This window comes from Octodon degus, unplaced genomic scaffold, assembly GCF_000260255.1.
Source record: "Octodon degus isolate 3935 unplaced genomic scaffold, OctDeg1.0 scaffold00036, whole genome shotgun sequence".
Lineage (NCBI taxonomy): Eukaryota > Metazoa > Chordata > Mammalia > Rodentia > Octodontidae > Octodon > Octodon degus.
Genome location: NW_004524612.1, coordinates 15,877,621 through 15,947,354, shown reverse-complemented (window position 1 = coordinate 15,947,354; position 69,734 = coordinate 15,877,621). Strand labels below are relative to the sequence as shown.

At 54.1% G+C, this 69,734-nt stretch overlaps 2 protein-coding genes across 2 annotated transcripts; one reads left to right on the top strand and one right to left on the bottom strand.

Moving 5' to 3' along the window:
• Positions 1-36,488: 36,488 nt before the first annotated feature.
• On the bottom strand, positions 36,489-46,835 carry LOC101591359 (serine protease 55). Its single transcript, XM_023714635.1, has 5 exons — positions 46,760-46,835; positions 45,660-45,855; positions 43,902-44,152; positions 42,956-43,098; positions 36,489-36,800 (listed from the first exon to the last, which is right to left on the bottom strand). The coding sequence occupies exons 1-5, from the start codon at positions 46,812-46,814 to the stop codon at positions 36,489-36,491; spliced, it is 957 nt and encodes a 318-aa protein (XP_023570403.1). The 5' UTR covers positions 46,815-46,835.
• A 6,118-nt stretch (positions 46,836-52,953) lies between these two features.
• On the top strand, positions 52,954-59,408 carry LOC101590959 (serine protease-like protein 51). The gene is made up of 5 exons (XM_023714634.1): positions 52,954-53,071; positions 56,327-56,519; positions 57,159-57,418; positions 58,857-58,993; positions 59,130-59,408. The coding sequence occupies exons 1-5, from the start codon at positions 53,011-53,013 to the stop codon at positions 59,406-59,408; spliced, it is 930 nt and encodes a 309-aa protein (XP_023570402.1). The 5' UTR covers positions 52,954-53,010.
• The last annotated feature ends 10,326 nt before the right edge of the window (positions 59,409-69,734 follow it).

The window sequence follows — 69,734 nt, the reverse complement described above, 5'->3', positions numbered from 1 at the left end:
TCTGCAGCTGAGACAGAACCTCGTGGACGTGGGGCCCTCGGCCACTGCCCTGCTGCCCCCTTCTGGACTGTTCTTTATCTCGCTCACTGCCCCTGAGCCTGAGACCCCAACTGCTGCTCTTTTCCAGGCACCAGGAGTTTTCCTATCTTGGTCAGCAGGGCCAGAGTGGCCCACACTCCTGATGACCTTTGCTCCATCTCGGGACCATGTTCCTCTCCTGCCTCCTCGACAGCTCTGGTGTCCATCGCACCCTCTGCCCCCAGTTTCCTAAAGAGCCCATCCATGCTCCAGCTGCTCTGCTCCTGCCCAGGTCCTTCCTGAGCTCCTAGACACCTTGCACTTAGGGACGCTCAGGGCAGGCCTTTCTCAACCTGCTCCTGGACCTTCCTGAGAGGAGCACCCTGCACGCTCCCTTCCCTGTGACTCACCATCAGTGTCAAGGCCACATCTGGGGAGGCAGCCACTCCTGCCAGCTGGCTCAACTTCTTATCCCTCTTTCTTTCTCTCTGTCTTTCTTCCTCCTCATACCTTGGCATTTCATAGCTGGAATGAGCTCTGAAGGAGGCCCTGGATGAACAGGTACCCGGGCCCCAGTGCATCTGCCCATCCCTACTAACACAGCACCTACAGGCTCACGCCAGCCTGGACCCCAGAAGCAAGCTCTAGTGAGGCTCTTGTCCCTTCCTTTCTCCAGCACCCCCAGGTTTACACTTACCCAGCCGCAGTCTCCAGCCCCCTTCTGTGCCCAGCACTGGAGGCCTCTCCCTGTTGAACTGGGAGCCTCTAGTCTGTGCAGAAAACAGCCCCTTCCTGACCTCAGTGCTCAAGCCTCCTAAATGGAAGGGGTGCTCTTTCTGCGGTGAAGCACAGCCCAGGAGGCTGCAGCTGGGAGCAGGCAGCTCCCTAGAGGCTCAGGCCAGGAGCCAGCCTCTGCTTCCTACCTGCCATGTCCCAGAAGATTAGGATGGCTTCCCAGCACCTAAGCTGGCTTGGGAGCACCCTGTCTATTGGCAAGGTGATAAACCAGGTGACTTGCCAAAGCCCCGTTATCACGCAATCCCTGGAAGGGGCCCACCCAGGGACAGACACTGGCTGGATGCAGGGATAGGGAGGTGGAACGGGTGAGAGGTGAAACATGACGCACTTTCTTGAGCAAGCCTGAGCCCCACATCCGATTTGTTTTGCTCCAGCATAGTGGCTCGTCCTTGCCCTGTGAGAGACAGGTCTGACTACACAGGTGGCTCTCAGCAATGTTAGGACCTGGGGGAAAGAGAATGCTTTAGAAACCATGATCATAATGGTGCACTCGTGTAAGCCCAGCACTGTGCTAGGCTGAGGCAGGAGGCCTGAGAGCTGAAGTGTAGCCCTGGCAATGTAGTGACGTACTAAGACCCCGTTTCAATATAAAAAGTAAAAAGGGCTAAGGACATAGCCCAGAGCAAAGGCCCTCTGTTCAGTCTGGTCTGATATACTGTCCAGTGTCAGGTCTGTGACAGCAGAGAGGAGACCACTGTCCCAGTGTCCCCCTTCTTATAGTACCTGCTCCTGCATCCCACCTGGGGACATACTGGTCAGGGGCACTACTCTTCTGATGGGCACACGGGACAACAGAACAGTGGCCCTGCTCCATGTCTCCAGGGATGCTGGTGACAGCAGAACCCCCAGATGTTGTCTGAGGAAACTGAGAGGCAATGGACATGGCTTCAATGGCAACTCTGACTACAGAAGCAGAAGGGCCAACTGTCCAAGGCTCTAGACAGGTGGCAGCTGAGGTGTGCTGCTCCGCCAGGAAGCAAGAGCTGGAACTCAGGCAGGTCAGTGGTCATGAGCTGAGGCGGGCTAGGAGGTGTCGCAGGGTAAAAGAGGCCCAATAAAGAAAAAAACACAGCTAGGCCATGAGGCGTGCATATATGTGCAGGTACATACATGTATGTAAGTATGTGCACGTGGTTGCGTGTGGTATGTGTGCACTTTATGCACATGGAGATGTATTAGTCAGCTTTTCCACTTCTGGGACAAAATGCCTGGCACATGTAGTTTAAGAAGAAAGGTTGATTTTGGCTCATGGTTTCAGAGGGTTTGTCATGGCCTGCTGGCCCCAAGGCAGGGCCTGGTGGAGGAGGGCTGCTCATGCCGTGGCAGCCAGGAAGCAGCCAGGGAGGAAGGGTCCAGAGACAAGCTCCTAAGAGCCCATTCAGCTAAACACTCACCCATCGGCCAACCTACTGAGGCCAGCGCCTCATGGAGCAGTCACCCCTGTAGACCCTTCCTGGGAACATTGCTGCATTAGAGATTGAGCTTGACACACAAGTTTGTCACATTTCAACCAGAACAGAAGGGCAATGGGTCTGTGGGTAACAAGCGTGTGGCTCTGAGTCTCAGAATTGCTGCCTAGGTGGGCATGTCACTCCGATACCCCAGGTGGTGACCTGAGTGACCTCTCCTTTCTGGAAGCTGAGAGATGGTGTTAGAGAGAAGTACCAGGACATCCTTCAGTCACTTGCAAAAGAAGACAGAGTATGAGTGACAGGGGACAGGACTGCTAGAGTCTTTCTGTGACCTCTTCTTGTGTCTTGGGGAGGAGGGACAGGAACCAACCAGCCACCAGCGTGAGGCCTGACCTGGCTCGGGAACAGCACGTCTCAAGCCCAAACCCAAACCCGAAGAGAGCTAGGGAGACTACCGGGCAGGGAGGGCTGCTGTTGGGCTGGGCTGCTCCCAGAGGGGAAGTGGAGGGCAGGGCAGAGGCAGCGGGGACCCCCGGTTTCCCAGGCCTCTAAGGGCGCAGGCTCCCTCTTCCAGATGCCTCTGTCTGAGGCCACACACTGCCCGCCACAAGAGCCTTCCGCGCCCCCTGGCTTCCTGGCTGTCCCCACTACCCCCAACCAGCAGAATGATTGAGCGCTACCATGAGGATTCATGAGGCCCACCCTGCAATTTGCAGCCATGACAGGAGCGGGAATGAAGGATGACATCCCCAGGCTTCTAGCGCGGGGAAACATCGCTTTCGGCCTGTGATCCCGGAGCTTGTGCAGTGCAGTGGCCTCCTTTGAGAAGGGAACAAGAGCACAGAGACCCAGGAGGTCATGCCCCTGCCCAAGGTCACACACGGGTCCCTGCAGAGCCTGACCTTGGAAGCCCTTCCCTGCCTGGCAGCTCCTGGGACAGGACTGCAAGCCTCGGAGCTCTTCCCAGCTGGGTGTGGGGTGGAGCCACGGGGGGGGGGGCGGGGTAACCTCGCAGCCTAATTAGACACTGTAGAGAAGCGGGGACATGGGGGGCCGTGCTCGGAGATTAGTGCCCCTCCATAGATCACAGTGTGCCAAGGACATAATAAATAATGTGCCCAAAGGTTTTAAAGGTAAAAATCAGCAAACCATTAATAACGTCCGGGGAACCATCCATCACGCTGAAACCTTCCCGTTCCGCGCTCCTGCGCCTTCGTGGCTTCTTGGCTTCCCCTCCTCTTTCTGGGGGCCCCTCCCCCAGATCGCTGAAGCCCCCACCACACAACCTGTGAGCAAGAAGGCAGGGGTGCGCCCTTTTCTGGGGGAGTGAGGTACCATCAGAGGGGCTTTATTCAGGGGTCTGGTGCAGCCCAGGGCGAGCAGAGGGAGGTTCTGTTTCCCTTCCTCGGGACCCCACGCGTTCCTCCAGGCGCGTGGGCTGGGGCTTGTACCCTGCCTACACCCCCTCCCCCCAGCACTCAACAGGAATCACACCATGGCCTCTTCTCCGAGGCAACAAGGAGGTTTAATTAATTAACACAGCAGGGTCACTGCAGATGGGAGAAGTGCTGATGGCGGGTGTTTTCCAGTACGGCTGCAGTAAGTGCTGGCCTCTTCCTGGAACTGGATGCATTTGGAATCATGGAGCCCGGAGCTGAGGGCAGCAGCTGAGCTGTGGCACAGGGCAGCGCAGGGCAGAGTGGCAACCAGGTGAAGGACTGGGGCCTGCAGCCTCCCTTCCCACAGGTCGCTCTCACCTGGCCCCAGTTCCTTGCATGCAAAACAGCCAAGTGGGAAGACAACGCCAAGGCTGCCCATCGGGTTCTTCACAGGGCACATGGCCAGAGTGTTCTCTAGTGCCCCACGCAAGCAGGCCCGTGGGTGGAGGCCCCCTCTGTGGCAGAAGGCAGACTCTGCTCTCACTGCGGCTCCTCAGAAGACCGCTAAGGACCACTGGAAGCTTAGGGCAGGGCCTGGGGTCGGCTGGATCAACACAGTGGGGTTCACTGCAGCCCGCTCCTTCACTCCTGTGGGCCCATTTCCCCACCCACCATGTCCCTACAGTCCTCAAAGCTTTGAAATGTGTGTCGCCTCCCTGCACTGCTCACCATCCCAGCACGAGTGGAGTGGAGCTGTGGTTCTGTGAGTACTCTGGGGTGGTCTCATTGCAGAGCTGGGGGCTCCCCAGCCAGTATGCCTCAGCCTAGGCAGAGACATGCCCTCTCTCTGCTCAGCGCTGTGCCCACCTTGTCACAGGCTCCTCGGCTGCACCTCCCACAGCCGCCCCCACTGGCTACCTCTGGCCCTCAGAACTGCCAGGCCTGCCCTAAGCACCTGATGGACAGGGACAGTGGACTCCTTGCCTCAAAGGCAGAGATGCCTGGCATAGCTGCTGCCCCCTTCTGAGACATGGGTGCTAGGGTTGGGTGGGTCTGAGAGGTCTCTATTCCCTGCATGTCCCCCCAAAAGCCCAGCATCCCTTTCAACTGTGGGACCCCCAGAACTAATTGCCTAGCTGCTGTCTCCTGCAGGGGAGCCTCCGTTCAGTGCAGGGTCCCCAGCAGCACAGAAGCAGGCCTGGGAGGGTCTGCTGGAGGGCCCTCCTCGTTCCTCCCTCTAGTACCCACTCTGTCACACCCCACCTACCCACATGTGGCCTGTGCAAGTTGCCAGCTCCCCCAAGCTGCAGTCTGCCCACCTGGCAACACTGGCCTCAGACCTGCCTGCCTCAGCGGTAGGGGGGACTCAGGAGTGCAGACGCGTCATCGGAGATATTTACTAGAGTAGTTATGCGCTAGCTTGAAAACCATTCAGCTTTTGAGTTAGAGAACATGCCCCGAGCTGAGCCGTGAGGAGACTGCATCAAATTGAGGTGAGGGTCAAGTGGGAAGGGCTGGGTGGCAGCGAGGGTCTGGCTTGACCAGGGCAGTGCCAGGGTGTGGGGGCAGGGGCTGCGTATGACCTGGATTCCTAGCTTCCTTCCCTCTTGGCTGTACTCCCTGCAGAGGCATCAATTCCAATGATAGAAAGCACTTTGCCAACCAGCCATCCTGAGAGACTGTGGCCTCCCTCAATTTCCTGTCACCACATCAGACCCTCAGCCCTTTGGGCCTTGATAGATGGCCCTGAGCTGGCTTTCATGCATCTCCGACTTCCACAGAAGCTGTGACACAAGTAATTGGTGTCACCTCTGTGATTGCATGCCAAGTGCTGACAAAACAGTCCATAATAGGGGCTCTGGGGCTGTGCCCTTGACTGAGTGGGGGAGGGAACTGTCAGGAAGGGGCCAGGGCACCCAAGGAGGTGGCAGTGGCCAGGGAACCAAATGCAAAGGAACTCCGGCCCCACTGTGAAGCAGGCGTTGGGCGCCCGCCTTGGTGCCCCGGGTGTTAGAGCCCGGCGCCGAAACCGCTGCGCTAGGCCGCCGCCCTACTCTGGGTGTTAGGACTGTGGCTTGTGCCCAAGGTTGTGCTGCTGGGTGACATGAGTCTTTCCATGTGATCCAGGCAATGGCTCTTGGTATCCAGGAAACATAGAGGTCCTTGGGAGCCACTGTCGCCTGGTTGCTATCCCCATCAGAGTTGATGAGTCTGAGGCCAAATGAGTCTACCCTGCAGCACAGATCGGGGTGTCCCAACATGCCGAGGGGATGGAGGGAGGCAGGGTGGCCTCTCAGATATCTCATTCCCTCAGCACATGGTGGCATGCAGAGGCCTGTGGGAACCAGGTCTGGGCACATGGGCAGTGCCAGCCTCCCCTCCCTCTGTATACTACAGTGCACCCCTCTGTGAAGCCCTAGCAGCACAGAGCTGGGCCCAGTGACCGGAACACATCGGTCATCCAGGGCCTTTTCTGGCCTACTGTTTCCACTCTGGCCTGGCATTGAGAAGCTTCTAGAAACATTCCTTGGGCTGCTGGCTATGGTCCTGCTATTGGGTAGCGTCTTTCAGAAATGGCTCACCAATTAAACATATTCTAGCTCTTTCTTATCGAATAAAGAATTGAATGAAGTAAACACAAAAATGGTGTCAAAGTTTATTTGAAAAGTGAAGATTGAAGGGTTAGGGAACAAAAGAGAAGACAAAAGGCAAAGATTAGAGCACTCCTTGGTTCTGGGGGAGACAGGACAGGCCGCGTGAAGGGGACTCAGATAACGACTTCTTGAAGGAGTCTGCGTCCTTTAGGCCATCCATATCACTGGGGGCTAGCAAGTAGTCTACATAAGGGGGCTCTGGGAATTATCCAGTGCTGTCCTGTGATCTTGAAGTTAACAGTGCCCACTTATCCCCCAGCCAGCTTTGCCACGCCCTGCCTTCCTGCCTCAGGCATGGTGAGACCACTCAGGAAGGGCATCCGCGGCCTTTTGCCAACTTCTGTCCAGGGGGACACCAGGCAAGAACTTCTCTGTGCATTTAGTATCGGAAATAATTCTTTGAGGTTTTCTCATCTCTTGGCAGGAGGTGTTTTTGTGTGACAGGGGTGTTTTTCTTTCAGGAAGACTGCGTCATGTCATGGCTGCCTTGTTGGCCCTGGCCTTTGCAGCGTGCACTTCCGTGACCTGCCCCTCACTTCCAGCTCCATCTTGCCCTCCTGGTCCTCCTTAGGTCCTCTTGTAACACTATGTGCATCTCCCAGGTGGCTGCAAGCCCTGTTGAGTGGAAGGTGGGGCTGGTTCAAGCACAAGCAGTGCCCTTTCTGGTGACCTGGTACATGCACAGAGCAGACGACATTCTTTCTCTGTCTTCTGTCCATACCGTGCCACCCTCCTGTGGTCACCAGTTCTGGTTGGAGGATGGACTGCATATCAACACTTATCCAAGGGCCATAGACTAGTGGCCACAACACCCTTCTCATCAGCAGCCTGTCCTGGCTGAGGCAGAGACTGCTTCTCTTGGGCCCCACTCTGGGCAGGGCTCTCAGCCATGGCTACAAGTTGACCTCATGTTTGTCCAATCCCTCGACTATCCATCTGGTCTCTTTGCTACCTGCAAGGGTTAAGGCCATGGGTAGGAGAGAAATGAACAACAGTGCTGGCGCCCGGGCACTCCTGGGAGCATTTGCCTTCTGGCCTGTCCCTGCCCCCCAGGGAAGCCACAAGGTCCCTTCTTGTGTAAGTGGCTTGCCATCTGAGAGTGTCCCACCCACAGAGGAAGGGGCCCTGGGGGCAACAAGCAGGCGCCAGGGGAAGGGCATGGCTCCTGGGGAACCCTGGGCGCCCTCAACTGCTGGCCACAGAGCAGTCTCTGGCCTGGCCCCTGGGACCTGCAAATCCTTCCTCGATCTGCATGGCCTGGGAGAGTCCCTGCCGCCGCTCATTGTCCCAGGGCTGCCACTTTTCCTCTGCTGCATTGTTCCCTTATCAGCATCCTACACGCTGCAGCGGCTGCACAGGAAGGCATGGCGGTCGCTGAGGCCGTCGCCGAGGCCGCAGACCGGCCAGGTGTCCTGCCACACAATTGGTCCTGGAAGGCTTTCCCAGAGTCTGGCGGGCTGCTAGAGTAGCCGATGCACTGCCCGGTGGTCTGTCTTCAGGGAAGGCTGGTCTCTAAGCATGGGGTGGGTCAGGGGACACGGCGGCCTGGTCTCACATACAGCATCTCCGGGTCTCCCTGTGAGGGGAGGCCGTGCACAAGCTGGAATCTCTGTCTCAGGATCCTTCTCTGCTTGTCCCATCAAAGGATCAAAGAAGACAAGATATAGTGCTTCAGAGGTTGTACCTGTGGAGCCAGGGGACATATGTGAGAGCTGTGGCCAGGTGGCAGTGGCTAGTGTCCTCAACAGCCCCCTCCCTTTCCAAAGAGGAGTTAGGCTAGCAGCAGCCCAAGAAGGCAGCTCCACACATTGGGGGTCGGGAGGAGGAGAGAAGGAACCCACTTCTGTTTTGCACTGAACTAGAATATTTTCAAACTCCCCGAGAACTGGGTGGTGTAAATGCAAGACACTTAGAATAAAGTTTGAATTTTCCCATAAAGTATGCTACTTAAAAATATACAGTGTCCCAGGTGCCACTTGGCACAACATACTGAAAAATCATTCCGTTTGTCTAGAATTCAAAGGTAACAGCATTCTGCATGTCAGTGGGTGCAAAGATGTGACAGGGTCCCTGGAGGTCCAGGTAGGGCTGTCCCATTCCTTGGAGGAACTTGGCCCTTCAGGGCAGGTCTGCGGGTCAGGGCCGGGCCTCTGCAGCCTCATCAAGGGTGAGCCTTCCTAGGGGCCGTGGGTGCCTAAGGGAAACGCAGGCTGCCAGCCCACCACAGCTGCACAGATGGGCACGTATCGCCCCCTTCTGGCAGCTGCAGATATAGCCAGGCCAAGTCCCTGCCAGAGGAGAGCTGTCAACCCCACTTCAAAGCTTGACCTCAGGGAGACATCTGAATCCTTCACCCTGGTGAGCCCTTATTGCTGAAGAATCCCATTTCCTGTATTCTATTCAAGCATGAAATTGGAGAAAGCAAAATACAAAGTTCACGGACTTTGTGTTCTAGAAGGTGTGAATTTGGAAACTTGTAGAAACAATAAAGGGGCATAATAATGTGAAGGGCATGTCTCTCAGGTCCTCGGGAGGGCAGATCCCCAGGCCAGGGTGCCTAGCCGGGTGTGGAAGACCTCCTGTCACTGTGACAGGAAGTCATTATCTCGTGCAGTGTTTGGTGAACAAGATTTCACAGGGGCCAGCATGTGTGGAGAATTACACGCTCACTGTGACCGCAGTGCTGCCGCTGGTCACCTCAGTGGTGATCGGTCAGCACTGCTCAGCGGGTCCCCGGCACAAATACCTTCCCTCCAAGGAAGTCACAGAGGACATGGAGAGGGACCCGTGGATTCCCATCCGTGTATGAAATGCAGAAAATGATTAACACGTTGCCACTCTCAGGGTATTTCTAAGCCTGGGTTGTGAGTGCAAACAAACACGATAACCACGAGGATGTGGATGCACCCGCAGGCCCGCCCAGCCCAGTGGAGGCCGCTTGGGGAAACGGAGTTCAATAATGTGGCTGCGCCACTGAACTCAAAAACCAACCTTCAATGGGTCTAAAGATAGCTCAGTGGCACAAGCCCCTGCCTGGCACGTGCAAGGTTCTGAGTTCCGTCCCTGGTACACACACACACACACACACACACACGCACACGCACACCAACATTGGGGGTGAGTAAGCAATTGAACCAAGAACAGTAGCGCATTGTAGGTGGTTTCTATTATTCAGGGCAGTCAGGTCACAGCAAAGTGGAGCTGGAGGTGCAGAGACGTCTCACGTGCCCTCTCCTACTATCATCTACACCCCCACCGGCTCTGCACCTCCGAAGCACACATGGGCTTGCCCCTTGTACAGTTGGTGCCCAGCCCTGGGTCCAGGCTAGTGCCACTCCTCTTTGCATACTGTGTGGGCCTGGACCAGTAGGTGACAACCTGTGCGCACCTGCACAGTATCGCAGAGCAGTCTCAAGGGTCCTCTATGTCCCTCCCTATCCCAATCCCCAGAAACCTCTGATATTTTTATTGTCTCCATAGCTTTGCACAAATAGTACACTGTGCAAAAATAAAAACTTCAGGAATATCACAAGAAGCCAGAAAAAACACTTCCAGACAGGCTCCTAGCTTTTTATATTGTGCATGTTGTTGTGCAAGGTCTGGGAACCATAGCTGCCCCAGGAAAGTCAGTGAAGTTTAACCTCCATGGAAGCAACTGAAGTGCACACATCCCGTTGAACCCAACTAAATCACCTTCAACTCAGCATCCCCACAGCCAGATCTCTAAAATGCTCTTGGCCCTGCCTGTGCCACCAAGCAACAGGGCCAGGGTGACTCAGAAAAAGTCAGATTGGAAGCAAATTATGTTCTCTGCCAAGTTGTTGTTAAAATATCTCACTTTTGCAAATTTCGTGGGTACACGTGTCCTGTGAGAGCGTGACCTGCTCGGGTGCTTTGCTTTGCAAGGAGGGGCTGCAGGCTTAGCCATAACCACTTCACATACAGCAAGGCCAAATTGCAACACAGATAATGTTGATGTTACCCACAAATGTTTGGCTAAGAGAAGGGTGCTATGGCTGGAGGGATAGTTCAGTGATTTAAGCGAGTGCCTGGCAAATGCAAGGTCCTGTGTTCGATCCCTGGTACCCAAAAAAAGAAAAAAAAAAAATGAAAAGAGAAGACGCTGAAGACATGAGGGCCTGGGGGCATTTTTCTAACAAGGCTATCTTAGTAAGGATGATTGATTTCTGCCTGACTTTCTGGTCCATGGAAGAACCAAACACTGGTCTATCTTTACTCTGAACTCTCAGGTAACGTCAAGTTTAAGCTGCCAATGTTCAAAGAAGGTCCAATTTGTCCAGTCCCCACCCTGCCCTGACCTCTACCCCAAGATGTTACCATGGCAACAAATGCCCGGTAAATAAGAATAATAGAGGGAAGGCATCTTGGGGAAGCAGTTGGATCTGCTGAGACTTGAAGCCAGAGGTTCAAAGTTGGTGGAATAGAACAGGAGGAAGTGGAAGACAATGGGTGCGGGTCGGTGTGAGGGCGGCTGCAGCGGGGTCCTTTGTGGGTAAAGCAGGGAGCGCTTTGGGAGCTGCAGCCTTTTCCTCTGCTCTCGGAGGCTAGAGAATCAGGCACTCTCCAGCCTGAAAATTCTCCCTGCCTAGGTCCACGCTTGGATTGTAAGTAAACAGTGCCCTCTACTGTTAGACAGCTTGCCCTGCAACCCACAGGCAACAGCTTTCTTATGGAGGCTTGGTCTGCAGAGAACCCTTAAAGGGAAGAAGAAAAAGTGGAACTTTCCGTGCGTGCTGAAAGTCATCACGTAGCTTGAATCAAAAGAGAGGCTTCCAGCTCCACATCATGCACTAAGCCTTCCCCCTTCCACTCCTTGGCTTCCATGTCCGGGGATTCAACCCACTGCCATTCTCAGGCCTACGATGGTTGTCTCTGTACTAACAAATGTGTAGAGACATTTTCCCTATCTATCCAGTACGACAACTCTTCACATAGCATTACGTGAATTGGGTAGGCTTTCTAGAGCTGACTGAAGCCTACAGGGTGGTGTGCACAGCTGTATACTAGGGATCCATCTTTTAATACAAGGGACTCGGGCATCTGTGGATTTCGGTAACCTGGAGGATCCTGGCCAGTGCTCTGTGGACACTGGGGATTGCTGTATTTAGATTTGGGAATTGGGTTGGGGCAGGTGCTTTATATATATTCCTTAGAACATATATAAAGCTACATATATTCTATATTATATATTGATTATGTATTTCTTATATTCCTTAGAATTCCTTGATGCTGATAGATAGTCAAGTTTGCTGGATAATTCAAAAAACAGAAAACAAAATCATTTTCTTCCCCATTAGGCCTGGCGGAGGGGCTATGTACTTCCCGCACCGGGCGGGGTTCAGCGAGCAGAGTGGAAAGCTCTGGAGGACGGGCCTTAGCGTCAGCAGCCCGAGCTCAGCGCACCCAGCCCCGCAGGGCCTCCCACTTTAGGAAAGTTAAGAGAGGTCAAAGCTCTCGCCTCCTGCGCTTGGAGTAATTTGAAGCACCTGCCCGGAAAACCTGGCTTTTTTCCTGCAGATGCTTGGAGGCCACCACGTGCGTCACGATATAGAACTCAGGCTCGCTCCCGTGAGAACCAGAGACCCGAGCCCGCACACCCCCTCTGTCCTCAGCTTCCCAGTGGCCTCTTGCCGTGGCCTCATGTGACCCTAGCCCTGTGCCTGCCTTTCACAACCTCTCTGTTCTCACCTAGAACGTGGTGTCCACGCTGCCTTCTGCCTCACTCTGAGATCAGCCACACTGCTTCTTTCTCCCCCAAGCTTGGCCAGACTGTTTGGGTAGACCAGTCACCTCCCTATGAAGATGAGAAGGGCTCCTAAGAGCATATCTGATGCTGGGTGCCCTAGCAACTTGGGCCTCGGACTACTCACCCTGCCATCAGAGACAGTGAGCATCTAGTCCTTCCCAGCGTGAAAGCGGATGACAAGAGGAAAGCCCTCCGTGCTCTTCGGAAGGAACATGCCTAATACACAGCCGCCTGACCACTGTGGATGGGACAGCAAGGTGTTGGCTGCTGTGGTGGACTGTACCCGGCAACAGCGCCTACATCCATTACGCTTACGGTGTCTTCAGGGTTTCAGAGCCGCAGGCCCTCACTGAGGGGATTGGGCTCATTTTCCACGCAGACTTCCTCCCAGGGGGGCTGCCGGCACAGGCCCAGGCTTCAGCCTGACGCACTTTGGGTGTGTGGCCCCTGTGGCTCTGGGCTGGGAGCCCTGTCCCTGGGTGTTCTGGGAAGCTCTGACACCCGATTCGCTGCACCAAGCCTGTTCAGGAGTAGATGGCTCTCCCTGAAGCTCGGACTGAGAGTGCCACATGTGTTGATTTTCTTCTCCAAGTTCCTTGAGCAGCTGAGGGTGGGAGGGAAGAAGCAAACACAATTGGAAAGGAGTCTATGGGCTTAAGCCAGCTCCCAGAGAGCTACTTAAAAACGCCTCAGGCTCGGACCCCCGGAAAGGTAACAGACAAGAGTGCCAGACGGAGCCCAGGGCTCCCTCTGATGTCAGCAGGGATGGTGGCGCCCAGGTTCCATGCTGACGGAAGCATTTGTTCTACTGTGACCAGGGCCCGGGATAAGAACACAAGTTCGGCTTCCTCTGACTGCAAGGCCAACCGCGGAGGACCCCAAGGAGCTTTCCAGGACTGGGCCCTGCCGGTCCCCACGCCTCCAGCTATGTCCAGGGAATGCTGGCACCTGAGCGTGTGCTGAGGTTCACCATGGAAAGTGAAAAGCCAGGCTTGGGCTTGTCAAATGCACATGTATGTATGTACACACACACACCTACACACACACACACACACACACCACCCCACTGTGACTGTAAATACAGGATTTGGCCTATAAATGAAACAATAAGAGCTGGATTCAATGAGGGTTTAAGGTTTTGTTAGGATTCTATTGTGTAGGCTGGGGTTCCTCCATACAGTAGTATAGCCAGCAGCTTCCTGTTATGGAAACAGTCAGACCGTGACATTCAGAAAGTCAATCTATACAGCAACTGGATAAACAAGCAAGATAACCATCAGCCATAATTGACACAATGGCCAAGAGGGCACTGGCTGGGGCAGGGCTGGCACAGACCCAAAGGATTCCGAATCCAGCGCAAGCTGTTGCCTGCTGAGGACCGCTGCTCCCTGCGCCCTGGGCCTGTGCTCACAGCCTGGCCTGGTGGCCTGGAGGGTGCGTGCACGCACCAGTCCCAGTGCCGCTTAGTCAGAAGCTGTCTCGGGCCAGGTCCTGTAACCTATCTGGTGAGCTTGAATCTCAGGCAGCCTCCCGACCTGCAGGATGGGTGGCGGGCAGCCTGACATGTTCAGCTGTCTCCTTGGTGATGGCAGTGAAGGGATGTAGCACAGGGCCGGCAGACTCATCCCCATCATCATGGGCTGGGCACCATGTGACCATTTCCTGTCCTCCTGACTGCTGTAGCCCATACTACAGGATCCCGATCTCTGTGGTCCTCACACCACACAAGGCCATGGGCCTAACGTGCCCTGGCACCAGCTGATCACAGAGAATGACCCAGGCTTCTGACTAGGTACTGTGGCCTGTCACCCACGTGTCCCAGCCTGGAAAGCTGTGGAAGTTCTCAGTGACCCCGTTATCTTTCTCTTAGTAGCCAAACTCTGTCTGAAAGGAAGGTCCCAACATTTGGCAATTTGGCTAAATTAGAAGCCAGGGTCCCTGTGAGGGTGACATTGTATGAGGAGACCCTTCCCGGTGGGCCTGAGCCTTGGGGACATTGTCATTGCACTTCCCTCCTTTCCTGCACCTAATTCTCTTGGGAAAAGAGAGAAGGTCAGACAAGAGTTGTGCAGTCAGAGGGTGGCCTGGAGGACTGTTAGAGTTGAGAAGGACATTCAGAGTCCAGAGAGACAGAGAAGGCTTGCATGGGGCTGTGGGGCTCTTAGAGCCATTCCATGGGACAGAGGAGAGGAAAGGGGACAGAAAGTGGCTACCTCCTTATGCTTATTTTTGTATTTTAGGACAGGGTCTATAGGGTCTTACTTCATAGATCAGACTCACAGTGATCCTCCTGTTTACAGCCTCCCGAGTGCTGGGATTAGAGTCATGCACCACCATGCCCAGTCTCCATGACCATCTCAGTGTGCCATGGGGGCGGGGCTGGCACCACAGGCCCGGGGATCAAACTCCCTGCCCCTGCGTCTGCCTAAGCAGGCGCTTTAATCCGTTGAGCTATTTGGCCAGCCTTAAGATTTTATATTTTTATGTTTTACTTTTCTTTTCTTTTCTTCTTTCTTTCTTTGTGGTACCAGGGATTGAACTTAAGGCCTTGCACCTGCCAGGCAGGCATGTATGCCTCTGAGCTAACTCCCTGGTCCTGGAACCATATTTTGAGGGGTAGCAATTAGGTTCTCAGAGTTAGCAAGGATGTAGAAATCGTTCTAGTCTATAGACTAAAGCTCAGAGGGAGAGTGAGCTTGCCTGCAGTGACAGGACAAGGGAGCAGCAGGGCTGAGGAGGGGCCCTGGGTGCTCCAAGCCAGCCTTCTTCCCTACACCTCACCATGGGCAGCCGGCAGAGGCTATGCAGGGCAGGTGTCCCGGGACTGCCAGGCCTTTCCCCTTAAGGGCTCAGCTCACCTGGTCCGGGCTCTGCCTGCCTCCCAGGACAGCCCACACACTGCTGGGAGCATGAATCCGCATCCCTGGGAAGGGGGAGCTGGCTCACTGGATGTCCCCTCTAGCCCCTGCCACCATGGAGGCCACACCTGGGCCAGGGGCCTGCCTGGCCTCTCCACCTTCTCACCCCTCAGGGACACAGCAGCCATCAACAACACCCGGAGCAAGGATTCTTGAGGCTGAGAAATTAATCCTAGAACCCCAAACCACAATATGACTATGTCTGCAGCGTGCTGCGGTTTATAAAGCTCTTTCGATCCTCTGTGGCCTCGGCCACTCCCTGCATCCCCAGCGTCCCACGAGCCCATTTGGCAATCATATGTGCCTGAGGCCAGGGCTTCACAGCTGACCCCATCACTTACCCTGGACTTCTACATTCCGGGTAGCTGCAGCCCCTGACCCAGAATCCAGTGTTCACCCTACAACATCACCCCAAACTTCATATCTGCAAACCCTGCTGCAACACTGCCTGGAACTCAGTGACAGGAGGGCCAAGCAATGCCTTTGGTTGCTTGTTTTCACTATGGCTGAAACTTCTGAGTTATATTAAATACCAGTGCGCGAGCCAGCTATGGTGTGCATGCCTGCAATACCAGCGCTCTGCGAGGCTGCGGCAGGAGGATCACAGGTTCAATCCTAGCCTGAGTAAGTAACTTAGCAAGACTTGTCTCTAAAAATGGGCTGCAGACATGTAGTAGTTCAGTATGGAGGCTCCAGTTCAAACCCCAGTATTCCAAAACCAAGAAACAGAAGCTGTTCAACAGCCATTGCTCAGACCAAAGCCTGTGTTCCTTGGAAGCTCTTAGCATAAACAGATCTCTTCCTCCAATTCTCAAAGGAGGTGAGCATGGCCCTGGAGGAGTTAGCTCCCTTCCATGGCATACACAGAGTGATAAAGACGTGGCCTCGCCAAGGAGCCGGAAGCAGACCACACCCCTGTCTACGCTATGGCGATAGGGGTGAAAGAGCTGACTTTCTGGACCCCAGCTTCCAACCTGCTCTTAGTCACGTCAGCTCTGTGGCTCGGAAGGCAGAGAAGCCAGTTCCTGCCTTGGGACAGAGTGTCCCCTGCTTTCTTGCCCGATAGGGCCACTGACCAGGAACCCAGCACCTGTTGACTGTGGCTGAACATGGCCTGGACTCCGGCTCCTCGCTGGCCTGTGCATTGTGTGGTCAGCGACCGCTCTCGTGGCTCCAGCACCCCCACAGTCCACACCTACACCGCTGTCTCATAGTGGCCTGGGAGGCTGGGGTCCTCGCCTTGCAGCCAAGGCTCATGAAGGCGTCACTTCACACCCTGTGGCCGGAGTCGATGGCTGGGCTTGCTGGGTGTGCTGCTTTTCTCCAGTAACACCTCACCTGAGTACTTGGGCCTTCTGGCTGTGGGCCAAGGAAGATTCCAGCCCCTTCCCTGGCATCTCCTTCCTGGCTGGCCTCTGGCACACCCCATGAGGAGCCAGGTGCTCTGCTCCACCCAGATGCAAGAGGTGTCACCTGCTCATGCTCATCACCCCTCTGCCCGCTCTGGGGGGCAGAGCCTTCAGTGACTTGGCTGGCCCATCCCTGGTTTCTCCGGCGTGGAAAGGTGTGGAGAATACGGGGCAACACCACCCGCAGAGAGCAGAGGAGGGCGGGCAGACAGGGCACAGGCCAGGGCCTTGCACCCTGCCTTCCCAGGGGCTGGTGGAGGGCTCTCAGGCATTCCAGAGTCCACAATGGGGCCTGCGATGTCATGGGTTCATCTCTAGCTCAGGCCAAAGGGTGCAGGGCACGTGGCTTCCTGTGGCTCCAAACCTGCAGCTGTCCCCCCTGCCCTGTCTGGCAGCCAAGGTCCCCTGAGCCCACCCTCAGCCTGCCCTCCACGCCACTCCAGCTGCCAGCCTGATGGCCCCTCCCCTCCCCTCCCCTCCCCCTCGTGTCCCTAGACCTTTCTGGTTCTGTCGGGTCCCATTCTATGGTGGCTCCCTGTGGGAACCTTCATCTACGGTCCTATGGTCCTATTTCGCACACTGGAAACCTGGACTCAGGACTGAATCATTGACCTGGCTCCACAGGGAGTAACTTGGGCCTCTGCAGCCAGGCCTGGGGATTACGGAAGCAAGTGGATCTCCCCCTCTGCCCTCCCCCTCTGCCCTCCCCCTCTGTCCCTCCCTCCTCATACCGGGCTCCAGCTCCAGCTGTTCCTGTGCTCCACCTGCCTGGGGCAGGAGAAGCCTGGGGTGTGCTTCCACCCCTTGAAGCAGGGCTGGGCACATTTAGCGTGCAGGCGGTCCTGTGATGAAGACCATGTCATTAATTAGGGACAACAGCTACCACTTACCCTGACTACTGATGACAGGGTAGACACCTCGGGAGACCTGGCTGGGCACAGTGTCCTCTGCCAGCATTGAGTGCCTGGTCCTGTGCAGAGCTGGCCTGCCCCATGCTCCTCATTTTGCACTCAGACAGCCCACGGGGGCTTGGCCTTCCCCGCTTCTGCTAATTCGAGGCATGCGTGGTGATTTCCATGGTACTGAGGGCAAGTGGGGACCCAAAGGGTCTCAGCCACTGGCCTGGTATGTGTGAAGCTGAGACAGGAGCCTGGCCCAAGGACTGTCCATCCCCAGGGCCACTCTGAGCCACCAAGATGGTCGGAACCCTCCCCAGGGAGCACACAATAAGTGGTGGACTCCGAATGACCTGAAAGAGGCCTCCACGGTTTTATGGAGGAAGTGGGGCTGAGGAGTGGCTCAGAGCTGGTTTACAAGAGAAGAGGGGCTCCAAAAGGGGACTCCGTGAGGGGCCTGTTGCTGCTTTCGAGGGACTATGAGTGAAGTCCCATGGGCTACAGGAGACAAATGATCCACTGAGAGCCCCAAGACCTGGGCAGTGTCCTGCCTCTGTTGTTAGGGGTGGGACATGGATAAACAGCTTCTCTGAGCCTCCCTTTCCTTCTATTCTATCCTGGGGACAATGACACCAAGAAGAACATAGTTCTCTGTTCACAGACTCATTTACAGAGGTCCAGCTGGTACCCTCTGGGCTCTGGAAGGACAATGAGGACAAGACATTCTGAGGCTGCTATCACTGAGCTTCCTACCGAGAAACGGCAGCAAGTAGAACAGCAAATAGGCAACGCGCTTTGAGGGGGTCACCACTTGTGTTTCAGGGTGCATAAATGGGCTGTCAGGGGAAAGGGTGGGGGCACCGTATGAGTGGTCCCTCTGAGAGTCTGTCCCTTACCCCTGCCTGCTGGGAGCTGGGACGGAACCCTTGATCCACGGTGCCACCTCCTCCTCCCTGGCAGGGACATCCCCTCCTCTGCTTCCTTTTGCCTTTTCCTGCCCAGAGGGAGGAAGCCGTGCTCTGCCTGTGAGCATCCACCCATCTGGCCGGGGGTTCCAGTCCTGTGGGGCGGGCGCCAGCTCCAGGCACAATCATTCTGTCGCTGGCTCGCCCACCTCGCAGTCCTGCAGAGCCAAGTCAGAAACCCAAGTGCCAAACAGTCGCGTCTGCACTCCTCTCTGGTGTCCTCTGGGGACCTTCCCTGCAGTTCTCTCAGCCTGCCATTCCACACCCTTCTGTGGAGCGCAAGGGTCCAAGAGAGGTCCCTGCCAGTCCCAGAGTGTTGGCCAAGGGGCTGGAGAGGTGCAGGGGGCTGGGCCACATCTTCTGAGATGTGGGTCTGAGCCCAGGATGGGGGTGACAGGGAAGGACAGTGTGGTTTGGCAGTGCCTGGCTGGACAAGTCGGACCCTGGAGAAGGAAAGCTGGGCCAGCTGGAGAGAGGGCCAGGAGAGGCCAGGAGAGGAGACCTCCTCGCCTGGGGCTTGCCACCTTCTCCTCTCACGACAGAGCATCAGAGCAGCCTCTGCGCCACGGCTTGTGCGTGGAAGATTTTGAGTCAGTCGCAGGGAAGGAACACGAGAAGCTAAACGAGTCCCCCTGCTTTGCAGACCAGGTGACCGGAGGCCAGGAGACCGGAGGAGATCTGGGACAAAGGCCTGGCTGGCTAAGATCCCACAGCCAGCGCACTGCTGCCCTCGGATTCCACCCAGAGTGTTAGTGGCCAGCCTGGCACATTCTTCCTACCACACTTCTTGTCTACCCTGGCCTAGTCCTTGGCCCTGCATGTGCACAGACCATGGGGCCGACGTGAGCACTGTCCTTCAGGTCTAAGGGTGTGGCCTGGGCCACTGGAGGATGTTCCAGTAGGAACTTCTGGTAAGAGGAACCAAAGCCACCTTGCTCCACAGTGCTGCAGAACCCAGCACATGTCCCCAGTGGCCCTGCACTTCCAGGCAGTGCCTTGGCGCAGACAGCTTTGCACAGACCTGGCTTTCCTGGCTGTGAGACCCAGCGGTGGTTCATGCCACTCTCTAGCTAGGATCCTTCTGACAACTCCTGGCACTGCAAACCTCAGAGATACAACAGAGCCTGCACTCCTTTGAAAATAAAAGAGTAGGGAAGCACGCACAGCCCGCATTTGCTGAGGCTGGGTATCTGCCTCTTGGTCCTCATCATTTTTCCATTGTTACCTTCAGGACCAGGGGACATGAAGATGCAGTTATCTCTGATGTTGTTATATGTAACTCTAGGCTCTGGGCCACTAAGGAAGGCACAGCTCAGAGCAGAGCCACACCAGAAGCTGCACCCTGAACAATTTCAGCGAGAGGACTGCTCTGTGCCACGGAGGTCCACAGCATGCATGGACTGCTGGGGCCCCCTGCAGAGAGGACCAAGAAGGCTGGGTGTGGAAGTGGTGGGGCTTGGAGTTCACAGTGAGGTGCTCGCCCACCTGCCACAGCAATGCTGTGACAACAGATTGGTGACATGTCCTAGTGACGATGAGGTCAGCTACCTGTGCAGTCAAGGCAAGGTCCTTGGTGCCTGGCACAGGACAAGCCAGACAGGCTCTCGGGGCAGAGAGCCCTGCCACCTGGGAGATGGGAGGTGGCCTCCCAGGTGGGCCAGGGCCCAGGTGGCCCAGCACCTCCTGTCTGCTCAGCTAGTTGTATTGGAAACTGCCTGTCACATAGAGACCCAGGGAATTTGTAATGCGTTTCCACCTCAAGCAAAGAACCCTCCCATATCAGGAGAGGGCTCTTCCCACTGGGATGGTGTCCACGAATCTGCTGCATAAGATGATGAGGCTGATCTTGGCCTCTCTTCCCAGCAGTGTCCCCAGCTTCCTATAAGGAGAAGGCTTTGGGTGGGCAGTGGGCAGGGGTGCTCTGTGCCCCACATCATGACACAGTGCTGAGGTGAACACCTGGAGGCAGGAGGTGGGCCCGGCCTCTCCAGTCCTCCGCCCCACCCTGCAGTTTCACTGCAGCGTCATCTGGCTCATGCAGGTGTCCCGCCTGGTTCATGTAGGTGTTTGGGATAGAAGCCTTGTGCCCTTTGGTTGGAGTCTTTCCCAGGGAACAAGCTGGTTGTAGATCATGGCTGGTGGCACCAGATGAGCTCACTGGGAGCCCGAGGCAGAGGTGTGGTGATGTGAGGGACATGCTCTGGGTCATGGTGGGTATCTCTGCCTGGCACGTCCCAGCCACCCAGAGGACACATTGCCCCTTACCAGTTTACACCCTCAAGCCCCCAAGGAGAGCTGGCATCTGTGTCGTCACCCATCGTTTTTGGCCACTTGTCTCCGTGTGCACCTGAGTTGCCTGTTCTGAGCTTCCCTGGTGGAAACAAAGGAGACAGCGGGCCTGCAAGGAGAGCTGCGATCTGGAGGACCCCTTGCCACCCTGCCCTCTCCTCTGCTCTAGAACAGATTCCAGAGTTGGTCCACAGGAGTCAGAACATGTCCATCCCGGGTCCTGGGAGCCCAAGCCCGAGTGACCAGCCCGTGGAGAGGTTGGGGCATGGATGAGGGGTCGGGCAGGGAGATTTGGCAACAGCGGCCACCCCCGAGCCTGAATGAATGGAAGTCCCGGCGGAAACACCTGGTGGTAACGGAAATCCAGGACAACTTTTATTATCCCTGTTCACAGGTCCATTCAGCCTGCATTGGGGGCTTCCTATTTCCTCTGCTGGCACTTCACACTCATTCATAACAAGAAAAGCCATTGTGCTCCTGACTTACGGGCCAAGGAGCCCCATGGGGCGGGCATTAAACACAGTGGCCCCGGGACTTATTTTTAAAATTGCATCCCCCACCAGGTTGCAACTTATTTTTTCCTCCTCCTACAATGAAACCTGCAGAAGATGGTTCCCTCCCAACTGCAAGGGGTGACAGTGAAACAACTGCTGTCCTGTCTGGCTCCTCTTGCCGTGGCCTTCTGGGATGCTGCAGCCAAGGAAGGGAGCACCCCTCAGCTCCAGCCCTAGATTGTGACCTTGACTTGCTCACACCCTTGTGGGGCAGTGGGAGATGACACACTGAGCCCAGTGGCTCAGACGCCAGTGGTTGGGCAAAGTGCACCAGACTGGTAGGGTCCCTGCATTTCCCAGGCCATGGAGTCACATCTTCCTATCCCTGTGGTGTGTAGAGAGGAGCCTGCTGGCCCTTCAGACGTGGCCCAAGGAGATGCAGGAACCAGAGGTGCTAGGCAGACCACTGACCTCCACGTCCCAGGCCTCCATGAGGGTATACCCAGCCTTGTAGCCGCCCACAGACAGTGGCTGCTGCTCTCCTAGGCCCATGTCCTGTTCAAACTGCCACGGGAGCCACCTGCCATGACTCAGTATTTCTGGTGACCTTCTTGGTGGCTCCTCCAGCCAGTGGAGCCACTGGTAAAACTCAGAAGTAAACACGGTGGGCAGCAGCACTCCCCCTAGAGCAGAGATTCACCTGTGCTGTTTGGTCAAATCACACATTAAAGGAATAATCATTCCGACACTTGTTAAAGCAGTGAGGAAAATTGCTCTGGCCCCTCCCCAGGGGAGTGAAGATCTCATCAGGGAAGAAAGGTGGAGCTCAACCCAGACAGCAAGAAGTGGGGGGCTTAGAGCCAAGAGTGGGGTACAGGGCTGGGTAGAAGCTAAGAGGGGCCATGAAGGCAGAGGATTTGACAGATGGAGGAGGCGGGTGCTTGCTGCAGGCAAGGGGGAGCAGACGCTCCCTGGGGTTGAGGTGACCATCTGCAGGGCAGAACAGCTCTAGGGACTGGGAGACAGGCTCCAAGCTGACTTTGCAGAGCTCTGAAGGAAACAGGACCTTCCAAGACCAGAAACAGAAGCTGAGGGGGAGGCTGAACAAAAAAGAGGCTCAGAGAACCCCGTCTGAAGTCTACCCAAGGAGAAGTCTGTCTTGATCCTGCCCCAAACATGGGAAATGGGCTTGCTCGGAGGAGACCAAGACTCTCCTGGGTTACAACAGTCCTTTAGGAGACTAGTTCTTTCCTGTCACCTTTGCCAGCAGGTATAGCATCCTTGCCATGCTGGGAGATGTGCAGAGCTGGGCTCAGAGCCCACTGAGTCTGTGACAGGAAGGAGAATGCTTTAGGAAGGGTGGGGAGCACAGGGTGGGGAGCAGGGCAGGGAGCAGCGCTGGGCACCATGGATCCCCGGGGAGGAGGTGCTGTGAGGCTGTGGCACCTCGGCCACCACGGGTTCTGGAAAGGACAGGGTTACCTTCTCTGCTTTCTTAGCTCTGACTGGAGTTTGCTCGGTTGGGAGGCCCTGGAAGTAAAACACTGGGAAGGACGCATACATGATCCCAAGATCCCATAGACTCAGGCCTTGGTGAGTGGAATTAGGGCCATGCTTGTGACCACAGAGAGTCCAGAGACAGGCAGAGGGAGAGCCCCACGGGACATGCTCCTCTCCACCCCACCCCGGCTCTGTCTCAATGGCCCTGTGCTGGCCACTTTCCCAGCAAGGGAGAAGGAGGGAGAACCTGCCTGCCTCACTCCACCGGCACCATGGAAGCCCTTCTGCATGGATCGCCTCCCGTGTCATAGCCGGGTGTGCAGAGGTTTACACCTTCGCCCCAGCATCTCATCTTGCAAAGTGGCCAGGATCCCAGACCTGGCTCTGCAGACAAGCAGCACAACAGCACCCTGCCTGCCTCAGTACCACTGCGGGAATCACACTGAGCATGTGGGTGCGCCTTGGCACTAGGGGCAGGGTTTCTTCAGATGATGGGTGTCACCGCTCCAGGACAATCCTGCTGTCTCAGAGCTCAATGGTCCCTGTTACTATAAAGTGGGAGTTCCTGAAAACCAGCAAAGAGCCTGACAAGGAGCCAGACGGAAGATCTTGAGGCAGGCATGGGCGATGGAGCACTGCCGACCTCCAGTAGCTCTGTTGCTTGGAGTTGGCAATGTTCCCTGTAGCCAAAAGCACAGCTGAACACAGAGCTCCTCCTCAAGTCATCCTGGCATCTGAAATTTGGAATACATATGTGCGCCCACACATGCACACACACACACACACAGCATGTGTGCAAGCACATGTGTGTGCACACAGACACGTGCCTTTGCCCCTACTCACACATATACACACATGGCAAGAGTGCTGGGGTTCCGGGGCTCAGACTTCACAAGGAGAGGCCTTGGAAGGGACCAGTCTCAGGGACACCTCATCTGAGACTCTGGCCCTTAGCACAGGAGTAGATTTGTGCTGTTGCAGCTGCCTGCTCAGTGATGCTTGGGGGGCAGTCTGAGTAGCTGACACGTCCCTTGGTGCCACACAGGATTCTGGCTATGAGGGGCTGTGGGTGGCATGGAGGGTGACCCTCTTCCTACCCAGCATGCCTCCAAGCTCGGTGGCAATGAGGCTGTATCTTCTGCTGACTGCTACAGGGGCTCTGGGCACTGTGGCTGTCGTAGAGACCAGAGGCCAGTGATGCGGCCTGGGGCTTCTAGGTCTATGGGATTTGTGTGCTCCTGGGGCCAAAATGCTGCGGCAGGTTGGCCAGGTGGACCCACAGCTGAGGTGGAAAAGGAAGTGGTTTCAGAGAAGGTGACAAGGAGCTCAGGGCTTGAGTTGGAGGTGGGGGTGTGGGGCTGGCACTGGAGGAGGTGGTGAGTGGGAGATGGAGCCCACCGTATGGGAAAGGGGCTGCACAACCTCACCAGCAGCTTGCATTGGTAGTGCCAGAGCAGAACTGGGACTCCAGGTGACCACATGTGTGGGAGGGTGGCTCCTCCCCTGCGACCTTCCTTGGGCATCTAGCCTGGGATGCAGGGTCGCTGTGGCCCCTCCGAGACAGGAGTTGTTTCTCTCCTAGGGTCAACCAGCCTCCCACACCAGGGAACATAGTTTAGGACAGTGCCTAGGCTTCCAGTGGCTTCTGCCCTACTGCCCCAGAGTTTCTTAGAGCCAACCACCCCTCTGCTCTCTGAATACTCTAGTCTTCTCCAGGCGGGGGCTCCAGGTCCACACAGTTGCTGCGCCTCCATGAAGTCCCAGGCACCCCACGTGGCCAGCCCTGCAGTGGCCATGCTCCTTAGGAAGTGTGTGCCCGCCCTGGTGGCTGCTTAGCCTTCTGAGGCCCAAGCTCAACCCCCAACCTCTTGTCTGTTTCCCTCCTTGGACTCCAGCAGTTGGCCTCACAGTGTCTGAACCAGTGACCCCCAAATGTCCCACGTCACACCCTCCCAGGACCCCAGGCTTCTGTTCTCAACAAATTCTGGGAAGATGCTGGCCTAGGTGGAGGGGTGCCCCCTTTTCCCTCTTGCCCTTCTAGGGGTTACTGTACCAGGATCGGAAGCTGGCTCCAGGGAAGAGGGAAGAATATCTTGCCTTTTTATCTGGGTTACAATGCTGAAAGTGAGCCAGTTGGGGGCAGGGCTGGAAGCCAAACAACCACCACCCCCCAATAAAATTATGAATGGGCAGACTCGCAACAATGCAGGCCAGGGAGGAGGGGCCTCCGCCTGTTGACAAGCAGCAAGGTCAGGGCCGCTGGGCATAAACAAGTGCTCACAATGCTCTGCTTTCCTCCGGAGAGGCAGCTCCTCTCTAGGGCTGTCCCCAGGGTCCCGCCTGCCCTGTCCCTCATCCTTGGGCAGTCTGTCACTGCAAAGGCTGCCGCTTCCTCAGGGAAAAGTCCGGCCCTTTGTGAGTCCTCACTTCCTCCTGGTGTGGGAAACACTCCTGGGCCGGGACATCTGCCTTTCTCAGGGACCCAAGGTGGGAAAGAGGCGCGGTGCAGGCTTCGGGGAGGGGGCTGCACCCTGGGCTGGGATTGTCATCACAGCCGAGAGGAGGGAGAACAATGAGGGGGCTTTCCTCTTCCCTCGGAGGCTCTTTGTGTGTGCTCCTGGGGAGGCAGGGGAATTCTTTTGTTTGCTTTGGTTTCCCTTTTCTTTGTTTGGCCTCTGGCTAGCCCCGGGGTCCAGGAGTCTGGAGGTGCGGTGTGCCAGCTGGGAGGGCCCCGGAGGGGCAGAGGTGGGGTGGCAGCTGTGGGAAACCTCGTGTGCGCGCGCGCATGCGTCCAGGCCGTGCGTGCCAGCGCAGGCCCGGCAGCCGGTGCCAACCCGTGGGAAGAGGGCGCAGGGAAATTGGGAACAACTGTGACATTCAGGGACTCGCCAGCTCCTTGAAACATTCCGGGAAAGGGATCCAAGAGGCAGTGCCAGCGTCTTCAGCCACAGGTGCTGCTCCTGTGCCGTGGCTGAAAGAGACATGGTGCCTTCCTCCCGAAGCACCCAGGGGGCCCGGGAAGCCACCAAGAAAAAGGGAGCTGCCTGGACTTTGGTTCTCTTCAGGGTGGGGCTTAGAGCTGGTGAGGTGAGCTGTTCTCTTCAAAGCTCTTCAGTCCCAAGAGATGGAAGTCATCAATCCGGGCAGGCTCTGAGCATGGGGGAGTGTCCCCTGCGCAAGGCTCAGCCTGCTTTTCCAGCCAGGTGGATTTAGGCCCCGTTGCTATCACTGACTGAAACCCGTGCGGTGCCAGGTGATGCTTTCCGCAGTCTTGAGTTCCCATCCGAAAGGACCACACCTAAGTCTGTGTGGAAGGCAGGGCGGGGCAGCGACTGCTTCAGTGCCTGCAGAACGGATCAGAGGACTTCCCAGGGCGTGCCCTCACGCTGGTGCCCATGTAGCACAGCAGCTGTGGACCCCACCTGCCTGGGCCCTGCAGCACCTGGCTGAGCCTCAGTTTGACATCCGGAGCAGCACTGTGCCCAGCGGAGTGGCCTTGCCCAGCACCAGCGCCAGGCAGCTCTCTGCAAAGGGTCTGGCAGCTCCTGCTGAACTACTCGTGGTATCGTTGCACAACCCAGCATCTGCACTCGGACTTGGATTCCAGGGGCGTGAAAAGTTATGTGCATGTGAAAGCTGACACATGCATGTCCACAGCCACTGTATACAGCAGCCGCCCCAACCTGGAAACAGCCCGGGGATCTTTAACAGGGGAAGGGTTAAGGGGTCTGATCTGTGCTTTATTGGGCCAGGAAATGATGGTCCTTGCTGCCCATAGCGATGTGGGGGCTCTCGGGAGAATTACAAGGGGCAAAAGTTGCCATCTTCAAAGGCTGGAGGCCAGTGGCTCCTTGCAATCCCATTCTTGGAATCTCAGAACTGTGGAGATGGGGGCTGATGGGAGTATGCTAGGGCTTAGGGGTAGGAGTGGGAGTCAGGCTAATTTAGGGATCACAAGGGAGCCTAGTGTCTTGGTCCTTGTTTCAAAATAAAAAGTAAAAACCAGAATCCCAACCACAGCTCTCCTGTGCTCCTCTGGCGCTGGGCAAGTTCCCCTTGCACACACACAAGACAAGGCCAAGGGTAAGCCCACACATCGGGATCCCTGTCAGGGTCAGAGGAGACAGTGAGAGTCAGTCCAGTAGCAGTTACTCAAGTCACTGGGACAGACGGGCTGGTGACTGTGCCCTGCCTATGGGCACCCGGAGCTGGGGTCAACTTTGGATGTCAGTGGAGGTGGTTTGTATCCTGTAGTCTGCTCTGAGTCGGGGTGAGGAATTTCCAGGCACTGACAGGGAGGCCACATGGGTATCCACGTTTCAAGGCCCCCTGGAAATCCCAGTGGGCAGTGCGCCTCCAGCAGCCCAGTGACGGCTGCGAGACGACCGCTGGATGGGCTAGAAGCTCTGCCTCTGAGTCCTGGGTGGGTCTCCACAGCGCCTCCGAGCCTCGTAGCACTAGCTCACGCTGCCCCCAGCAGCACGCAGGGCGCTCCTCTTCCCGTCTTGGACAGAAGTCAGGCTCCCTGACAGATGGAGGTGAAGTCTCCTGCTGGTGTCGGTTGGCGTTTTCCTGATGACCAGCCTTGCGGAGCATTTTTTCATATGCCCACCCGTGATTTGTGTGTCTTTTGAGAAATATCGGTCAGGTCCTTTGCTTAAATTAAAATCAATTTGCTTTCTTGCTACTGAGCTAAGTTCCTTAAATACTTTGGATATTAGCCAGCTGTGGTGATGAACACCTGGAATCCCAGGACTCTAGGAGTCCAAGGGAGGAAGACTGCAAGCTCAAGCCCAGCCTGGGCTACTTCATGACTTAATGAGATTCTGTCTCAAAATAGTAATAATAATAATAATAATAATAATAATAATAATAATAATAATAGTGGAGGTGTAGCTCAGTGCAAAAGCTCTGGACTCAGGCCTTAATACTGGAGAAATACTTTTCAGATATTAATCCCTTATCAGATGTATGGCTTGCAACTGTGTCCCCATCCCACACATTGTCTTTCGGCCTTGTTGGCATCCTCCTTGCTCTTCAGGAGCTTTTCAGTTCAGTGCGATCCTGTTTGCCTGTCCTTGCTTCCTTGCTGTGCATTTCTGAGCATGCGCAAGCTGCACTTTCCAGCCCGAGGCACAGCAGCTTGAAGGAGCTGGGTCTCCCTCCTGAAGGGCTCCAAGCTGGAGGGCAGCAGCAGTTAAACACCAGCTCTTGGTTTCTGTCAGAGTCCCCAAACTTTGTCCCAAGGGAGTGACAAGGGGCTCTTCCCTGGCTGTGGCTCCCACTTCCCTGCCCTTTCCTCCAAAGCACGGAGAGGCTCTCATCTGTACTGTGCCTTTGCAGGCATGAAATGGAGCCCCTTTCCCGGGCTCCCCGCATCCCCGCAGCCCTGGTCACTGCGCCGCTCAGCGCACGTGCTGCTGTGATCCAGATGTGCCCGACCTGTCAGTGTCGTCTAGCTGCCCCTCTAGGCAGGAGCATGTGACGAAGGCGATTTCACAAAATCTGGCTTTTTGGTTCCCACCCCAAAGGCCGAGGGAATCCAGCGGCCTTTGGAGGACTTCACAGTGGGGGAAGAATGTTCTGGATACAGTGCAAGGCGCACTGCAGTCTTCTGTGCGCACTGCCGAGGGGAGGGGCCAGGCGTCTCCCTGGTCAGCAAGGACCGTGCAGGACCAGGAGGCGCTGTCTCATCGCTCCTGCTGTGAACTAGCAGCCCTTCTTCCTGGCATGGGGGCCTTCTATGGGGCAGGATGACCAGGGCAAACACACGGTTACAGGGCAGCGCATCCCCAGTCTCCAGGGACACACGGCCCTGTCACACCTCCAACTGCACCGTCAGCCCACTGTCCAGCTGCCTCAAAACAGAATCTGCGTCTGCATTTCAGCACACAGAGCGAGCGCTAATTTACACTCCAGGGTCAACAGCAGCACAGGCAAGTCAAAGGAATGAGTGCCTGCTACATCCGGGAGAACTTGCTTCTGTCTCACACTGTCACCGACTCAGGCGGAAAGAAGGCCGCCGCCATGGGGCCCAGCAAGGATCCCGAGTGCTGGATTGCTTCCTGCGCCTTTTGACCTTCAGCTATGAGGCATGACCTTTACAGTTGTTGGACACAGATGGCTTTTAGAGGAAATCCTCCCACTGCCCTCGCAGAAGGAAGGGGGCGCAGACCGCACCTGCTCTGAAATTGGAAGGTGCTCAGGCCAGCAGGGGTGGGGGTCTCTAAGCGTGTGCGTGGAGGGGGCAGGGCCCACTTCAGCTGTGGGAATAACTATTTATTGAGAGTCATCTGAAGGGAAAGGAAGACTGGAGGATGAGGTAGGCACGTCTCCTCACATGCACCTCCTGCAGGCTCATGTAGGCACATTTGTGCACATACATATGCACACCCACACGTGTGCACACACCCGTGCATGCAGCATGTCCTTTGAATCATGCTCAACACAACCACATGGACAGCAGCTCACATTAGCAACTCAGCTAGCTTGTCCCAGGGTGGCAGGGATTTGGATAGAACACAGACCCCACTGAGTATTCCCATGGGCAGGGTGGACACTGAAAGACCCTGACGCAGTAGTGGAGCCAGGGTTGGGCCCCTGCTCTGCAATGTCTCCTAAAAAGTCCAATAAGAGGCATTGGCTGCGGGTGCCTCAGCACATGCAGGGGTGCCAAAGCATTCCCGGACCCGTCTCTCCCTCCTCTGTGAGGGTCTGGGGCACATTCACAAAAATGGGCTGTCAACCAGGGTCTCTACCTTCAACCCTACCCAGCCCATCTCAGGGAGGAACTCAGCCCTGGGCCAAGCTGCAGCCCACATTGCTGGCTCTCTTGGATGGAAGCCAGGGAAGGGCCCACAGCACCCAGCCTTAGTCCGGGGGCGTCTGGCATTCTGAGACCTCTCCAGGGCTAGGACCCGAACAACTTGTCATTCCACCCAGCTGGCAGACCTCCTGTCTGGAGTCACTCTGCCACCTGCTGGCTATATCTTGGAATTGCAGCCTCAGTAAGACCCCCCCACCCCCCACCCCATGTGCGCGGGGTCCCTGGCTCCAGCACCCTTCCCAGCTGAGCTCTGGGAGCCCTGTTCCTTCTTCTTCTTCTTTTTTTTTTTTTTTTATGCGGAACCGGGGATTGAATTCAGATCCTTGCATTTGCCAGTCAAGCGCTTATCTTACTGAGCCACTTCCCCGGCCCCCCTGTTCCTTCTTCATAGCTCCAAGAAGCTCTGTTTACAAAGGCGCCTGCTACCTTCTGGGGCGCTCCTTTCCCACACAGCGGCACCTTGTCCACCTGTCCCCCACCCTCTTCCAGGTCTCAGCCAGCAGAGAGCTCCCTCCGCCCTGAGAACTGTAAAGCGGCCCCTCCCCAGCTCGCCTCCCTCTGCCGTCCCAGAAGCACCTGTGCGCTCACCGTGCCTGGCCCTCCACAGGAACGCGGGACTTGCGTGAACTTTGCTTTCATCCCAAAGGTACACAACAGCCCCAATCCGCTGTGATCCTTCCTTTCTCTAGGTACTTAATCTCCGTATGGTGTAACTATACTTCATCGTGGGGGATCTTGCACCCTGCTTTAGGTGTATACACCTCCTGTCCACTCCCCAGAATGCAAATCCTGGGTTTGGTTGCATTGTCTCAGTGAAACAGAGGCTTAATCATTAAATATTCCTTATAGTGATTATTGTAATACCACATTCATTAACATCTGTCCCAATATTAATGGGGTTAAAATATTGTGACTTCCTGTTTCATCGCTTCTGTCCATTGTCACACTTGATCTTCTTGACATTTCAGCAAAAGAGCTGCAGCAACAACCAAACATCTTAGTTTTGTAGGACACTGTTGCTCAGTAAAATCGAGAGCTCTGCCTGCGATCACACAGCTCCTAGTCGACGCAGGAGCTGCCAAATCCAAACTGAGGGGCTGTCCTCCGCTTTCCCTGCATCTGTGATAATTAACTGTGTCCATCTGGGTAAGAAACACCCATCAAAAATTGGATCAGCATAGTCCTGGCTGTGGAGAAACAGATTTACTGAAGACAGAAAACCCGCCCTGTGTGTGATACCAGCCAGTGGGCTTGCTGCCTGAATGGAATAAAAGGGAAAGGAAAAAAGAAGACCCCTGCTGTCTCTTCCGAGGAGCTCCAGGCTTCGCCTTTGCTTTGGACAACATCTGGCTTGCAGTGCAGGCCTTCCAGCCTCCTGATGCGGACTCTCCTGGGACACTATAGCAAGCTCCAGGCCTTCAACTGGATTCTTCAGATCACTGGTATAGATGGCCCTTTGCACACTTCCACACCTGACTGGCTGGCCACTGGAAGCCAGCCTTGTAACGTCTTACAGATTTGTGTATCTTGCATTAAATCTGTTTCTCTAGTGGGCACTGGGTAATACAGATTAGGATACCAGGAATGGCTCTAGAGGAACAGGATTGTAATGAAGAAATTGTTTCATGGCTTTTCTAGAGTTGGTGCTCTAGCTTGATGAGACCTAAAGAGGCTTTAGTTGTCAGAGAAAAAAAGGAAAAACAAAAGCATGAGCTCAGCAAGACAGGTGTACTTCCAGACAAACCTGCGAGGGACCGCCCTGGCATTTAGACCAGACCGGTAACCTTCAAATAGGTAATAAGGTCTCTTATAGGTCACAAGCATGTGGGGGGCTGTGAAAGGAAAAGTTTGAGGTGGAGCATTTGAGGAGGGCAGTTAGGGAAAGGGAGTTGCAGCTCCCTACCAGGGACGCGGCTTGAGCAAGTGCAGAGGGTGGTGGTTGCTTGTTAAGAGCAAGGCTAAGACTGGTGGGAGCTCTGGGGCGCAGCGTGTTCCTGGGCCTGAGTGACCCCCATTATGCCCCTTCTGCAGGGCTGAAGCACAGCCGGGGCAGAGGCCTGGGATGGGAAGGTTGGATGCTCTCTCTAGTCTCCCTTGACACCATGGGCAGCCCTGGCAGGCCTTGGCATGAGCTGCTGAATGTAATAAGCAACGTAGATCCACTTGGCTATCCTAACTCGCCACTTGTGAGATGCAAGGATTTCAGCCTCCATATCTAACACTCTTGGATGCCTTTGGCAGAGGGAGAAATGACAAATACAGTGATGCTGCTAGTTGCTCTGAGTGTCACTGGATAGATCAACAAAGGCAACCAATGAGCTCTGACCTGTGTAGGAAATCTGAAGTTTCTTAACTGTGGGAACAAATTAATAAAGGAAAATAAGGAGCTCAAAGGTTCAAATTCCCCACTCCAGACACATAAATACAAGTTTCTAAGTGGGTTTTGAGAGCCTCAACTCTTTTAGCCACAGGGTTGCAATTGCAGAAAACCAAACACAGACCCTCATAACTTGATTGGCTGAAATACAGCCTAAGTTTAATGCTGGGCCTCAAAGGCTTTCTGGAGTAAAGATGGGGTATCTGATGTGGAAAGAATGGGGTCCATAACCTGGGATGGAGATGGCTGGGAGGCTCCCGATGAGGCTGAGGGGGTTGGGCTTCTAACCTCTAAGATTACTTTGCCAGGGGAAAAGATTCCCACATTCCCACTTTTCCTTTCACAGCGTCCCACATGCTTGTGACCTATAAGAGACCTTATTACCTATTTGAAGGTTACCGGTCTGGTCTAAATGCCAGGGCGGTCCCTCGCAGGTTTGTCTGGCAATACACCTGTCTTGCTGAGCTCATGCTTTTGTTTTTCCTTTTTTTCTCTGACAACTAAAGCCTGGGGGGATGTGACTACCATAGAGTCACCCCTATGGTGGTGGTGTCTCCTTGTATACCTGGGGGAACTAATCCAGTGTTGACCAAGCAGGTTGACTCGGATCCTCCTGAGGACCCACCCTTGCCACCCACTTCTGCCTCTATGTCTGTATCCAGGTTGAAATTGCCGAAGACTCCTAAGCGTGAGGCATACAGTGTGACCCACAAGGAGGTCCTCTATTCTCCCAAAGGACTTCATGAATTTTCTCTTATAAGTGGAGGCCTGGTCAGCAAGTGTGGGAATGGATTTTACGGCTGTGGAATGATAGTGGCCAAGACACACACCTGGCTCAGGCTGTTTGCCAATATGGACCCACTGAGCACGGGTATTCTGAATTTAATGTTGTAGCTCATGGAGTAAAGAAAAGTGTTAGACTACGCATGGCGGTGCATGCCTATAATCCCAGCACTTGGGAGGCTGAAAATAGGAGGATCACTATGAGTCAAATCTGTGTAGTGAGACCCTGAAGACCCTATACTGAATACATTTAAGAAAAGAAGAAAGATATTAATGGCTTATTTGGCTTGTTGGCAAAAGTATGGATCAGAAGTGTCCCACTGTGAATGAGTTGGAGATGCCTGGTATTCCCTGCTTTCCTTTTGATGAGGGGAGTCAGTGGCTCAGTAATACGGGTGTGGATTTGTTAAGTTAAATATAATCCTTCATACTGGGATGATTCAGAAAGTGTACTGTTCATTAATACCCTGAGAAACAGATTTGTGAGGGGAGCACCAGCACCCCTGAAATGCCCTGCTGATGGCTCCTCTCTGTATCCCAGACCTTACAGTGGAGACCATGATTACTCAATAGGGAGATGTAGGGGCAGTGGGCCTGACTGGAGCCTGGGGCAGCAGAGGTCCAGTGGCTGCACTTGATCCCCAGAGGCTGGGTACACACACTGTAACACTGGCAGGACAGTGATTGGAACAGCCTGACCCATGCATGTCTTGGCACTGGCTAGCCAGCCATGGTCCTCCCAAAAGTGACATAGAAAGTCTACAACAGTTGTTCCTGGACTTATGGAATTGGAAAAATGTAAAGCCAAATGAGCAGAAAGCTTCTTCAAAATGTAGTAACAAAGGACTGTGACCCTTCTACCAGCTCCCAGATTTGAGGAAGTTTGTAGACCCAGAGCCCCTTGAACGAAGGGAAGGCCAGGTCCTTGATGCATCACCAAAGACTTATACAGCTGATCTTCCTCCCATCTGTCCCCAAGGGGAGCTAAGGCCTTTAACCAAGGTGACTTACACCGGGGAAGGGAAATGATCAGACATTTCAGGGACTAGTGGACACTAAATCTGAACTAACAGTGATTCTAGGGGACCCAAAATGTCACGGTGATCCTCCAGTGAGAATAGGGGCTTGTGGAGGTCAGGTGATCAATGGAACTTTAACACAGGTCTGGCTCCCAGGGGGCCCAGTAGACCCTTGGATTCGCACTATAGTCATTTCCTCTGCTCCAAGGGCATAACTGGGGTACAAACACTTAGTACTTGGCAGAATCCTCACACTGGTTCCATAACCTGCAGTGTGACACAGTTGGAGTTGGATAAGCTAGGTGGAAGCCAAGAAAGTTTTCTTTGCTTGGTAAAGTGGTAAAACCCAAGCCAACATTGTGTTCCTGGAGAAATTGCAGAGGTTAGTGCCACCATCAAGGACTTGAAAGATGCGAGGAGGTGGCACCTACCACATTTCCATTTAGTTCTCCCACTGGGCCTGAAAAGAAGGCAGACAGGTCTTGGAGTATGATAGTGGACTGCCACTATCATGAATCGAGTGTGGACTCCAGTCACAGCCACTGTACCAGATGTGGAGCCCTCGCTTGGGCAGATGAACACATCTCCTGGTCCTGGTATCAGCTATTGATTTGGCAAATGCCTTTCTCTCCTCATGTATCCATGAGGACTATCAAAAAATTTGCTTTCAGCTGGCAAGGCCAGCAAAGCACTGTAACTGGCCTGCACTGGGCTTGTAGTCACTCTCCAGCCCTGAGTCACAACTCGATTGGCAGGGATCTTGATTGCCTTTCTCTCCACAAGAGATCGCACTGGTCCATTCCACTGACGATACTGGACTACGCTGATTGGACCAAGTGAGCAGGACTTGTTAGTACAGCATTTGGGAGCCGGAAGAGGGGAAATAAATCTAAAATTCAAGGTATTTACGTGCCAGAGAGATTTCTATCAGCCCAACGGTGTGGGCACGTAGAGATGCCCCTTCTAAGGTGCAGGACGGGTTGCTCCCCCTCCAACTGAAGAGGCTCAATGTCTAATGGGCCTATCTGGATTTTGGAGGCCACATATGCCTCACTGGGTGTCTTACTTGGGCTCATTTCCTGAGGGACTTGGAAAGCTGCTAGTTTTGGGTGGGGCCCAGGACAGGCAGAGGCCCTGCGGCAGGTCCAGGTGCCGGCTGGCCGCTCTGCCCCGGGGCTGCGCGATCCAGGAGAGCCAGTGGTGCTCCGAGGGCAGCGGCCGGTAGAGGCGCCCTTTGGAGTCTCTGGCAGGCCTGGTGGGTGAACTGGCATCATCTTCAGACAACTACTCTCCCTCTGAACAACAGCCCTTGGCTTGGTACTGGGTCTTAGTAGGAACTGGACGCTTGACCATGTGCCTGAAGTTACCCATCATAAGCTTCTCTGCTTTTTTTTCTTTTCTTTCCTTCCTGTTTCTCTCTCTCTCTCTCTCTCTCTCTCTCTCTCTCTCTCTCTCTCTCTCTCTCGTCTCATCTCCCCCTATCTTTTCTCTCTCCCTCCCTCTCCTCCCTCCCTCTTTCTCTGCTTCACTAAGTAAGATGCTGGGGCTGGGTTAAACCTGGTGACCCTGCACCTCAGCACCCTGGGGTGCCGGCATTGGATATGTGCACCCTCACACCCAGCCTGGCCTTTACTTTCTCTGACCGCCAGCTGCACCTGATGAAGCAACGACCCCTCCCTCTACCTTGTGAGACACTGCATCTCCCTGGCTTCCTCTGGCCACCCTGGCTGCCACTTTTCGGCCTCCTTGCCACGTTTTCCTCTCTGCCAGTCTTTCAGATATCAAATTTTCTCTATGGTTCTGTCCTTCCCCCATTGTTTTCCCCTTCTCTTCCCCTCTGAGTGTCTTACAGTGCTGTAAAGGCAAGGACCTGCATGTCATGCTGCCTCTGTCCCTGAGACACCTGGCAAATGGGCACGACCAGCCGAAACCACCTAGAGTCCCATGGCGCTCCTGGTGTGTTTCAGCAGCTCGTCCTCTGCTGCGGGTCCATTTAGCAAGAGGTGCCCAGTTCCCCCGATACTGCCTACAGCAAACCTGGGGCTGCGGGGGCAGGGCACAGTGCTCACACTGGAGGAACCACACACTTGAGAGTGAAATGGGGTGGCTTCTAACTGAAACAGCTCTCCTTTGCGAGGCAGCATCACAGGGGCAATGGTGTGGACACCGCCTGTGTTACAGTCACGCCACAGCTGTCATCCTCCTGCCACAAGGACCCAGCCGGCAGCACTGGCAGCCCTGGGCTTCGCCATGTATTGCCTTTCCCAAATCCTTGAAATTATTCAGAAAATTAGATATTGGCTAAGAGGTCACGTTCCTGAATCTGGTTTGGCCTTTCGTCCCTTGTCATGGCTTAAATTGCCCCTTTAAGTCACTACAGCCCAGGGTCCAGACCCTATATTCAAATGCCTGGATGCATCTCTATTGCGTGTGCCCACCAAGGCTCACACCAGTAGCATCTGAGCCCATCCCCTCCTCTCCTGCCCTCTGTGGCCGTGGCACCAGAAGTTCTACCCTGGGACACATCAACAGCACCTGGGCACAGAGCAGGCAGGGGCTGGGGCTGCCCATGCGGCAGCTCAGGTCGTAAGTGCTGCATGCTCGTGAGTTCTGCCAGGTTCTTCTGCTGCCGGGGGGCGGGCAGTCTAGCGTCCTGGGACAAGCCTTGGGTTACAGCATGCAGCAGGGAGGCCGCTCCTCTTGGTGTAAGGGCTCATCCAGTTGCTTCCTCAGAACCAAACACACTGAGGATTTGCACAGCTCACAATTAGACATCTGCTTCTTCTAGCATCTTGTAATGCCAGAGCAAAAGAAGTGCTCCAAAGAAGACAGAAAGCAGGTGTGGTGGCAGTGCGTGTCTGTGGTCCTAGCACTCAAGAAGCTAAGGCAGGAGGATCATGAATGGTAGACCGCCATGGGCTACATAGAGAAGGAAGATTGAGCCCTGCCTGGGCATCAGCTTTCGCGAGGGACTTGCACCTGCTTTAATACCAGTTGAAAAGAGCTCTGAGCAACAGGCAGGGCAGGAGGCAGGGCAGGAGCCAGGGCATGGGGTTTGCTGAGGTTCTGGAGTACTGAAGCGGCTGTTTCGGAGAATTCCTCAGTGCCTCAAGGCTATAGGGCCTTCCCTCCAGCTGCGTCACATTCTTGATCCAGCGGACGTATTTGGCCAAGAGGGTGTATATTCCTGGGGTGTTCTTCTGCCCACAACTCCTGCCCCAGCTGATAATGCCCACCTGGTACCACTTACTGCCTGAGGCATCTCTGGTGCAGACGAGGGGCCCCCCGCTGTCACCCTGTGGGCAGAGAACACAGGTCAGTAGCCAGTCAGTCCCTCAGCTGGCCACAGAGGCCAGGCACAGCGCAAGAACAGAGGGGATCCATCACCTTCCCTGCCGCAGACTGCCAGAGCACATTCCTTCAGTGCCACTGGCACCCACCCCAGCCTGGCACTGTGGGGGGGTGCTGTGGTCAGGCTGGCTCTGGTGCTGTTGGGGGGCAGCACAGAGTCAGGCAGGGGCCAGGGTGTGCAGGGAAGGGAAGACAGAGGCTTGGTGAGCGAAGCCAGCTCCTCCACCGTGGTTTCCTCAGTCAGAGGCCCTGGAAAGGGCAGGAGACATAGGAGCCTTGTGGGAGTCACCAGAGGGTCCTCTTGGGTGTTCTTCCAGGATGTGTCTTGGGAAGGGGGAGAATGGCATTCTCTTCTTAATTTTCTGATGAGCTGTTTGCAAGGGACACATGGCTAAGCTTCCCCGAATGCGAGGCCGCCCTGTGGGTCGGGGCCTTACAATGTTTGATGATGCGCCAGTGCATGACCACGCCATGCACTGCATCCACCGCCATGGCTCCCTTTTGTCCTTTTAATGGGCGAGTGTCAGTGAGCCTCAAGGAGGAGGGAGGGCTTGCTGAGGTCCCAGTCGCCAGGCCAGTGCTGGAAGCCAGGGTTTTCTGATGCCAAAGCCCCCGTTCACCTTTTCAACTTGGTGATGCTGTTCTCTCACCTGAGCAATGACAGCCTTGCCAGAGGTCTCTCTCTAGGGAGAGGAGCCAAGCTGTGACCGCACATGGCAACTGGAGCAATGGGCAGTGTGAGGGGCTCCAGCAGGGGAGGAAGAGCTCATCTCAGCTCTGTGAGCAGTTATCCTAACTCCCACTTTGAAGTTAGTATGTTCAGGGTCAGAAGAGTTTGAGCACTAACAAACCTTCACTGAAGAAAAACTAAGTGCCAGTCTCAGGGGACACGACACGTCCTGTTCCAGCAAGGGAGATGCACTGGAAGGCACAGGACAACGTGTGGGACATGATGGGAGAGTGCGGCTGAGACGCAGAGCAGGGTGCGAGGGGGGAGAGCTCCACAAGGGTCTCCAAGCCCGGAGCTGTGGAGATCGGGACCCTGGCAAGGTGAGTGTGGGGCTGCTTGGGGGTTGCCAGGCAGGGGGTGGGAGGGTGACAGTTGAGAGGATGGGAAACCATGGGAGCCAGAACCAGAGCACAAGAGTGGTGGGAAAGGGAGGGAGATGGATAGGACAGACACATAGGGGACAGTCACAAATGGACAGTGAGGACAGAGTCCAGGATTTCAGGCTACAGAGGACAGGAGCAAAGTGCAGGATTGGAAAAGAGCAAGTGTGTTTGAGTGCAGTTTAGCTCCACTGTGGAAGGCATCTCCGAGCAGAAGGGTTGGGGCCACAGATGAGGGTATCCCCTGCCCGAGGACGCCCAAGCCCTGGCCCTTTCTGGTACAGAATGCTGCCTCTCTCTTGCCTGTGTCATGTGAGTGTGTGCTGTATGGAGTTGTGGGCCAAGAAAGTGACCGACTGCCTTTCCACTCAAACCACTTGTTCCATGAATGTGGTTATAACAAAGGCATAAATGTTATAAAAATCTTTTAACTGTTGAATTTGTTATTTATTTCCATATATAGGGCCAGGGAGACAGCGCAGTGGCATAAGTGCCTGCCTGGCAAACAGAAGGTCCTGAGTTCAATCCCTGGTACAAAAAAACAAAAACAAAATACCCCACCAAAATCTATATATAACAGAGGAAGAACTGTTTATAGTAGGAACCCGCGAGTGTCTGTACCCTGTTAGTAGCAGGTAAAACTTTATGTGTACTTCCCGTTTCTCCCCATACCTGAAATTACTGCCTGAGCTCTACTTCTTGTCAGATCAACGGCAGAGTTTAGCTTCTCGTGGCATGCACACCCTACTGTGGCCATGCATGTGTGGAATCTAGGCTGTGTGGTCCTAATGAGAAGCTAGCACTCGGTGATCTGAGGTGAGGCTGAGGCAGTGATGCTAGTCCTGGGGAGGAGCCATAAATACAGACCAACATCGGCAGAGAGGTCGGACTGCAGGGAGACCATACTAAATCAACTGTTTGTGACCACCTATCAAAACCCCAGCAGTGAGAGGCAAGTAGCAAGCTACATCTCATGGCAGACTTCATAGTGGGAAGTGAATTGATGCACTTCAATTATACATCTGCGTCTGTGCCAGGTTTTAAGCCAGAATTTGACATTTATTCTAGTGCGTGTGTGAGCTGGCCATTATTTTACTTGCCATGCCTCTTTTTTCCACTGCATAATAGTCTCAGTCACAATTTTGGTAAACCCACTGCTAAATGAGTAAAGCCCAAATGTCACTGGAGAAGGTCTTTGGGAATAGGGGACAACACAATGCCAAGAGAGCAGAAGACTCTGTGATAGCCAACAAAAACAAAGTGCACTTAAAAGAGAACACCAAGAGCCCTACCTAACAGCAGGTTCATTGCAACAGGTGATCTGCACCCTCCAAGCCCTCTTTGTATACTACAGTGGTACCTGTTTGGTTTGCAAACGGAAGCATTTGACAACACTCTTTGTGAGCTCTGTATCAGGTGACAAACATGACCACAGCCATGTTTCCCACATGAATAGGAGCATGTCCAACTTTTCCAGAGTCACAGGATGAATTAAGTTCATGAACCGAGGTGCCACTCTGCGTGGCAAACAGCTACCCAATAGGACCATGGAACTTGCGAAACTGACCATGCACCTCACATTAAAAGACAAGGCTTTGGAGCTCACCAAAGGACAGAAACATGAGCACCAAGAAAAGGAGCAATTCTGAAAGCCGCTGCTTCATCAAGGGCGTGTGCCTGAGGACATCATCCTCAGTGGCTAACTGCATTGCTAAAACTAAGAAGCTCTTTACTATTGGTGACGAGTTGATCAGGTCTGCTGCTAGTAGGAGAAGCAAAAAGGTGGCCTACATTCCTCTTTCCACTAGCACCAGCAGCAGGCTGATGAAATGGCAGAGGACAGTGAGACCAGCTGGTAGAGAGGATTAATGGGTCAGTGGTACACAATCCAGGCTGGTGAGTCTACCAGTGTCGACAATGAGGCAGTGATGCTTGCTTTTGTGTCGTGTATTTTTCAGGAAGCTGTGCACAAGTGTTCAGGATTGGTTCTGTGCATTTTTCTTGCCAGCCCAGAGCACAGCTGAAGAAATGTTCAAATTGTTGAACGATTACCTATCAGGAAAACTGGATTGACCAATTGGTGTTGGTGCGTGCCCGGACAGAGAGGCTGCCATGAGAAGGCTGCTTTCTGATTTCACTCCATGGATCAAATAAGTCACTTCTGGGTGTGTGCCTGCACCCTGGTCATCCATAGAGAAAAGCTGGCCAGCCAGAAAAGGTCACCTGAACTTGCTGTCTTGCAGAATGTGATTAAAATGATCAACATCATCCAAGTAAATACTCTTAGCGCAGAGCTCTTCTGGCAACTCTGTGAGGAGATGTAAGCGGTGCACACACATCTTCCCTGGTACACAGAAGTAGACAGCTTTCTAAAGGTAGATGGGGCCAGGGAAATGGTTCAACAGCATAGCACCTGCCTGGAAAGTGCAAGGTCCTGAGTTTGATCCCCAGTGCCAAAATAAATACTTATATACATACATACATACATACATACGTGTAGATTGCTGGCCAAAGTTTTGCAGTTATGAGAGCTACTCCAGAAATTTCTTCGGGAAAAATAGTTTCTGGTAGTGCATTTCAGTGGCACATCATGGCTTATAAAACTTGCTTACTCATGTGACATATTCAACCCAATCAGTGAATTCAATATGTCACTTCAGGGAGCAACAACTGTGCTCAAGTTGACAGAGAAGGTGGATGCATTCAAAGCCAAGCTGGAGTTATGAGGGCGGACGAGTGAACACTGGGATGCCTGACATGTGTCGGCATTAGCAGGGATTTTGCAAGAGGCTGCACCAGTCGGTACCTTCTTTCTCCTAGCTACTGCAGGAATTCCTACTTCAGCTTTCAAAGTAGCTTGAGCATTACTTCCAACCACAAAAGGTTCCTAGCCTGGGGAGGAATGGATCCACAACACACTTGTCAATATGCCAGGTGAGTAGACTTTGTAGTAGAAGAGGATCAGTTATCTACAACTGCAAATGCTAGTGGTCTTAAAAGAATGTTTGAAACGGCGTCAAATCTCCCTAGGTTTTGGATTACAGTTAAGGAGGAATATCCTGAGATTTCCACAGAAGCACTTCAAGGCCTGCTCCCATGTCCTGCTTCCTGTCTTCAGGAAGCACAGTTTCTGCAGTGACATCAACCAAGACAAGATTGCGGAGTAGAATGGGCATAAGTAACTCTCTTTGGGTGCCACTGTCTCCCAAGACGGGACCATCTAGTGGCAAGAGAACAAGCTCAGGGCTCCCACTGATCCTGCATTAGGGTGAACTGGATAATGATACAAATGAAGTGCACGGTAAGTGTGAGGTTATGAAGCAGCCTAAGCGTGGGGAAGCGGGACAGCCCCCGACCAAGCTGTCCGGAGTCCAGTGCCCCGCACCACCCGCAACCCGGGCTGCACCTGCACGCTCAGGGCTTCAGGATTTCTCCCGGGCAGACCTCCCTCCATGGCTGCTCTACTGACAGCTTTGGACAGCTGGCTGCCTGGGCTGGGTTACTTGAGGAACATTTGTTCAACTTGTGTCATGGGCTGGGCCCTGAGTGGGGCCCTGGGACTTCAGGTCCAAATGCACATGTGTGCTGGATCTGGGGGCAGGAGACGGAGAGGAGCACAACTCCTGTGGTGCCTCGGATGTGTGCCCGCACCCTCGTCCTCCAGAGAGCAATGCTGGCCACGGGCAGGCTTGAACTTCCATTTGGCTTGACTGTGCTACTCCAAGTGACCCTCAAAGTGGAGCATCTTAGTTTGAGGTAACTGTGGGCTTTATGCAGTTGCAATAAAGTAACAGAGTACATAACAGAGATTCTGGGTCCCTGCAATTTCCCCGGTAATATCTTTCGAAACTGTATAATTACAATATCACAATCAGGTCTCCAAGACTGACACCATCAGGAGACAGAACACCCCTGTGGCTGCCAGGATGCCCCTGCCGCCCTTCGGAGGGGGCGTACCTCTCCCCCCACCCACAGCTTCCCCCCGGCAACCTCCATACAGGTTTTGGCTCACAGAGTGAAAGGGACAGAAAGGAGTGTGCCTGCTCCTGGAAGGAGGATCGGAAAGTGAAGAAAACATGAGGCTAGGGTGACATTCATTCCTGCTGTCCTTCCAGCTGTCCTTCTGGTCCCCCCAGGGTTCACACCTGGGGCTCCCTCTGGGCCTGGTGTGTGGTGCTGGCCCTGCTGCTGCTGACCTCAGATCCCTGTGCCTTTCTCTTCTGCCTAATTGCTTCAACCCCATCCCAGCAGCGGCTCCCAAGGACCCATCTTACAGCCCAGCCGGGAAAACTGCCAGGCTCTTTGAACTACCAGTAATGGATTCTCCTTTGTGGGTGGCCCACCTGTCTCTGCACATATCATTCCACACTGTATTTGTAGGTTCTCATCACCTCCGTGATGTGAGTCACTGGCCACCGGTGAATAGGCCCCTAGCTTTCATCAAGTGACCTCTCCCAGGACGGAGATCATCTCTGAGCTTAAGTGCCAGTTATCATCCATCTCTGGAGCCAGAGGGAGCTAAACTCTGAACTTCTATTTTTCTAGTGAGCAATCAAAAGGGATTTTAAGATGCTTGTGTTCATTTGCAACTTTGGTTCAGTGCAAACCACCTGCAGCACCTGTATATTGGTTGTCACACACTCCCTGCCCAGGAGACTGTGGGGTCGCTGAGGTAAGGACCCAGGACCCCCTGTTGTGCTCTATTAGGATTGCTGAAATGATGCGTGAAAATGACTCCTTGTTTGGCCCTCAAGTCCTTGCTGGCCTTTTGCTCTGTAGACGTTCCTAGCAGTGGGAAAGTGACGGAGCCGGAATTACCTCACGTCTCGGAAGAGCAGAGACACTGCGGTTGCAGCCCACTGACCCCGGAAGGCTGCTGTGCGCGGCACCCAGACGCTGCTGCCCCTGCCGGGCCCCAGCCCCGGCCCTGATCCCCGCGCATTTCCAGGACCTTGCCCGCCTCTTCCCCACAGAGAGAGCAGCGCGGTACCTGGCAGGCGTCGTAGTTCTCGTTCTCGTACCCGGCGCACAGCATGTTTTTGGTGAGTTTTGAAAACAGCTTGGAACACTCCTTCCAGTCTATGATGACCATCGGCACTTTCATCAGCTCGTTCGTCATGGAGGCTTTTTCAGCTGGACCACAGAAAAAGCGACATTAGAAAGCCACCAGGAGCCCGGTCTCCATGGGGCTGACAGCCCCCACCTGACTGCCACCCACACCCCTCGTGGTCTCGCTCTCTGAGGCTCCAGGAGCACCTGGCAACCGCACTTTCCCAGGCACGTCTGCCTGCTGGGTCCCTCTGGACCCCTCCTCTCCTTCAGAACCTCGCCTCTCCCCCAGGAAGGCCTGACTCCCACCAGACCTGCTGACTCTGGTTCTCAGGGACCCCAGCTAGTGACTATTTCCTGCACCATCCTCCCCATCAATTTGTTTTCCTCTTTCTACTGCTTATTGCGGGCACACAGCTCCCCCACCCCAAGGGTCATGTGAAGCCGGTTTGCACCCTAGTAAAAATACACAAAGGTGTATTGGCCAGTGCTCTTTAGAGGAGACTTCAGGGGGTTGTGGGCCGGCCCTGCAGGTGTCAGTAATTTGCCCAGACTTTTCTTCTTCATGAACTCTGAGCACACAGAAGTTTCAGAACACTTGCCCTTACTGAGGGGTTTTAATCTTCTGTGGTCCCCATCTGCTTCTAGGTTCAAGAACTCCTTGCAGCCAGAACCCAAGCTTCACTCACAATGCTCTGCTAAGCTCTGGAAATGAGCTCTGCCCATTAAGCAAAGGAGGCTGTGCATTCAGCTGGGCCTCAGGGATGCATGCCCTGTGGGTGTGAGGGCCCAAGCCCCCCCCCCCCACGCCGCCTCTGTGCTCTCCTCTCTCCTCCCACCACATGGCTCTTTCCCAGCAGCTCTCCTGAGAAGCACGTGTCATGTACTTGAATTGGTCTGTCCCCATCCTGCCACCCAGCACTGGTGCCAGCTGATGGGACTGGGTGTGGGGGGCAAACAGATGGGCACTTTCAGGCCGTTGAACTCAATGGGTGAGGCCAACAGCAGCAAGCCGATGTCACTGTCCATGTAGGCTCGCGTGTAGTCCTTGTGAAGGATGATCTTGGTGACCTGCTTAATGTCCATGTGCGGGCTGGTTAAGTCGTTGGTCCCCACCACCACGTTCAGTTCTTTGGGGCTGGTGGGGGCAGAAAACCAGAGAAAGGGAGGACAGGAAGGAAGTTACAAAAGTGCACAGAAGTCATTCAACCCTCTAACCTACATCCCATGTATTTCTAGGGACCTTTAGGACAGAGCTATGGGGCCTGTTGCTCAGAAGATGGGAGGATTGAGAGAGAGAAACACACACACAGAGACAGAGAGAGACACACACAGAGACAGAAAGAAAGAGAGAGTGACAGATATAGACAGAGACAGAGAAAAACAGAAAGAGACAGTGTGACAGAGAGAGAGAGACAGACAGAGACAGAGACAGAGACAGAGACAGAGACAGAGACAGAGAGAGACAGAGAGAGAAACAGAGAGAAAGAGACAGTGACAGAGAGAGACAGAGACAGAGACAGAGAGACAGAGAGAGAGGGACAGAGAGAGACAGAGGGACACAGAGAGACAGAGACAGAGACAGAGAGAGACAGAGGGACAGAGAGAGAGGGCAAAGCAAGGCAGAGTGGCCTGGACTCTCAGGGAATGAGACACCAACACAGGACAGAGCAGACAGTCTTCCATTTGGAGAAGCAGAACCCACAGAGGAAGGCCTGGCAGATTCAAGTGGCCGCCAGGTCACATGCCTGAGTGACCACGTGCATTGCCCATACTGCTTGTGTCACTCGGTCTACCGGCCAGTCAGAGGTCCAGGAGCAGAGCTGAATCTGGTCCTGCCACGGACGAGAAGGCCCTTCCGGGGTGAGGCGCTGAGGGGACTGCTCCAGGCCAGGTGGCCAGCAGCTCCCGGGGCCAATCCCTCTACCACATGACGAATGTGCTTAGGGAAGGCTCTTCTTTTGCTGGGGCAGAGCACCGTTGGGTTTTGTCTTCCAGTGCCAGGGATTGAACTCAGGGCCACATGCATGCTGGGTAAGTGCTCTACCACTGAGCACATCCACAGCTCTGTCCACAGGGATTTGATTCCGCCCTCAAAGCCAGCTTTCTGGGTATTTTCCAGCTGTCTTGAGGAGGTAAAGTTCAATGCACAGGATTAAAATCCTCCTTTCTCTCCTGGCCCAATGACTCGAGTGGACTTTCTGACTTCACCAGACCGCGACTCCACACCCATGAGACCACATTACTGCTTCCACCTGCCCCAGATGGCCACCGCATGATTAAAGGAGCTAGCACAGGGGATGGCTTAGCGGGGTCACTGGCACATGGTTAGCAAATCCTCTGCCTGCAGATGGCCTGGTCCTCCCGGTATTACGATTCCCTCCTAGGAGCACTGGGTGACCACGGTGCCCTCTGGCCCATCTGACTTCAGGTGCTGCTTGACCTCAGGGCAGCCAGAGACTCTGTTCCCAGCCCAGTCTCAGTCAGTGGCCCCAGTGGCCCCAGGCTGGGGCTGAGGGGTGGGAGTGTTCTTCGTGTCCCATCCAAGTCAGGAGGGGACAGTGCTTGGCTCCCTCCAGGCAGTCAGATCTGGGGGCCCTGGGACGCCCTGGCAGAAGCGCTGGCTGCAGGGCCTGTGTACTCACGCGATCTCCTCGAAGTTTAAGCAGTGGGCAGCTGTGAGAATCCACCATGCGCTGAGGATGGCGCCACCACACATGTGCTCATTGGCCACCTGAATACTCACATGCCACGGGAACTCGCCCTCCTCGGCCTCCGTCCCCCCAATGATCCGGGAATACCGAGTCCTGCCCTCGAAAATGGGTCTTTCGCCACATCCTGCTGGGATGGAAGAGAGTAGGAGGAGGAGCTGTGTCAGCACCCGCAAGGCCAGCAGGGCCGAAGGGGGGCTTGGCCACAGACATCCCTGTTCCTGCTCTGGTCTGGTCACAGGTGCCACTGGTGGCCCCAGGAAGCCAACAGAGCTTGCGGCTGTGGGGGGAAAAGCATTGAAAATGCTGACCCCAGCCAGCCCAGGGTGGCTGGGCCCCAGTTCTCAGGGCTGTGCCCCAGGACCTGAGTGTTTTTCCCTCACAAGGCATCATGCACTTGGGAAGATGGAATTTAGGTTGCTAACCAGATTAAGGGGTTGTCCTGGATGCGCCAAAGAGACCCCAGCTAATCAAAGGCACTTGGGGGATGGAGCGGGAGGCTGAGGGAGGCACCGTGCAGCCTGCTGACTGCTCCCTGGCGGGTAGGGAGCTGGGGGAGCCGCCCACGAGGACAGAGCACCCTGGACCTTGGCCAGCTGGGGCTGCTGGGCTGTCTGCTGGAGGAAAGAGAAGTGACAGCCACATATGGAGGCTCAGGCCTGTCAGCTCATCCCTGTGGGAGGCTGAGGCAGGAGAATCACTAGTTTGAGCCCAGCCTGGGCAATTTAACGACTTAGTGAAACCCTGTTTCAATAAAAAATAAAAATTTTAGAGGGCGGGGAATGTGGCACAGTGCAAGGGCCCCTGGGACCAAGGGGGCCTCCCTCCCCCCAAAAGGAGAAGTGGCATTGAGGAGGCATGGCCTGGAACACTCCACTGCCATCTGTGCTCTCATGAGTGGGCCTCCTGGTGGCCAGTGAGCTGATCCTGAGCCAGGGCCCTGATGTCCCTACTGAGGACACTAAAGGATGTGACTGTCCCACCCAGCCCTGCCCAGAAAGCTGCTGTGGCCCCGGGGAGAGGAGTTCACATACTGAAGTCTGCGGCCTGGGCTTGGGGCATGAGCAGCAGGATTGGGAGCAGGAGCATGCTGGGCTGTGCAGGGGCGCTGGGGCCGGGGCTGGGGCAGTGGGCCCAGCCTGACAGCTACCCTCTCAAGGCCCAGGTGACTGCGATGTCACAAAGGCCATGGGTCAGGTCAGGCAGATTCTTCCCACTGCTTGTTTTCAAGATGATTCCCCCAGAGCACAGTCTGGGAAGGCTTTCTGATCTGGGCCGCCTTCTGGCTGAGCTGGGATCACCCACTTTCACCTGGTGTCCTTGGCCACCCTACTTCCGGCCTCTGCCACTCCCAACCCTTCTGCAAGGTCCATGTCCTTCTCTTCCCTGGGCTTCTCTGGGCAGGGTGAGACAGAGACGTGGGGACCTGGACAGGAGGAGCCCCAGGAACACTGCCTCTCCTGACATACCCTGCATGGGTCGGGGACTCTGACCTGCAGCCCCAGGCCTGACTCAGCCATGTGGCCGCTGGCTGGGCCCCAAGGCCACAGGAGGCAGCCAGCAGTCCCAGCCTCTGTGTGTTCCTGGACTCCTTCCCTTTAGTGCTGCCTGGAGAAGTCCAAGGTGTGGCCAGGTGACCAGGAGGCCCCTTCTGCCACTGAGGATGTGGCTCTGGCTACCTCCAGCTCCCTGATCTTCTCTAGTTCCCAGTGGTGGCTCCTTGGACACAGCCTCTCCTGGCCACCCAGCATCCCCTCTGCCTGGATGAGCACTGCCTGCTGAGTGGATCCGGGATGGTGTCAGCCCTGCGTACCCCGGTTAATGGCTCCCCTCTCCACAGGCTGTCCTGGCCTGAGGGGTGGTGGTCTCAATGCGCCTGCACCCTGGCCCTGGTCTCACCATTCACTCTAGCTCCTGGCCCTCAGGTGGCTCGCTAGCTGGGCCCTGGGTTTCCTGCTGCCCATCTTAGGACAAGTCTAGGGGACAGATGGGAGAGCAATTTCAGTGTTTTTGGGGGGAACTGCAGGAACTCGAAACCAAAGGCGGCACAGAAGGGGACAAGCAGTGCAGGGACTGTTGCCAGGGGCCTTCTCCTGGTGACATCATGGAAGTGCTGGCCAGGGGTCCTCTGACCATGGTGTGCAGCGGGATTAGGACAGATTCAGCAAATAAAGTACAGAGCAAGTTTGAGTTTCTGATTAACAAGAGACTTTTACATATGCCCCATGCGGCATTTGCCACACAATCACACTAACAAGGCGATCATGCCACCTGCCTTTCATGTTAAACGATGCCTCTGTCTTACCAGGTAGTGCTGGTGCTGATTTCCAGGCTCTGCCTTGCAGACTCTAAAGCTCTAGAAGAGACTGGAAGGGCAGGGAGCCGGGTGGGCGCCTTCTCCCAGCCTTTCCCAGATGTCAACCAGATCCTCTGAGGATCCAAGTCTGACCACCCCTGGGAAATGGGGGGGGGGTATAGTTTGGCAGGGCTGTGACCGCTGTGGCTGTGGGAGGAGCGCTTCCAGATGGCGGCCAACCTGGATGCCAGCATTTGTCCTGAGACTGCTTGGGGCTGCTCAGGGAGAGATGCTGGGGGTGGCCCTGGACTCTATGCCACGGGCTTCCTGCAGGGACGAGAGGGCCATAGAAGGAGGAGGGCTGGATGCACAGTCAGACACTCAAGGACTGAGAAAGTTGAAGCCACCTGCTCACACAGATCAGCCCTGTGGGCCAGCAGGGAGCATGAAAGAGCCGATGAAAACCCCACCCGAAACCCGGTCTTCCACGTCTGCCAGGCCTGGAGGACGATGAGCTGACGCTGGCTCACCCCAGCCTGTGCCTCCCATCAACCCTGACCCAAGCCCTGGGGGAAGCGGGCAGAGCCAGCCTGGCAAGGAGGGAACTGAATGCCAGGTTGAGTTGGCGTCAGCTTACTAGGATAAGCGCAGCTGGCCATAGTCGTGGCTGTAGGATGATTCCAAGAATAATCAGCACAGCCACAAGGCCTCCTCGAGCTTTCTTATCTGAACAGGACAGACCATCCCAGGGCATGGCGTCAAAAGGTCAGTGAAGAACACAAAGCTGGGTTTCTGCCCCAGTCAGTGCATCACTCCTGTTTAGATGCTGCAGTGGCCTTGCCTTAAGAGGCTCTTTTACCGAAGGGCTGTCTCCAAGGACAGACTGCGGCTTCTCCAGTACAGTGGTTTTCTGGACAGCCCCTGTGAACCCTTGCCTCAAGCCGCCCACCCCCTCTGCTGTCATGGCCCAGCTTGGGCAGACATTGCCAGCAAGCAGGCGATCTGCATGGCCACCTCTGGACTAGGACTTGGCGGGCACAGAGCTCTCATCAGGGTCTAGCAGGCACGGAGACCTGGGAACGATACACCCTGTCTCCTCTCTGGTGTTCACTGGGACTCACAGTTCCCAGAAGGTGTCCCCTGTCCACAGTGCAGAGGATGGTCTGCACACTGCATTAGTGATGTGCCTCTGAAGGCAAGTGTTCAAGCCAGTCCCTGCCTCACCACTTCTGTGAGGGCTTCGGGCAGGCTGCTTTTCCCTTGGAGCTACTCCTTGTATCTCTCTACAAAGCCTACAATAGCCTTGACTCCCAGGCCTGGGCAGGCACCTGTCAGCACGTGACCAATGCAGAGGAGACGTTTTGTGGCCAGGTCACAACCTTAGCCACCCCCCTTGTATTTGGAGTCCGTGGCAGCTCATGGCCCCACACTTAGCTCCAGTACCCAATGGCGACGTCAGAGGTCATCTTGCCATCTGGCCCTCTCGGCTTCTAAGTGAAGCCCCAGGAGGAGGAGCAGTGAAGTGGTTTGTCCCATGACTTCCTTCTAGCCAAGGAGTTTGTGTTTGCCATTACTTTCTTTATATACAATAAACATGAACATATCAATTTTATTTATAGTGTTTTATGCCTATCAGAAAAATCAAAATTTGAAAATAAGAATCTGTAGGGACTTATTGGTCTCTTGCTGGTCCCCAGGAGAAAAGGACAGGGGATTTAGAAAATAGACACAAAGAATAATAGCTGAGGTCGGGGGAAGACCTCTGCCTGATGGGTAAAGGACCTAACCAGCACCAGAAGGGCATTTCTTTACAGTCTCACAAAGTTAGCATCACAAGACACAAGGTTGCCTAGCGACTAATTGTCCAGGCAGGATACTTATCTCAAGCCATGGTAGTTTGACCACGTAAGGCACTGCGGCCTTGCCCTGCCTTCACACGGATGGCCAATTTCACCTTCAGCCACGTGCAGCAGAATCAGTGATGATTTTAACACTTGCACAGCACTGGTGAAAGGTAAAATTGGTGCGTACAAAATGAAACTTAATGTACTCCTTTTTCACAATTCTGAAGTCACAAGGCCCGTGAGTCCACATCTTCCTGCTGTGGAGTAACCTAGAGGAACCTTCGTACACATAGTCTACAAAGTCCAAGCAAGAATATTCATAGCAGCACTGTCCAGTGTTAGCAAAAACCTGGATCAACCCAAATGCTCTTCAATTGTAAAATAAGGCTTAAATTTTTGGCACCTTCATTCAGTCTAATTTTATACAGCAATACAACAAAGTTTGTATGTGTGCGAGAACATAGGTGAATCCCGAGGCATACTGTTGACTTCTGAAAGTCGTGTATAAAGTGTAAGTACCCTGCTGCCACCTGGAAGCTGTGGAGCAGTCACAGAAACTGGGCCAGGAGACCCCTCCGGTGTTTCGGGCACAGGAAAGGCCACAGACAGGCTGAGGAGCCAGGCCGACCCGTCGGTTCCCAAGCCTCAGCCCAGCTCTGAGGGAGGCTCCACTCTGTGCTTCTGTGACAGCACGGCCTGGGGCCATGTCTCAAACCGCCAAAGAATGAACGTGAGGACAAAGGAGGCAGGAGGAATGTTTAGTAAGAAGCAAGAAAGAGCTCCCAGTAGACAGGAGGGGCCCTGAAAGTAGGTCACCAGGGGACTTTTCGTTAGATGTTTTTATGCCAAACAATGAGCCAACCCAGACCACTCTGAGTCAGACTAAGGTTAACGTAGGAGTTAGGGAAGCTTAAACTAGAAAGGGGCCTCGGAGGCCTTGAGGGTCTAGCAAGTGTGGTCCTCAGGTGCCGCTTGGCCTCTGTCCTATCCAAATGGCTTATTAAAAGAGAATGGTGAGAAGGAAAATGTTTTCCACGTAGGTAGGTGCAAAAATTGTCATGGCGGCACCCTCACCTTGCTTGGTACCTAAGGGCTTGTCACATTCCAAACTTAATTGCCCACCTGGTTCTTGTGAATGTGTCCCCTCTGGCCTCTGCTTATCTGACCAAGGCCTGGTTATCCTTTCTCTGCCTTTGGCCAGCCCTCCTCTGCACATATTCTCTCTCTCTCTCTCTCTCTCTCTCTCTCTCTCTCTCTCTCTCACACACACACACACTTGCTATCTTCTGCCTAACTCACCAGTCTATAGTACTTCAGAAATCTGTTCTTTTCTAATTCTTGCATGATTTTGATTAAAGGAGGGGAAACTCCTCGTATAACTCGCTTACGATAATACAGGCCCCTGGGGGCAGGGCCAGGACTGGAATATCGCACAGGCATTCACAGGTCAACCTCCAACTCTCAAGCATTCGTTCATTCATTCATTCATTCATTCATTCATTCATTCATTCATACTATTTGCTAAATACCTAACATGTGCCAAGGACTGTTAAGAGTTGGAAAGAAGAGTGAAGAAAAAGCCCTCTCTCATATCAAAGTTATAGCCCAGCAGGAGAGATGGAGAGTGAACAAAGCCTGCGGACATAGGCCATGGCAGATGGTCACTAGCGCTATGATAAAAGGGGGCAGGGTATGGGAATGAGGAGGATGTTTTGGGAATGGAGTGACAGGGACCATACCTGACCCCTGAGAAAAGAGGAGGGATCCTTGAAGATCGCTGGGGTTCTCGCATCCTGGGGACTCTTGCGGCTAACCACTGCTTCTGGCTGTATTTCAGTCAAGCACCACGTATTTGCTTGGAGCGAAGAGGACTGACTGTGCTTGAGGAGAGATAAGGTGGTGGCCTCCAGGAAAGCCAGCGGAGGGAGGCTGACAGAGCTACTTCGTCACACGTTGCTCTCTTTTTGGGTCTTACCCTGCCTAAGTAGTTTCTGTGTTGCGCCCCAGAGTATCCTTGAGCACAGATGTTAGCAAACGCCCCTCTTTAATTCTATCCCTTGCCCTGTGCAAAGCCCCTCACAATGCCACAGGCAGCTAAATTAGACAGAAATATTATAGGCGGCCAGACAGGGCCAGGCACTCTAGGAGACAAGATGGAAGACAAGGTGACTTTGCAACTTGGAAGAGACACACACTCCCAGCTGTGGGCCACACCTCAAGACCAAGACAAAAGAGGAAACACAGCTACATACTTCCCTAGGGATGGGCATCAGGATTAATATTCTAAATAGGTATCAATCACCTTGAAAGATCCCAAAGAGTCATTTACCCAACCCCCAACAGCGAGAGACCCTGTCATATTAATACCCACTTGCTATATGACTTGCTTCCTCATTTGGTCCCGGACTTAATCAATTTTACCTCAGCAGTGGTGCTTGTAATCTCTTTGGGTGACCATAGTTTTGTCCCACCTCATGCCCACCTAAGTTAGTTCTCATGTTCTCCACCACCTTAGACCTGCCTTACCCCAAGGTTTTACTCTATAAATTCCCTGGAAAAGACAGCTTCCTGGGGTCAACCCACACAGGTACCCCTTCGGTCCCTCCCTCAGACAGAAACTTTCTTTCCCCCAATAAATATATTCTACCCTTAACCTCTGTTTGTTCCTAAAATTTATTCTTTGGTTTTAGAGAACATGAACTCATCCTGGATACCTTTCAGGTTGGGAGTTTCATTCCTCTATATCAACAAGACTGAGGAGGGCCGACAGACTGAAGTCTCCTAACAAGGCACAGGAGGTCACTGAGATCTGGTTGCAGAGAATATATGAATGTGCGCAGAGGCCCAAAGCTTTGATTCTGGGAAGACGTGAGCCCTGAGGACTCCTCAGGTTGCTCAGTGTCAGGGCTGGAGGGGACCACGCAGACGAACACTGGCCCGACACAGCCCTTCCACCACGATTGCAGAGGGAACACCAGACAGGGCAAGAGCTCCGCACCCCCTTCCTGGCCCCAGCGCTCACTGTGATGTCACCAGGGCCCGGCTGTGCGTGCGCTTGTGATGCTCACGGATCAGCTGCCCTGTCATGGTGTCCACCCACATAGGCTGGAGGTGAGGTTGGGTGATCCTGGGCTTCTGGGCCAAGATGCTCTCGCTCCTAATTTCGCTACTCTTGGCACTCAAGGGACAGTGCCAGGATGAGCCAGGTGGGTGGCAGGCCAGCCTGCAGCAGAGAACGGGGAGCGGTGTGTCCCCTCTTCTGTAGAAAGTCCTGAGGGTGCCACGTTAGAGCCAAGGGCTCAGGAGATGCAGGTGTAACTGGGGAAGCCAGTGGGCTGGTGGGCATGGCTCAGTGGGACGTTTCCTGAGTCAACTCGGGGGGCCTAGGCCCAGTGTTCTGGACTCTGAGGGGGCCTGGAGTGTCACCTGAAGGGCAACGCAGCAAGCAAAGGTGCTGCTCCCAGCTCCACCCTCTTCACAAAAACGCAGGATTCTTCTGGCTCCAATGCCCCGAACAGGGAGGGGTTGGGGACCTGGAGTAGGGCTGCCCAGCACTCTTCTGCAGGACCACAGTGGCTTTCTATCTACACAAGTTGGTTTCATGTCATTTAATTTGTGCTTCCCAGATGGACCTGACCCCAAGAACATGCCATGCTTGCCTTTAGACCCACTTGCTGTCAGGTCACTCCCAGCCTATCGATAACTTTCTCTGCTCAGTTTTGAAGAATGACCTGTTCCTATAGTTTTTGTTATTCGGGTAAGCTTTAGAAGTTGATTTGCGGGACTATTTTAAACTGTAATAATGTTAGCCCTTTGCCTCTTCTTTTGTTGTAAATTTTTTTCTCCTAATTCTTTAGTACTCTTCCAACTTTCTTTTGGACCAAACTGAGCCCAAAAGTTGACATAACACATTTATCCCTATTTTTATTATATCACTAGGTTTTTATTCGAAACGTGGATGGCTTTTTCATCCCAAGGTTAGGAAGCTAATCAGATTTGTTGAAAGCAAGGAAGTACAGACTCTGAAGCCAGACCGTGTTCTAGTCCTGTACCTTCTGTGTCTTGCTACGTGATCTGCAGATGAGACACTTGCTAGGTCTGTATTTGTTCCGTACAATGCCCACTTTAGGGCTTGTGAGGATCACATATGTGTAAAGCAGCGAGAACTGCGTCTGGCACTGTAAATGTCAGTGTGTGCTAGCTGTTTATTATTCCAGAACTTTTATGGACTAGGGTTTCCTAGAGTTATACTTCCCACCCTGAGTTGGGAAGAGAACAGAGAGGGGTTGGATGAGGGGTGACAGAATACGGTGGACAGCAGGAATGAGTTCTAGGGTTCCACGGCATTGACGGGTTCCGCAATCTGTTAAAATGAGATGGCAATGCTATTTTTCTTGCATGCACATTATATGCATACAGTGAACTGTCACCCAGCCACCCCTCGTCCAGGCCCCTCTCTGTTCTCTTCCCTTTGACCTCTCCAGCCTCTAGTGCTCCTTGGAGATGAACTCTCTTGGCTTCGGCTGTGGGCGAGAGCACTGGGCGTGTCTCTTTCTGTTTCTGGCTCATCTTACTCAATGTCCTCCCTTTCCATCTACTTGGACAAAAGACTTGTCCTTAGCTTATGCTGTACAAGAAACTGATACCAAATGTAAGTATAAACGTAATAGCTAGAAGCACTGCAGAACGCCCGAGAGAGGACCCTGGCCCGAGAAGGCCTCTTCTTCGCACTGCCTGCCTGGGCCATGGGCATTCGCCTCGGAGTTGTGGAGAGTTGCGGGGGTCTCTGGTGATTTGCCTTATTGTGTTTCCTGAACTCTGATGTGTGAGGATCTGTAGAATAGTGAGGTTGACTGTCAGCCTCTCCTTCATCCTGGTAAAACAGCACCGTACTCGAAAGTACTCCAAGTGTTTTGGATAAAATTCTTCTAATTACAGGATATGTTTCAAAACAATGTATTGAGGTCAGTTTCCATATGGGTTGAGGCTGAGTGTATTGTGTATTATATGAATGTATGTATGTGTGTATTTATAAACCATCTTTCTTCAAAGTCATTTTATAGTTATTTTATAATTCCAACAAAGCAAGTCAGAGTTTTACCTGGGAAATTTTAGTATATATATATATATATATATATATATATATATATATATATATATTTCTGTACCAAATGCTTTTTTATTGTTTCTCATTTTCCTGGGCTGACCACTTGCAGGATTCTTTCAGGTATCTTTTGCTGGAGATCAGGCCCTTGTCTATTTTGTGTAGCATCTGCTCCTGCCCTGTCTCCCCACCCTGCCACACACCTTCTTTGGGTCTTGCTAAATCGGATCCCCCAGCATATCACCTCTCAGGTCCAAAGCCCCTCTGCCACCTGTCTTGGACTCTAAGCATTCCTCTTTGCCCCCAGCGCCCTGAGCTCTCTTGGTAGGAGGTATGGGAGGGCTCCTGCTGGGACAGGGGAATCTCCTGATGCTGTCTGACCTGCGTCTGTCTTCTGCTTCCTGCTCCTGTGGTGTGCTGGCCAGCAGGGTGTGTGTATGGGGACAGCTGGTGGGGCTCAGCTCCTTATCCCTTAGTGAGCTCAGCCCTGTCCCTCCTCAGGGTCCCTGGTTATATAAACGAGTCAAGGTGGCCTCTGTCTATTGGTCCCTAACTTTTTGTTGCTGTTGTTCCAGTACATTGGTGCTTCTTAGTTCAAAAGCCTGTAATTGCAAACTTACTAGTTACATATCATTCACTGCAAACACAGCCCCAACAAGCAGAGCTGGAGCCCTCCAGAGCCGGCCTACTTTGCACACCTGTGTGAGGTCACACCTACGTCTACTAGTGGCAGCAAAGGGATGACCTGTAAGCCACTGCTGTCCTTAGCTGCTGTCTGACTAGACTCCCCACAGTTTCCTGAGCAGCACCCCATCCTGCCTTAGTCCCTGGGAGGTCTCACACTGCCAGGGGTGCCCCTGTTTGCCAATGATACAAACAGGGGCACCCCTGTTCTTCCACCTCACTATGGGCTCTCACCTGGGTGACCCAGAAGACTTTTCATTTCCCAGTGTGTCGAGGACGGAGCTCTCCAGTAAGTTTGAGCCCTAGGGGTAGAAAGGACCTTGCTTTCTTAGCTCCTCCACCCCTGTGGGATTAGAGGGGTGGACTCTTCATTACTTCTGGTTATAGCTAGTGATTGCCCATAGTAATTTTTCAATGGCCAAATTACCACACGGTCCTGGCTCCTAATGGCCTGGGGCCTCTTTGGTGGGCCTCTTTCCTGGGTCTCAGTTCCCAGAAAGTGAGGAATGGATGCTTTATAAAGGGAGTGCAATTTGCCAGTGCTTTCTGGCTGTCCCTGGAGCCACTCACTCGCCCTCACTGGGCTTTGTGCTGGCCTCAGCTGGAGAGGAGTGGGCAGCATGGGCCGAGGCTTTCTCTGCACAGCTCATGTGCCCACGGGCTCTTCTTTCAGAGTCTGTTCACTGTGGCTACAGACCAGCCTTCCTCAACACCTCGTGGCTGCCGTTCCGCGAGCTGCTGCAAGTCCAGGACGGCGAGTTCCCCTGGCAAGTGAGTATCCAGATGGCCCGGAGGCACCTCTGCGGAGGCTCCATCATACATCGGTGGTGGGTCCTCACGGCTGCACATTGCTTCCCAAGGACCCTGTAAGTGCCTGGACCATCATCATGTCTTGTACCGCGTCTCATCTTCGTGTTGTCTGGGCCACCGCGCTGGAGTAGCGCACAAGGCCTCGGAGCCCACGGGTTCTGGACCTAGTGTGTTCCAGTTGCTCTGGACCCCAAGTCTCTGCTCTCCACCCACTCTCTCCTCTTCACCCCCTCTACCATGCACCAAGGTAGGCTGCTTGTACCCGAGTATCCGCATGGGGTTCCCTTCTGCCCCCTGCCTTCTGCTATGAAGGCAACACATTGGACTGTTCATTGTGCTTGCAATCCTTGAGCACCTACTGTGTGCTGTTCCAGGTACTGGGGGTGCAGCATTTGATGGGACAGCCCAGCACTCAGTCACCAAGGAGCTCCCAACCCCTTCTCGAGGACACAGCCATTCCCCTTCCATTGGCCAGGGGTTCCCTGGTGGTGGGAGTGCCGGCTCAGACACTGACTGGAGTCTGGGCCCACCCCTATCTACCTGACATCTAGCCACCCCAAGGCCACCAGGACACACCCACTACTCTGGATTTCTCAGTATTTACAGCTGTAATTCCTTGGGTTGTGAATGTGGCTAGGAATGCGCCACACCCCCTGACTATGGTTAATCCTAAGGCTTCTGTATTCATTCTTCAGATTTGAAATGGCAGTGGTAAATGTCACTGTGGTCATGGGAGTCAAAGCTTTCAGTGACACCCACTTGGAGAGAAAACAGGTGCAGAAGATCATTATCCACCAAGACTACAGGCCGCCCCACCTGGACAGCGACCTGGCCCTGCTGCTGCTGGCCACGCCGGTACAGTTCACTCCCTTCAAAATGCCCATCTGCCTGCAGGGGAAGGAGGTGTCCTGGGACCGCTGTTGGATGGCAGAGTGGGTATCAGCTTATGGGTACGGTATGTGTCTCCCCTTCGGAACCCAGAGAAGGTCCAAGTTAGGCTGCCCTGGGGTAAGCAGCATGACGCTTTGGGTGAAGGAAGACTTGGATCTGAATTTGCACAAGATCCTTTGTACACACACACACACACACACACACACACACACACCCCTCCCCTTCTCAAAGTTAGTGCTGGAGGTGGAACCTAGAGCCTTTGCAGTCAGCTACATCCCCAGCTTGCTTGTTTGTTTTTGTTGAGACAAGGCAGCACTAAGTTGCTAGTTTGCCCAGAGTGGGCTTGAACTTGCAATCCTGCCTCAGCCTCCCAGAGTGCTGGCATAATAGGGACGCCCTCCTACTGACGCCCTCCTACTGACGCCCTCCTACTGTACTTGTACTTGGCTCGTCACTTTCTTCCCCTTCATCTTTTGTCACCTATATGACTTCATCAAGCAAGCCATATAGTTTAAATTAGAATTATACAAGTAAGGTCCCCACTAAAAGTTTAGGACAGATAAGGCTCAAGCAGAAGGATCAGAGGTTCAAGTCCAAGCTAGGAAACTTCGTAATATAGTGATACACTGTCTCAAAATAAAAAAAATTTTAAAAGGGCCTAGAGTGTAGCTTAGTGCAAAAGCCCTGGGTTCAATACCCGTTACTGGAGTGAAGTAGAATAAAGAAAAGCTGGGTACATAGGGGACTCTCACAACAGGATAGCAATGATATTTTTTTTTTTTTTTTTTGTATGTATGTGGTATTGGAATGGAACTCTGGACCTTGGCCTTGTAAGGCAGGTGCTTATGCCCCTCAGCTATCTCCCCAGCCCCAGCAATGATAATTTTTATGGCTCCTCCATAAAATTTAGTTCATCCCTTCAGGGGATATCTGACAATGCCCATTCCCCCATCTGCTGCCCACACAATCGATCATCTTAAGATAATGCCAGCCAGTGGCTCTCTAGACCAGGGAAACTAATGACTCCACTCCTGCCCCACTGGACCCTGGGCTGGCAGGAAAGGAGTGGAATGGGCCGAAGTCCAAGAGCTCCTGTGGGGAAGGCCCTCGGGCTGTTTTGCTCCCCCAGATGATGCGTCCATTCCTGTCCTCCTGGTTTTTGCAGTTGGCTTTGTAGAGGCCCTGAACACCTTGATTCTGGGGTTGGGCCCTTCTCCACTCGGCACAGGCAAAGCCTGGCTGCCAGGTGACAGGGGTCGTGGAGGCAGCTCCTCCTGGTGCCCTGGCCAGGCTAGGTGGTAGCTTTTGGTGGCTGCTCTTGGAGGGAAGGAACGTCTCACGCTGAGACACGAAGCAAAGAGCCATTGCTGGGGCTACTGAGTGGGACCTTGCCAGGCCATCTGTGAGCAAGTGACCCATGGCCTTTCAGCCCTCTGGGGCTGTCACCTGGTCAGGGGGTCCAACGACATGAACCTCTCTCCCTGGCTTCCTCCTTTGGTCAGGCACATCCTGGAACATGCAGCTGCAGAAGCTGAGGGTGACCCAGCTCAGCTGGAAGGCGTGCTCGACACGAGTGCAGCAGCTGTCCACAAAGATGCTTTGTGCCCGGCAGGAACTGGACACCAATGGCAACTGCTGGGTACTCAGCCCCCCGGGACCCTTCACACCTGCTCCATCTCTCTAGATTCCCAGGGAGACCCCTGGCCCCATCCGTGTTCTCTGGCTGGAAGCCCCCCTGGAGGCACACAGACTGTTGCTTCTTTTCTCCTTCCCAGGGAGACAGTGGGGCGCCCATGGTGTGTGCTAACTGGGGCACCCACAGGCTCTTCCAGGTGGGCGTCTTCAGCTGGGGCCTCACCTCTGGCTCCCGGGGAAGGCCCGGCATGTTTGTGTCTGTGGCTCAGTTTATTCCATGGATCCAAGAAGAGACACAGAAGGAAGGCAGAGCCTACACCCTGTCTGGAAGCCCTGAGAGCTCCCTCACCTGCAGCCCCCATGGCCTCCTAGCTCTGGGCCTGGGATCTCAGGTGCTGCTTGCCGCCATGCTCACTTGATAAATGGAGTCACAAGGTGTCAAAGTGTTCTTCCCCTCTGTTCTCTCACATCTGGCCACAGACACCAAGGTGCATCAGGAAGATAGGCATGGGCTCAGTTCTCCTGGATACCCGACCCCATGGGGGAAATATCCAACACAGGGCTGGGAAGGGGTGCACCAGCTTATGGGGGACCCAGTGGAGAGCCCTGGACTCTGACAAGGGGGAATATCCTTGGGATAAGTGTAGGAAAGTGCTGAAAGGAAGATCACCTTGGGTTCCCTGTCCAGGAGCAGAGATTCGCCTGGCTAAGTGTTAAGGGCTATATCACCCTGGAAGTCTCTTTTTCTTACCTCATCAGTGCCCAGCTCTGCTTCTAGTGGGGTTCAGTGTCCAGCACAGACCTGTACCCAGGAATTCCCCCGCCCTGCAGTGCAAATGCCTTTGTGCCCAGGGCTAGGCTCAGGGGACATTGGTCCAGTTTGGAGCTTGAAGTAGGAAGTTATGACTTGGAATTTAGAGATCACCCCTTTCCTTCCCTCTTCTTACTAGATCAAAAATGGGAGCACCAGGGAGTTGGGGAAGCGGTGCTATCTCCCCTCTCCGTTTCCAGGGGTGATTGAGGGGACTGCTGTCGGGTGGCCAAGGTAGCTGCTGGCTTGAGTTTCCTGGGAGTCAGATTGTGCAGGAGGGGGAAACAGAGGTGCTCTTGGGTTGGACATGTGGGGAGGGGAGAAAGCAGGACCAGACTGAGAAAGCCTGCCCTCTGAGGCGGGGCTGGCCTTCCACAGGTGCCCTGAATTGGGGTGAGGGGCTGTCATCTGAGACGCCCTGCCTCAGCCAGCCATTCAAATTAGGCTTTTCCCAGGAGGGAGCTAAATAGGATTGATTCAGCCAAGGAAATTCTGAGAGCTGATGGTTGAGGAAATAATGTATCTAAAGGAGGGAAGGGGGCAGCACACCACAGCGGGCGCCATGCGGGGAGTGGAAACCGTGGTGAAGTTGCCCGATGCTCCATCCTCACAGACCGAAAGTCTAGCAAGTGCCGACTCCATCCTGTGCAGCTCAGTTCACCGGGGTGAGCCTTGGGAGAGCCCAGGGGCAGCCAACAAGGACGTCCTGCTGCTCACTTGGTCACAGGGCAGCTCCAGCTGCGGCCCGGGTGCTGTCCTTGCGCACACAGTGCACAGACACAGCTCGGGAAACTCACGGCTCCCTCTGAGGAGGGAGAGGATCTTCAGGACTCTCTGACCAGGGAGCCACTGTAGCTCACTCCCACTGTCTCATTCCAGAACCGTTAGCTGTCCTGCTGTCCATGACAGTACAGCGTCCTATTGGCTCACTGTGTTGCATAATGCTCCTCATGTTTTGGGAACAAGAAGTGGTAGGATCCTTACACTACCTGATAACACACATACTGTAGGGGGTGAGAGATGAGTCTATAAGAATCGGGGTGCTAACACATTGGTAAAGATTTTAGGGACCAGCATGTCTGGACATCCCCAGGATGTTCCCTTATGGTAAAGGACAAATTGTTCCTCAATAGACCTGGTATCACTATGAAAGATGCGACAGTGGTGGGTCCTCTTTGGACTGTGTAGAAGCGTAAGGCGTACTGGGAAATGGTACTCTCACTCATTTAAGGTGACTGTTCATGTTTCCAGTGGAGACCGAGGCTCAGGGGAAGAGGGGGCTTTGCCCAGAGCTCAGACTGCGGGACAAGCCACACTGCCAGCTCACCATGTGACCTAGAGATCATTTGGCACTGAGGCACCCGTGTGAGCACCTTGCTCCACAGGCTCGTTTCCTCCGGCCCTGGGGCCAGGTTAGCTCAGGGGAAGGAAGGAGCGCAAACGCTGGTGCTGGGCTGCTGAGCTCCCAGTGTGCTCCCTTTCTAATCACAAGGCTACCACTGTTAGGATCTCAAAGCTGTTCCCTGCCGTCTCCCATCCAATACATCTGTCTGGCATGGTGAGGGGTGGGGAGAGCTACTCTCCTTCCAACCAGTGTGGCATTTGCAGACCGCTCACCCCCAGCTTAAATTAGTGAGGATGCAGGGGTTGGTCCTCCATTGCCATATTTTTCCTCCCAGCGAATCCTAGTGCCTGTCTGTCCACGTGGCCATGGTGGAAGCAGACATTACAGTGCCTGACAAGACAGGTAGGATGGCTGTATGTGGCTGGGGAACCTGAAGCAGAGTGCCTTTATTTTTTTAAGCAGAGAGCTGTGATGCTGTGATTTAATTCCTGCTACACTGCAGGATTGTCATACGGGGCAAGCAGTGGTCCATGGGATGGAAATTTAAGGGGCTCCAGTGAGCTTAAGTGGTATGGATGTGGTGGGGCCATGGCACTGACCTTGGCTGCAGTGAAGCCTCTCTTATACCTTATACCAGCTGACACAAGGGACGCGATCTCCGGCCTGCCTCTGCAGAGCCCATGCAAAAGGGCTGGGGCATGGACCCGTGGACCCATATGGGGTTGTCCTTGAATGACATGGTGAGGAAAAATCCTCTCTGTAGGCAGAGGTCTGGGTGGTGCCCTGGGTTACCTCCTCCACATGGAGACCTGGGCTGAGGTACACTTCTTGGGCAGTAGTGTATAGCCAGGCCTGTTGGGTAGGCTTGGAAGGAGCAGGACTGGAAGGCCAGCAGCAAAGAGCTCAGGAGAAGAATCCAGAACAAGCCAAGTTGAAGTAGGAGCCTAGAGCTTTGGGAATTTTAGTAATTCATGTTAGTTACACAGGATAATGGGTCCATGCACACCCCTGGGGCTCTAATAGTCTTGTCCCCAGTCAGCAGCCCTGCATGGCAGCACCTAACGAGGCCACTGTGAGGTCAAGGCTTGCTATAATTCTGTCACCTTCAGGAGCAACTCTGGGCAGGGTTCTGATTCTTTTACAGCCAGGTATAGAAGCTTCTCTGGCTCCTGGATTATAACTTGGAGTTGAAAATTTGAAGTTCTGAGATTGTTGGGTTTTAATTTTGCTTTGCTTTTGCTTCTGTAAACACTCCACCGCATTCAGTGACTACGTACTTCTTCCACTAGAGCATTCTTTTGCAAAAGAACAGTTCCTTCTAACAGGTAACTGATGTTAGGCATGACCAGTAATCCTTTGAGTCACTGTTTTGGTATCACTCACCACGGGCTCCCCAAACCCGCCATCCCCCAGCAACGAGGTCGAGGTCATGTGTGACTGCCTTCAGATCAAGCCAGGCCTATGAGTGAATCCTAGATTCCTATTTTTGCTATTGTATTTCCTGGAATCTCAGTACCAAGTGCTTTATCAGGATGCTACCAAAAAATAAAGGACATTTCCTATGTTTCTAGCAGCAAGGATACATCTTGGGAGACAGATGCTTGCAGACCCCCAAAAGGGCCTGAGAACAGCTGCTTGCGGGAGCTCAGGAGCCCAGTGCTGATGGTCTCGCGATTCTCTCTAGCAGCATGGAGAGGATTTAGGCCAAACCTTAAGACTACTGTCTGCTGAATGCTGGGGCCTGTCCACAGCTACTATGGGAAAATAACTTCTCTGTCTTCTGCCTCCCAAGCTTGGCTGAAAACTTCAATTCTGAGAATCCCAGCTTCTAAGTGCTCAGTCCCAACCACCCCTGGGAGCATCGGAAAGGCAGAGGGGTTGCTAGACACCAGTGTACAATCTCGGGGTGCTGACACAGTAACTGTGGGTCACAAGAACGTCAGGGTGGCTCCAAGGGTCAGCTCTACCCTCTGTGAGAAAGTGTGAGCCAGTGTTCAGCCTCTGTGCTCCCCCTGCTCCAATGCCCTCTCCAGATCCTTTGCTGTTCTTCCCGCGGTCCTGGCAGGCTGGGTCTTAGGGCCGAGTTCCCCGGCATCCTCAGTGCTATGGGGCTGCCTTCAATAGGTACCAACAAAGGCAGGACAGGAGCTGAGCAAGCTTGCCGGGCTCTGTCTCTTTCCTGTTTAGGCCCCTATGATGCCCATAGCTGGGTCCCTTCAGGTTTCATTCTTTTCTGTGCCACCACATGACACAGCACTTGCTGTCCCCCTGGGTCCTAGGAATGTTGAGGTGATGTCCTCCCCTGTGGCCTCCTGCTGTCATGAGCCAGGGCAGCCTGTTCTTTGTTCTGTCTGTCCTACACTTTTAGGGCCTACACTGAAACACCTCCACTCACACTTTCAGAGTGGAACTCTGCCCCTGTCCCGAGCCTTCCCCAGTCACATGCTCAGGGCTAGCCAGCCGCAGAAGCCCAGCCTCCCGAATTACACCTCCAAGCTATAAATTCAGAAAGTCACCTGGATCCGTGGAAGGTCAGCTCAGAGCAGCCAAGCTCTAAGACCAGATTGCCCTTCTTACCAATCTGAAGATGTGACATCAGGAGACCGATTGGTTGTCAGCGTGCAGTCAGCTCCCTGGGGAGAAACCCAGCTCTGGGGTCCTCACTCTGCACAGTTGTCCACAGTGGATCTGGAGTGGGACATCTGTGGAATTACACAAATTATCTGACATGCCTTAAACTAGAACTGGGGCGCAGCTGCCACTGCAAAGCACAGCGAGCCGCTGACATTGGTGGGGAGCAGTTTGCAGCTCCTCATACATCTCGTACCCCAAACAGCTGCTCTCGCCTCCCCCAGGTTGTGCTGACATCCACACAGATGCCACCAGGACCTAACTGGGTCACAGAGGGTGGGGTGGGCTGACACAGGCCCTCAGGCCACGTCCTCCCTGCACCTGGCTCCCCATCCCCGCTGGCCCGGAGCTCAGAGCACAGAGCCCACAAGACCCTGCTCCCTGGATGTCTGAGCAGAGGCCCTGCTCCCCTCTGGAGCCTGGGAGTGGGCATGCCTGTCCCTGCTGGGGTCCTGGCAGGGAGCCTGTCCTTCCTGGTGGGCAGCCTGATGCCACTCTTGCCTGTCGTCTCCCAGGGGAGCTTCAGGGTGCCCAGGGCCCCAGCACGTGCTGGGCAGCAGGGCAGAGAGAGCACGAACTGCAGAGTCAAGGCCCGTATCACAGCTGACTCTGCAGAGTGGGGAAAGGGCCTGCCCACAGCCACCCGCTGGGAAGGGCTGAGCCAGCGTACAGCTTGGGCCTCCATCCGGGGCCTGCCACGCCGGCCCTCCTTCCTTCTCCTCCTCTGGGAGCTTCGTGTTCTCTCTCTCTCTCTCTCTCTCTCTCTCTCTTTCTCTCTCTCTCTCTCTCTCTCCTCTTTCTGTCTCTGTCTCTGTCTCTCTGTCTCCATATCTGTGTCCCTCTCTGTTTCTCTCTCTGTATCTCTGTCTGTCTGTCTCTCTGTCTCTGTCACTCTGTGTCTCTATCTCTCTGTCTCTCTGTCTGTCTCTCTGTCTCTGTCACTCTGTCTCTCTGCCTGTCTCTGTCTCTGTCTCTGTCTCTCTGTCTGTCTCTGTCTCTCTGTCTGTCTCTGTCTCCCTGTCTATCTCTGTCTGTCTGTCTGTCTCTCCCCCCACACACACACTCGCAGGGGTCTGTCCGAGCATGACTTTGGTGCAATCACCACCGACATCCTTTTACTGAGGGAAGACCTGCGGTACCTGAGCAAGAACCTGGATGGCTACCGCAGGCTTGGGGCACAGGGGCCCCACAGGACAAACTTTCACTGAGAACTGGGTGCCCCCTCCTGTGCACACGCACCTGAGGGGCTGCAAATGCTGCCCAGGCAACAAGATGCTTTGCCCGCTGAGCTGTTTCCAGAGAACACCCAGGCGAAGAGCCTTTCTCCCTCATCTGCACGTCGAGCCCTACCTGGCAAAGGAAAGTAGAACTCGGTTGATGAATCCTAATATTTTACTTACAGCTCTGAGGCATGTAGCAAGTTCTCATTATGATGAGTCATCCCTGGGATATGTCCAAGAGTGCTGAGATAAATTTTAAAGCCTCAAAACATGTAGGGGAAGAAGCTACATAGTCATTTTCCCTGAAGTGAAATCCATTATGTGTGCAGTTGTGGGAAGTGCTGATACCTACAGCTCCTGCCACCACCGCAGTGCCAGCTCTCCACACGCCTGCCACACCCTTGCTGCCTCTTGTGGGAAGTGTTGGGGCTGCAGGGTCAGGAAGACTGCTTGGTCCAAGCTGAGCGTTAGTTACTAAGTTAATCCCTCATCGGCCACTCACACCAGGTTAGACTGGCTGCCTGGTGTGGACCCGCGCTCCTTTCGGTACTCTTACCATACATGCAAAGAACTGCTCAGAACAATTGGTGAAGGTGAAGTTTTAACATTTGCTTTAGGACACAAAAGCAGAAGAAAAAGTCCAAAAGACATGGCTGCCATCTTTCATGTCTTTTTTCTGACATCAGATACAGGCTGGCTCATCAGAAACCTGCTAGATCTCTGGCCAGAAGACCGGTATCAGGTGCAGGGCGTGCGAGTGGCTGCCCTGAGCCCGTGGCCAGCAGCACACAGCTGGTTGTCCCGGCCACCTTCCCATCCATGGTCTCCTGCTTCAGTCAGACTCAGTAGTTTACCTTAATCAGGCAAATTTGCCAAGTAGTCCGCCATTTCTGAGCTCTCCAGCCACTTCTACACATTGAACTTCGAGACTTCTGCAGCTCCCATGCACCACTGTTGCCTCCCACCGTCCTCTGCCTTGTGGGATGACCGCAGATCGCTTCCAAGGCTGCACGATGCGTGGCTCAGAACAACACAGTTGTCAGGGTCGCGGGCGCAGAGTCAGCAGGGCCAGGCTGCTCCCAGCAGTGCGGTGCTGGGGAAGGCTACACTGCAGGCCAGCCAGCTTCTGCTAGCCCCTGGGGCTGGGGCTGGGCCCTGGGGTCCCTTTTCTATGTAGATGGTGGTCCTGTTGGAGAAAGGACCCACTCCACACAGGTAAGATCTCATCTTAAAGAATTAGTCTAAGAAACGCAAATGCTATATAAAAACGTTCAACATCATTTTGGTCATTCAAGAAATGCAAACTGGAGCAACACAGATTCCCTCCCACCCCGGAGAGAATGGCTGTCACCCACCAACAAATGCGGGAGAGGCTGTGGGGGAAAAGGAGCCCTTCTCCACTCCTGGTAGGCGCGCAGGCTGGTGCAGCCTTTAGGAATCAGTGTGGAGATTCCACAGAGAGCTAGGATTGGAGGTTTTACTCAACTCGCTACTCTCCCACTGCGTATTTTTCCAAAAGAACTGAAAACATCATACCATGATGACAGATGTGCACCCATGTTCATGGCAGTTCAGTTTGTCTAGTCAGATCTTAGAAACATAAATGCCCATCAACTGAGGAATGGATAAAAGTGATCGGTATTTGTACACAATGAAGTAGTACACAGCTATAAGAAAGATCAACTCAAGGCTTTATAGGTAAATAGATGCAACTAGAGACCATACTCACAAGTGAAAGTAACCAGGCCCATGTGTAAACAGCGTAGTTTCCCTAGTGTAAGAACCTGAGAGAGTAAATGAATCTGAAGGGCACAATAGATGCTGTGAGAGGGAAAGAATCTGTTGGAAGGGGAGGAACACCTGGGATGAGGGAAAGAAGAAGGAAGAAAGAAAGAAAGAAAAAGAGAAAGAAAGAAAGAAAGAAAGAAAGAAAGAAAGAAAGAAAGAAAGAAAGAAAGAAAGAGAAAGAAAAGAGAAGAAAAGAAAAGAAAGACCATATTATAGCCTAGGTAATTGCATTGCTGATTTCTGCTGGTCTAATGAAAGGAGCAGTTAATGCTTAGGTTTTTTTTCTTCTCCTTTTTAATTTCTTGTAACTTTTTAAAACCAATTTTGCCTACTTATACCTGGTAATCTAAACAACTAATTTGAAGACAACATTATGCAATATAACCACCATTGCTGAATTCCTGTTATTTTGTTTAGTGAAATTCTGTATCATTTCTAATGTGTGTATGTGTTTTTACTATTATTTTATTCTTTTAAAAAATGAAGACCTAGTCTGCCCGACCGTTTTTCACCAGAGCTACTTTCTGAGCTCCCCGGGCTGGGACATCAGCGTGGGCGCTTTGAGGGCTGCAGTGCATCCCTGACGAACACTTTGCTGCCTCTACCCACAGCCATTTCTGTTGGCAGACCATCACCCAGAGGACGCCTGCTGGGGCCCAGCTCTGCCCCCTTCCCGGCTGGCAGGGACAGCCTCTCCCTGTGCTGTCCTTCGCTCGTGCACTTGCTCCACATAGTGTAAGCTCTGAGAGGCGAGGGGGCAGCCTGCCACCTGCGGTCAGCTCCAAGGTGGCTGTGGGAATGCTCCACACACAGTGCCGTGCAGGAAGATGTCTCGGTTACTTTTCCCTCATGGCTGGGCAAAATACTTGACATCCAGGATTAAGGAGGGAAAAGTTTATTTAGCTCACAGTTTGTGAAGGTTTTAGTCCATGCTCAGCTGGCTCCAAGGCAGAGCTGCACATGGCAGAGGGCAGCCATTTGTAGCAGCAGAAAATAGCAAAACAGCAAGAGCAAAAAGGCAGGAGCAGCGGCGGCGACAGCGGCAAGCCTCCCTCCCCTCCTTACTGCCTCCAGGCAATCTGCCTCAGGGTGGCGCTCATACCCATAATCCTAGCACTGGATCTTGAATTAAACACAACCCCTAGAAGCCCACCCCACTGACTGTGTGAGGCTTTCAGGGGACATCTAGACACAAACCACAGCAGAAGATGTGGGTGACAGCCCCGGTGACCGTCCTCTGCAGGAGCCCACACCTGGCTCGTCCGGAGATGCTGTGGGCTGTGAAGGAGGGCGTTCATGCTGGTGCACTTGGGCATGAGAGTCCGGGGCTTGGACTACTGATGGTAGCCTCAGTTCACACACAAGTAGCTGGAGGGTCCAAGTCCAGGGACCCCCTGAGGTCCCGCTGGTGACAGGAGTGCTGTCCGCAGTCTGCATCCATGCTTTGCTCTGCTCTGTCCCCTGGCCTGTTTGGAGCAGAAGCCCGGGCTCCTTCCCCAGTTCCCGAGGCCACTCCTAGAGACACCTCACCATGCAGTGGTGGGAGCACAGGGCACGTGGAGCCCCCTCCCTGCTTCTAGCCTCTCATGCTGTCCTCCATCTCCCAGAGGACTCAGGGCACCTCATGGCTCCTGGGACCTTGCGAGCACCACCCATGGCCCTATTGTGACCTGGCAGCCAGGCCAGGCTGTGAGCTGGCAGCCCCAGATGCCCCCTGCCCCAGTTGACTCCTTTCTGTCACCAACATGGGGACAATGGTAGGATGGAAAGAGGGAGGAGTGTGGCACCTGCTGGTGGTGGTCCTGCCACTGTGCTGGGCACACGGTTCCCCGGCAGGTAGGTCTCTGAGGGGCCCTTGCTACTGTCCCCCTGCTCATCAGAGGAGTTAGTTCCCAAGATTGATCACCAGGGGTGCTCCCCTGACCCAGTAGTTACGGGAGCATTGGGGCATTGGGGAGCTGCACTCCTAGGAGGCCCCTTGGGTGAGTCTCTGGCCAGATTTCCACGCTGGGAGCACCCAAGCTTAAAGTCACCTGTGGAGGAATCTGGGGAATCTGGTACCAGTGTGTGTGTGTGTGTGTGTGTGTGTGTGTGTGAGAGAGAGAGAGAGAGAGAGAGAATCTGCATTAGGTACTAAAGAGCCAAGGTGAGTAGATACTCCCAGGCAGTTGATGGGCTCTCAAGCAGAAAGCGCACCCCCCCCAAACACAGTTGCTTCAAGGCCAGTATGCAGTGCTTAGAGGGGCCATTTTTGCCACTGTCTCCGTGATAACTTCTGGAGGGTTCTGCAGGGCCCAGCAGGCCCACCACAAGCTGCATGGCCCAGAGCCAGATCAAAGGCGTATGTCAGTGTCCACCACGGCACCGCTCCTGGGCGCCAGGCACGTGTGGGCCTCCCTACACAGGCAGCGTGTTGGTCATCAGCACATATGGCAGCCCTGCCTGTCAGCATGGCGCTACTTTAGAAGCTTTGTTTTCAGCAGGGAGTGGCACTCAGCCCTCCCTCTGAGCATGGTGACGGGACAGCAGTAGGCAGCAATAAGTAAATGCTGTCCAGAGGTGGGAAGCAGCTGAGCAGCTGATGGCAGCGTCCTAGCCTCCCTGAGACACTGGACCTGTCTGATGAGGCGGCGTAGCTCCACCAAGGTGCTGCACAGGGAACAGGCTGCTGTGTGGCCGAGGCAGACAGGCCACGATCTCTGGGGAGGGGTGGCTGGAAGGGGCTGCATAAGGGTGGGCTCAGAGTGGCCACAGGGTCCGGACCATGCATACCCTTGCAAAAGCACAGGACGGACTTCCAGGCTTTTTCTGGTCACAAAGGGGCTGCTGTAAGTGAGTCTCACTAGGAAAGCAAGGGGGCACCACAAGGGGAGGTGCAGGCTGCTTTAGAGGAGGAACTGTGCCCCAGGGCTGGAGGGACAGGCGTGAGCTGCATGCAGGGATGCAGGGG

What these genes read in the sequence shown, in the direction of transcription:
- LOC101591359 (XM_023714635.1), bottom strand. Translation starts at nt 46,814, where the DNA reads ATGCTCCTGCTCCCAATCCTGCTGCTCATGCCCCAAGCCCAGGCCGCA. An exon ending in AGCCCAGGCCGCAGACTTCA is followed by an intron (nt 45,856 to 46,759) that starts GTATGTGAACTC and finishes CTTCCATCCCAG; the next exon opens with CAGGATGTGGCGAAAGACCC. An exon ending in ATGGGGACAGACCAATTCAA is followed by an intron (nt 43,099 to 43,901) that starts GTACATGACACG and finishes TCTGTGGTCCAG; the next exon opens with CTGAAAAAGCCTCCATGACG.
- LOC101590959 (XM_023714634.1), top strand. Translation starts at nt 53,011, where the DNA reads ATGCTCTCGCTCCTAATTTCGCTACTCTTGGCACTCAAGGGACAGTGC. An exon ending in ACAGTGCCAGGATGAGCCAG is followed by an intron (nt 53,072 to 56,326) that starts GTGGGTGGCAGG and finishes CTCTTCTTTCAG; the next exon opens with AGTCTGTTCACTGTGGCTAC. An exon ending in CATTGCTTCCCAAGGACCCT is followed by an intron (nt 56,520 to 57,158) that starts GTAAGTGCCTGG and finishes TTCATTCTTCAG; the next exon opens with ATTTGAAATGGCAGTGGTAA.